At 39.7% G+C, this 72089-nt stretch overlaps 1 protein-coding gene across 1 annotated transcript; it reads right to left on the reverse strand.

The window, feature by feature from the left end:
• Positions 1 to 41875: 41875 nt before the first annotated feature.
• Positions 41876 to 42388, reverse strand: LOC133806676 (uncharacterized mitochondrial protein AtMg00810-like). The gene has a single exon (XM_062244771.1). It carries the CDS (start codon positions 42386 to 42388, stop codon positions 41876 to 41878), a length of 513 nt encoding a protein of 170 aa, XP_062100755.1.
• Positions 42389 to 72089: the final 29701 nt, after the last annotated feature.

The raw sequence follows: 72089 nt of genomic DNA on the forward strand, positions 1-72089 counted from the left end.
GGTTTATGAGTTCTTGGTGGAGTTTCAAGCTAGGGAAACTTAAGGGCTGGATTGGAGACTTGATTTGGCTTGTGAGGGAGGTCCAAAACCGGTTCCAAGGTGAGCTTTAGCCACTGGTTCTTATGCATGCTCTGTTTTGATCATTAGTTTCAGCCTTAGAGTTTTGATGTGGGGAGTGTGAATCAAAGGGGGTTTTGGTGTTGGTTTGATTGGGGTTTGATGTGAGTGAGCTAAGGGAGTTATGTGGGGGTTTAATTACATGTTTGAGGGACATGTTTGAGGGAGGTTTTATGAAGGTTTGAAGAGCTAGTTTGAGAGGAAAAACACAGGGGAAGAATTGAGGTCGCGTGCTGGTTTTTGCCTTGTCTGGGCTGAGCGCCGCGGCACAGCTGTGGTGCACCGCGGCCCTTGGTGTCTGGCAGGGGGGAGCCTTTCTGTTTGAAGGCGCGCCGCGGCGCAGCAGGGGAGGGCTGTGGCCCTTAAGGCCATTTTGACCAAAAACATGTTTTTAAGCTTGGGGATTCAAGCCATAGGTCTCGGGGTTGTACCTAGTACCCGGTTAAGTGGGGATCGATGCCCCGGAGGCTAGATATTGATTTGGGAACTTATGTTGATCATTTTTATTGATGATACCTTATATTTGGTTATGACTAGGTGACCGCTAAAGGACTAAAAGTTGATCGTTCTCAAGGGTCGTTCTTTTAATCGTTCTAGCTCGACTTTGAGGTAAGAAAACTGCACCCTGTGTATATGTATGACATGCATGGTTACTATGATGCATGTTGGATGATTATTATGTATGACATGCATGGCTATTCTTGATGCATGTTGGTTGACTATTAAATGTGACATGCATGGCTGTTATTAGCGCATGTTGGATTGCTGGATATGTTGCGTATGATGCATGAGAAACATGTGTTTGGGACGTGCTTTATATACTGAGTATGATACTGTTCAGAGCTTGAGCCTCTGTGTTTATGCATGGTCCTAATAACACTAATACCTGTTTAGTAAGCATGCTAAATGCCTCGTTTATGGTTATGGAACATGAAATATGTGATTGGTGGCATGTCTTACTTGTGATTGACACTGACTAGTCAGGGACCGACTCTAAAGTCGAGAATTTCGCATTGAATGGCTCTATGGCATTAATGCTAGACCGACCCTAAGGTCGATGATTATGCATTGAATGGCTCTAAAGCATTAATGCCAGACCGACCCTAAGGTCGAGGAACTTATAAGCGCTTTCCTGGCCTACAACCAGATGAATATAGCCAAGGTACATGACCCCGGTGACTGTTTGTCACGTGGCTAAGGGACGTTGTCCATAGTTTCGACTCCAGAGTCGTGAGGAAGGTTATGTTGGTGACTAATCACCTTGCACCTGTCCTAATCAAGCTTAAGTCGAGAATCATGCATTGAATGGCTCTATGGCATTAATGCCAGACCGACCCTAAGGTCGAAGAACTATTAAGTGCTTGCCTGGTCTACGACCAGATGTTTATGGTCAAGGTATATGACCCCGGTGACTGTTGTCACATGGCCAAGGGACGCTGTCCATTGCACGACTCTAGAGTCGGGAGGAAGGTTATGTTGGTGACCATTCACCATGCACCTGTCCTAATCAAACTTAAGAAAGAATCACTTATCAGTTAAGCCCTGGTGACTCTATCGTCACATGGCTAGAAGGAGCGATGCTCATTATTGTGACTTTTGGCTATTGTCACCTATTTGCTTGGACTAATAGTCCTGAATGGTTATTATGATCGTTGTTGATATTATATCATGCTTTATTGTGTTTTCTTGCTGGGCTTCGGCTCACGGGTGCTACGTGGTGCAGGTAAAGGCAAGAGGAAGCTGGACCATCCTTGAGTTGGAGAGCTTGGGTGATGACGTGTACATATGCAGCTGCTCGTCCACCACGGCCGAGGTTTAAAGTGGAACTAGGGTTGAACCCTGCTTTGCCGCTTAGAACGGCCTGTTGTAAATATTTTCTGTAATAGACTCTGAAATTATATTTTTGGGATCCCAATGTATATGTTAAACGTTCTAGTGAAACGTTACATCTTAACCAAAATGTTTAATCCCTAAACCGCTAATCAAACTTAATTCACGATTTTGGCCAAATGACTTGATTAGCGAGTTTAGCACTGTTTACAAGGCACACCGTAACGGTCCCTGGAGTTGGGGCGTTACACCTGCTCTCTGCCCTGCCTAGCGCTGGGCGCCATCTGCAGAACCAGATTTTTCCTGGTTTCCTCCCCTGCAATTTCCCTTGAAAAACAACCCTTCAAACCAGCCCCAAACATCACCCAAACATCAAATTTAACCCCTAAACTTCATTCATACCACATCCTTATTAAAACCCAATCAACCTCACTAAAAAAACTTCCATTAATTCCCAACTAACCACATCAAAATCCCTTGACTAAAAACTAAAAGAAAAACAGAGTATAGCTTAAAATTCATGGATGATTTCTTGCCTCAAGTTGGTTTTGGGTCCTCTTCAATGGATGAATTAAGTTTATAAATTCCAAACTTTGATTTCCTAGCTTGTTTTTTCAATTTAGGCTAAAAAAATCCAAAGGAGAAAGAGGGAAGATGATGAACGTGAGGAAGGGATGATGCAGCTCTGTTTTTGGTTCTGTTTCTACAACTTACTAGATTATCATATATCCCATGCCAAATGACCCTATTACCCCTAGGTTAAATAAAACTCTATAAAGGCTAGTAAGGGCAAAAATGTCACTCATCCTATAATCCCGCTAATCATAATTACCGTTCTCCAATTTCCGTTATTCTCAAAATTCTCAAACACCAATAACTCATATCCTGTTACCCTTTAATTTCCAGCAACGCTCTAATCATTAAAATCACCCCGAGACTCACCCTGAGCCTCGAACTTAGCCCCGTTATGACCAAACCGCTAATGTGCACTCAAAGATCGTCTCATGCCGAATAGCTCGAACAAATCCACATTATAATGTAGCCTCAACAATAAATCATCGACATGCACCAAAATATACAATTATGCCCTTAACGGGCCAAATTACCAAAATACCCTTGTAATGAAATGTGGACCCACATGTATGCATTTAACATCATATTATAATATAATTCACATAAACATGCATATAATAGTTTAATGGCATAATAAATCAATTATGTCCCTTCCGGCCTACTAATCCAACCATTAAACAACATTAGGGATTTTGGGGAATTACAACTATCCCCTCCTTACAGAAATTTCGTCCTCAAAATTTACCTGAACAGCTCAAGATACTGACTCTGCATATCTGACTCCAGCTCCCAGGTTGCTTCCTCGACCTTGTTGTTCCTCCACAATATCTTAATCAAAGGTATCGTCTTATTTCTGAGGACCTTGCCTTCCTATCAAGTATCTGGATTGGTTGTTCCTATCAAAACATGTGTCACATCAGATACATATCTCCAAAGAGCTGAAACGTGAAACACGTTATGCATGGCCGACAATGCCAATGGTAAGGCCAACCTGTAAGCCACCTGACCAATCCTCTCTAGGAACTCAAATGGACTTACAAATCTAGGGCTCAGCTTACCCTTCTTCCCAAACCTTCTCACCCCTTTCCATGGTGAGACTCTGAGAAAGACATAGTCTCCTACTTGGAACTCCACGTTCATGCGTTTGGGATCTGCATAACTCTTTTGTCTACTTTGAGAAGTGAGCATCCGAGCTCTAATCTTCTCAATGGCCTCACTGGTCCTCTGAACTGCCTCAGGACCCAAATATCTCCGTTCACCTGTCTCATCCCAATGAATGGGAGATCTGCACTTCCTACCATACATTATCTCATAAGGTGCAACTCCAATGGTAGACTGATAACTATTGTTGTAGGAGAACTCTATCAAAGGTAGATACTTACTCCAGGATCCACCAAAGTCCAGCACACATGCTCACAGCATGTCTTCCAATATCTGGATCGTCCTCTCAAATTGCCCATCTGCCTGAGGATGATAAGCAGTACTGAACTTCAATTATGTTCCCATGGCCTTCTGTAAACTTCCCCAGAACTTGGAAGTAAAAGTGAGGTCTCGATTTGACACAATCGACCTCGGCGCTCCATGGAGACGCACGATCTCTCTCTCATAGAGATCTGCATACTGATCAACCGTATCTGTAGTCCTCACTGGCAAGAAGTGAGCTGACTTGGTATAGTGATCAACTATAACCCAAATAAAGTCATGCTGACCAACAGTCCTGGGTAAGCCCACCACAAAATCCATCGTGATATCCTCCCACTTCCACTCTGGTATATCCAGTGGCTGCAATAACCCTGCCGGCCTCTGGTGCTCAGCCTTGACCTGCTGACATGTCAAGCACTTAGCCACATATTCCACTACATCCCTCTTCATCCTTGGCCACCAATACAACGATCTCACATCCTGATACATCTTTGTGGTGCCTGGATGCAAAGAGTAAGGTGTAGTATGAGATTCATCCAGAATCTCTCACCTCAAAGCAGTGTCTAATGGAACACATATCTAATCGTTGTATCTCAACAAGCCCATTTCAGACACTGAATAATCTCTAGATGCTCCAGCCAAAACATCCTCACTAATCTTGATCAGCTAAGGATCACTCAACTGACCCTCCTTGATTCTCTCCAACAGTGTAGACTGTAGCGTAATATTGGCCAACTGACCCACCAGCAACTCTATACCAGCTCTAGTCATATCATCTGCTAACTCTCTGGCTATCAGTCTCGCACCATAAATCTGTCCCGGACCCTTCGTGCTTAAAGCATCAGCTACCACATTGGCTTTTCCTGGATGATACAAAATCTTACAATCATAATCTTTTAATAACTCTAGCCAAAGCCTTTGTCTCATATTCAAATCTTTCTGAGTGAAGAAGTATTTCAAGCTCTTGTGGTCTATATAGATGTCACACTTCTCCCCATAAAGGTAATGCCTCCATACCTTTAAAGCAAAGACCACAACTGCCAACTCCAAATCATGAGTGGGATATCTCTTTTCATACTCCTTCATCTGACATGAGGCATAAGCAATTACCTTCTCTAACTGCATCAGAAGACAACCCAAACCCTGATGAGAAGCATCGTAGTAAATCACAAACTTCTCCTGATCGGTAGGAAGACTCAGAATCGGAGCTATAATCAATCTCTGCTTCTCACACTTGTCTGACCTCACAAACTTCTGATTCTTGCGTGTCAGCTCAGTCAATGAAGTAGAAATCTTTGAGAACCCTTCCACAAAATGCCTATAATAACCTGCCAATCCAAGGAAACTTCTAACCTCAGAAGCATTCTTTGGCCTTGGCCAATCTCTGACTGCCTCAATCTTCGCTGGATCTACCTTAATCCCCTCCTTACTGACAATATGCCCAATAAAGGATACCTGAGATAACCAGAACTCACATTTCTTGAACTTTGCAAACAATCTGTGTTCCCTCAGTCTCTGTAGAACTAACCTCAGATGCTGCTCATGGTCTGACTCAGACTGAGAATAAACCAGGATGTCATCGATGAAGACGATCACAAACTAATCCAGATAATCCTTAAACACTCGGTTCATCAGATCCATAAAAGCAGCTGGGGAATTAGTCAATCCAAAAGACATGACTAAGAACTCATAACTCCCATACCTAGTATGAAAAGCAGTCTTCGGTATATCTCCCTCCTTGACCCTCAATTGATGATAACCAGAACGAAGGTCGATCTTTGAGAATACCTTCTTATCTTGCAACTGATCAAACAGATCATCTATCCTTAGCAAAGGATACTTGTTCTTGATTGTTAGCTTATTCAGTTCTCTGTAATCAATACACATCCTCAGAGAACCATCTTTCTTTTTCACAAACAGAACTGGTGCACCCCAAGGTGAGAAACTAGGTTTGATAAAACCCAAATCTAACAACTCTTGCAATTGTACCTTCGATTCTTTCAACTCAGGTGGAGCCATTCTATAAGGTGCTCTAGACACTGGCTCTGTCCCTAGTGCCAGTTCTATCACGAACTCAATTTTTCTGTGTGGTGGCAACCCTGGCAAATCTTCTGGAAACACATCCAGGAATTCACCAACAAGTCTGGTCTCACTGGCATGACTTGAGTGGTGTCAACCACACTAGCTAAGAACCCAATGCAACCTCCTTGCAATAGATCTCTAGCCCTCAATACAGAAATCATAGGTATGCGAGGTCCATGCACAATACCAAAAAACACAAAAGGATTCTCACCTTCAGGCTCAAAGGTGACCATCTTCCTTCTGCAATCAATGGTTTCCCCATACTTCGTTAACCAATCCATACCAAGAATCATGTCGAAGTCAGTCATAACTAACTCTATCAAATCCACTAACAACTCTTTGCCCTCCACTGTCACTGGCAAAGATCTGACCCATCTCCTGGATACCACTAATTCCCTAGTGGGTAACCGAGTTCTAAACCCCACAACATAAAAATCACAAGGTCTACACAGTCTATCAATAATTCTACTAGCAACAAAAGAATATGTAGCACCAGAATCAATCAATACATTATAAGGGGTTCCAGCACTAAGAAGCTGACCTATAACTACTGAGGGTGAAGCCTCAGCCTCTGCTTGTGTCAGAGCGAACACTCGAGCTAGGGCCGAGCTGTCCGCTTTCCTGGGTTCTTCTTTCCTTGCCTTAGGGAAATCCTTCTTAAGATGACCCACTGCTCTACATGAGAAGCAGGCCCTTGCCCTACACTCTCCCAAATGATGCATCTAGCATCTAGGGCATTCGGGATAAGACTTCCAGGCTTCATTACCACCTGGATGACCCATTGAAATACTACGGGGTCGCCTATCAAGACCTGGAACTGGGAAGGTGTCAGGAATCGTCCTCTTCTGATCGCTAGGCCTCCACCCTTACCAGAACCCAAAAATGGAAAACTTGTTCTCCTGAACTCAATTCTGGCTGCATTCTCTCGCCAGATCTTGTTCTCTGCACTCTCAGCTGTGAGTGCCTTCTCGACCACCTGTGCATAGGTAGTAACCCCAACCACAGTGGTAATGCGAACATCTCGAGCTAGTCTAGGCTATAGCCCCTGGAGAAATCTCTCCCTCCTGGTCTCATTAGTGGGCACCAGCTCCATGGAAAACTTTGCCAAGCGATCAAACTTTAGGGCATACTCAGTCACTAATAAACTCCCCTAAAGTAACCTAATAAACTCTTCAGCTTTTGCCGCCCTGATGGCATCGTTGTAGTATTTCTCATTGAACAGAGTCTGAAATTCTTCCTAACTCAAGGCATTAACATTTCTGGTCTGGGATATAACCTCCCACCAAATTCGGGCATCCTCCCGAAACATATAAGTGGCGCAGGCCACCCTCTCATTACCAGTCACCCTCATGAAATCAAGGATGGTGGTAATCATGCTCATCCACTGCTTAGCTTTAGCAGGATCTACACTGCCTTCAAATACCGGAGGTTGTTGCTTTTTAAACCTTTCATAAAGTGGCTCCCATTTATTACCAACCTCAGGCAGCTGCTCAGCTGCTGGCACCGATACAGGAGGTGTGTCAGATACACTGACCACTGCAGGAACCTACTGTTGTCTTAGGAGGCGGAGTTCTTCTCCCTGCCTCAATATTGTAGCCTACAGTTCATTGAACAACTGCTGCCATTTATCAGGAGCTGGCTGTGGAGTCTGACCCTGGTCATTCTCATGACCCTGATTATTATCCTGGCCTTGATCACCCTAGCCAGCTGAGGATTCTATCTGACCTGGATTCATTCTTATCAACTTGAACCTTGCTGAAATAGTCAATACGACTAGTCAGGTAGTAATAACTAAACCTCTTGCCGCCTTACAATCCAAGAACAAGCAGATAATTATCATATTCCACAGTCATACAAATATACAAATAGATACTGTTAGGAAAATATTGTTTTGCCTCAATGGAAATGATTATATAATATTACAACTCTAGACAATATATTACAAATAAATATTGATTGATTAAAAAGTGTTACAACTCTATGACAAAAGATACATGTAAATATAAAGAAAGAGGTAGAAGATGATAGAAATAGAAAATACAACTCAAAGACAAAATATACAAATAAACTAGAAGTAGTATAATGAAAAGATATAGATGAGATTACAACTCTAAAACAAAAGATACATGTAAAAGAGTGAATAATAGAAGAAAAGAAAAGCAATAGAATAAAAGAACAAGAATAAGAACAATGAATAAAGAACTCTCACTCACACAACCAAAGTGAAGAGTATTGGGGATCACCAACTTGAACAAGGTTTGAAACCTTTGTCCAAAAGCTTATTTCCCCTAACTCAAGCACTAAGGGATCTCTCATAGATTTTGGAAATGCTTTCTGGAATAATCAAGCCTCAAGGTGTTTCTAGCCAAGTGCTCTAGTGGATAGAAATGGTGTGTCTTACAAGTGAGCATTAGGCTCCTATTTATAGAGTTTAGAGACACCCTTTGAATTTCAAATTCCACCAACCCCCATGGCTGTTACCAATGATTAATTGGGTGTTTTATGGAATTAAAATAGAGATTTGGGAGTTACTTGGCTGTTGGAAACGTTCAAAATTGGATAAAAACCGAATTAGTATGAATCTGTTAGCCACTAGAGCCGCGGCGCTTGCTTCAAGCGCCGCGGCCCTTGGTCAGTTTCAGTAACTAATTTTTTAAGTTTTTTCCAAAATGTTCCAATTTATTCCCACTTGATTTTGTAACTTCCATACACAATATGGGAGTTAAAATCACATCTCTATCAGCCATTTCTCATATGGCTTTAAGAAATTCATCTCAATATTGTGTAACAACAAATCTACACAATAATGGGTGATATTTTAGGAGTTACAAATTTGTGATGAAGTTGTAACACCAAATATGTTACATGTTTGGATATTTCACATATATCCAAATAATGTAACTCTCTTTTATATGTTACAATATGTGACACTCTATGTCACATTTATTTAATCTAAAACATTATATTATAAAATAATATAATATTACATTATATTATAAAATAATATAACAGATACATGGTCATAACATTTAGCACTTAACATGTATCACATAATAGCTCACAATCCACAATACTAATAAGTATGTCCCAGCAATATCAGTACTAATTAGCACACTATTGCTGAAGATGCAATATTCATGGCACAGGTTTAACATGGTGTCTCATGTATATAGGTAAAGCATTTATAATATATTTAAGCAGTTAAACATATAACCACATAAATAGTTACCAAACCATGAGTCGAGCTTGACTTTAGTGACGAGTGTACATGCCCAGCCAGTCTACGGGAACCCTAAACCTTGGCACGCTTTGATACCAAGTTGTAACGCCCTGGTTACCCCAAGACAGTTACGGTGAACTTTGAACCGTGAATTTAACTCGTTAATCGAGTTCTTTGGTTAAAAACGTGCTTCTATGTGTTATTAATAGGTTAAGGTGGAAGAACCAATCAAAAGGAAATGATACATTTTATTTAAAGCATAAAACTTTTCATGGGCCCATAAAAACATTTACAAGTTATTTACGATACAAAATGGTCATTACTGTGTAAAATTTACAACCCGCCGATCTAAGCGACAAAAATAGGGTAAACCCCCTAGTTCCCCTAAGAACTCCTTGGCCGTGGTGGTCAAGCGGCCGCATATGTACACATCGCCACCTAAGCTCTCCACTCAAGGCTGGGTGAACTTTTCTTTCCCTTTACCTGCACCACATAACACCCATGAGACAAAGCCCAACAAGAAAACACAAAACTACATGAATATAATATCAACAATGATCATAATAATCATTCAGGACTTTTAGTCCAAAATAGACGAGTGACAGTTGTAAAAGTCACTAAGGTGGGTTCTGTTCCCATTAGCCATGTGACGATAGGGTCACCCGGGCTTTACAAATAAGTGATCCTTTCACTAGCTTATCAAGATAGGTATTTGATGACACAACCACCATCATATCCTACCGAGTGACCATAGAGTCATAACCATGGGATTTCGCTCCCTAGCCATATGACAAACAATCACCTAGGCCTTTGGCCTTGGCTCTGAGTAACTAGTCTTAGACTAGTCAAGCGTTTATAATTTTCAGTGACCTCAGCATTAATGCTCCTAGAGTCATTCAACGCTGATCGATTAGATCTAATCTTTTATTGGCTCTACGTTCATGATGCTTATGCCGTTCCTGACTCTTAGGTCAATAATACGCGACCAGTGTCGATTCTGAATAGTCAGTACCATACACAAGTAAGCAAGAATTGCTAAGTATTTAATATGCAATCAATGTCCACATTTAACAACCAACATGCTGCTATAACAACCACGCATGTCATATACACAAGGTGCAGTTTTCTTACCTCGGGTTCGAGCGAGAAATAATACAAGAACGATTCTTAAGAACGATCTGCCATTTAGTTCCTTAGCGGTCACCTAGTCATAACCAATTAGAATCCATTAATAAAGTAAATCAATAAGAGGTTCATAATCTAAAACCTCACTCCGAGATCAATCCTGCACTCTCGGGATTCCCAATCCACCCAAACAGGGTAAAGGAACCCATCCCCGAGCCTTAAAAGTCATCCCGAGCCCTAAAATAGGCTTGCTGGAAAATGGACCAGTGCTGGGGCGCTGCTAAGTGGCGCTATCCCAAAGCAGAGAGGCCCTGCTCTCTGCCCTGCCTAGTGTGGCTTGCTACCCCTCTGGCACACCCACATGGGGCCATTTTGTAAGTGAGCATGCCTTAGTGCTTGATCACTAGTCAAGTCTTACACCAAGCAACCTCATGGGGTAGGGTAGTGGCAATTTTGTAATTATGCATATGTCTCCCAGACAAAAATCATATATGTTACTGGGAAGACCTTGTATCCCTAGAAGGCTCTTTAGGGGGAGGTGACCTGGTGACTTAGGGAAGCACCATGGCCACCAGCAAATAGGGGTCAAAGCTGTGTACTCCCTTGCCCTATCAAGGCTATATATTAATAAAACGATGTTTATCCATACTTGCTCTTGTATGCTCCCTTATTGCCTATGTGTTACTTGTTTGTTATCTTCGTTGGGCCATTGCGTGCCACTTGCCTTGTTGCGTGCTTTGTGCTGTGTGGATGTTTCAAGGAATGACTTGCTTTGTGCTTGCTCATACTTCGTTATTGCCTGTTGCATGTCTGAGATGTGTATGTTGTTAACCACTGAGTTTGTTTGCATGCAGGTGTGTGTTGTAGGCTGACTGGCTAGCTTGAAGTGTCAGCAAGTGCCGCACATTCCGTCTATTTGGAGTACCCAAATAACCAGCCCGTGATAGTTGGTATTAGAGCCAAGTTAGAGAAAGCTTGGCAAAACACACTAATGGTGAGCAACACTCAGAGGATCGAAGCACTTGAGAAGCGTGTGGGGGAATTAGATGACCTAGACGAAAGGGTCAAGGATCTTTCCTCTGCAAGTCATAACTCTGGATCGTCAAATGCAAACAATCGCATAGCTGCGCTAGAGAAGGAAAATGATGTTCTCCTATCCAGAATAATCGCGTTGGAGCAAAGAAACACTCCAACAAGTACTTCTGTTTCCCCTCGGTGGGAAGAGTGCATTGTGGCGGTGGAGCGCATGTTGAAGTAACAACAAGTTTCCATAAATGACACTATGGAAGACTGCAGGGAGGCAGTTGGCGTGCTTAGAGAAGAAATGGCTGAGCTAACTGCAAAGGTAAACCTAACCATGCGAGCGGTTGGGAATGCGCCTGCAATAGGGTCGATAGGTATGGAATATGGCCAAGTTAAAGTGCCCGAGCCGAGGCCCTATAATGGGGCTAGAGACGCAAAGGACTTGGAAAATTTCCTCTTCGACATGGAACACTATTTTAGAGTCGTGCGAGCCGATTCGAAAGAAGGAAAGGTCGCCATGGCTACCATGTACTTGTCTGGGGATGCCAAGGTGTGGTGGAGGACAAAGTATGACGACATAGAGAATGGTAGGTGCACCATCACATCTTGGGTAGACCTGAAAAGAGAACTGAAGACACAATTTCTGCCAGAAAATGTCACCTACATGGCTCGACGCTAGTTGAGAGAGCTTAAATAAGTCGGGACAATCCGAGAATATGTGAAGAAGTTTTCGGGACTAATGCTCAATATAAAGGACATGTCCGAAGTAGACAGGCTCTTCTGCTTCCTTGAGGGATTAAAACCGTGGGCCAAGCAAGAACTTCAGAGACAACGTGTGTCTGACCTAGCCACCGCTCAAGCTGCTGCTAAACGCTTGACAGACTACACTTCAGAGAGCAGCCTGCTGAAAAGGGCTACCCCTCCAACCAGTTCAAGTAGCGCTGGGAGTAAGAAGTCTGGGAAGTAATGCAGGGCAAGAGTGGGGGAGAGAAAAGGACAGCAAAGTCCAGTTCTTCCAGTGGTACAGATGTTGTTGCAGGGAGGAAGCCACTAGCTTGTTGGCTCTGCAAAGGGCCACACAAGTCGGCAGTTTTCCCTTACAGGGGCAAGTTGAATGCCCTCATTGGCCAAGAAGAATAGGACGAAGGAGAAAAGGAGGATGAAGAGTACGCGCACATGGGCATTGTCCGCCTGTTGAATGCTCTCAAGAAGCATGGAGAAAAAGGGAAGAAGACCCCAGGGAAGGGGCTAATGTTTGTGGATGCCACCATCAACGACAAGCCCGCCAAAAGCGTGATGATCGATACTGGCGCCACCCATAACTTCATCTCAGAACTCGAAGCCAAACGACTGGGACAAAAACTGGAGAAAGATGCAGGCCGCATGAAAGCGGTCAACTCCAAGGCCTTGGCCACAACTGGTGTGGCTAAAGGCGTAAAAGTTAAAATTGACACGTGGGAGGGGCAGACTGACTTAGTGGTGGTCCATATGGATGACTTTGATGTAGTTTTGGATATGGACTTCCTAACCGAGAAAGGTGCCATCTCAATTCCTGCCACTAGGAGTTTGCTCATAATGGGACAGACTCCTTCAATGGTGCCCGCAAAGGTGAAACCACCACCTGGTGTGAAGCTTCTGTCGGCTTTACAGTTCAAGAAGAGTGTGAAGAAGCAGGAGCCCACTTATGTAGCGGTACCCACCGTATTCGAAGAATCAGTGGAAGAGATTGTTCCACTAGAAATTACGAGGGTCTTGAAATTGTATGGGGATGTGATGCCAGATAAACTCCCCAAAGCCTTGCCACCAAAGAGAGGGATTGATCACCAGATAGAGCTGGTGCTGGGAGCGAAACCTCCAACAAAAGCGCCTTATAGAATGGCACCCCCTGAGCTAGAAGAGTTGAGGAAACAACTAAAAGAGTTAGTGGAGGCAGGCTTCATCAGACCATCGAAGGCGCCATTTGGCGCATCTGTGCTATTCTAGAAGAAACACAATGGGAGCTTGAGACTGTGCATTGATTATAGGGCTCTCAACAAGGTGATAGTTTGCAACACCTACCCCATCCCTCTGATCGCTGATTTGTTCGACCAGCTAAGTGGAGCCAAATACTTCACAAAGTTGGACTTGAGATCGGGCTATTATCAGGTGAGGATCGTAGATGGGGATGAACCAAAGACAATGTGCATTACTCGATATGGAGCATTTGAGTTTTGAGTAATGTCGTTTGGGTTGAAAAATGCACCTGCCACTTTCTGCACACTGATGAACCAAGTATTCCACGAGTATCCAGATAAGTTCGTGGTGGTGTACTTGGATGATATTGTGGATTATAGCTCCACGATTGAAAAGCATCAAGAACACTTGGCTCAAGTGTTTCAGAAGTTGAGAGTGAACCAGCTATATGTGAAGCGCGAGAAATGCTCATTTGCATAAGAGAGCATCAAGTTCCTAGGCCACGTTGTGGAATGTGGCTGAATTCGTATGGACCTGGAGAAGGTGAGGGCAATCCAAGAATGGAAAGCCCCCACAAATGTGAAAGAACTCCGCTCTTTCTTGGGCCTAGCCAACTACTATAGGCGATTTGTGGATGGCTACTCAAGAAGAGCGACACCCTTGAACGAGCTGTTGAAAAAGGGTGCGACTTGGGCGTGGATTGACAAGTGTGCCGAAGCATTCAGGAGTTTGAAGGAAGCCATGATGAATGATCCTGTTCTTGCCTTGCCAAATGTTAGCAAGCCCTTCAAAGTACAGACATATGCCTTAGATTATGCTTTGGGAGGGGTACTAGTACAAGAAGACCACCAGTAGCATATGAGAGTCGCAAGCTGTCTGAAGCTGAGAGGCGGTATACTGCCCAGGAGAAGGAACTCCTCGCAGTTATCCATTGCTTGCGAGTGTGGAGACATTACTTGATGGGGTCGAAGTTTTTGGTGAAGATGGATAATGCAGCGGTTAGTCATTTCCTTACACAACCGAAACTAACCCCTAAGCAGGCTCGATGGCAGGAGTTTGTGGCGGAATTCTACTTCCGATTTGAGCACAGGGCAGGATGCTTGAACCAGGCAGCTGACGCCTTGAGTCGCAAATCAGGATTTGTGACTCTAAAGATATTGGCTAGTTTGTCGACTAGCGTGGTGAACACTCCACTCAAGGAGCGCATCAAAGAAAACCTGGAGAAAGACCCGGTTGTCAGAACCATCCTGAAGCTCGTAAAAGAAGGCAAGAGTCGCCAATTCTGGGTGGAGAATGATCTTTTGTGGGCCAAAGGGGGCTGCTTGTATGTTCTGAAAGCTGGAGATTTGCGGAAGACATTACTAAGCGAGTGTCATGACACCTTGTGGGTAGGTCATGCAGGGTGGCAAAGAACGCATGCCCTTTTGAAGCAGGGATACTACTGGCCAAAAATGCGAGATGATGTAGTGGAGAACACCAAGACCTGTCTCATCTGTCAGCAAGACAAGATCGATAGGAACAAGACACCTGGGTTGTTGGAGCCGTTGCGAGTCCCAAGCTGACCATGGGAGAGTGTGTCGCTTGACTTTATACCCAGCCTACTGAAGACAGGGGATTTAAGTGCAATCTTGGTGGTCGTGGACAAATTCTCGAAGTACACAACATTCATCCCGGTGTCGAAGTACTGTTCGGCAAAGGAGACAGCACGACAATTCTTCAAGCATATTGTCAAATATTGGGGAGTTCCCTAGAACATTGTTAGTGACCGAGATGGAAGATTCACTGGGACCTTTTGGTCCGGACTATTCAGTCTCTTGGGGTCACAATTGAACATATCCTCGAGCTACCATCCATAGACAGATGGGCAGACAGAAAGATTCAACGGGATGTTGGAGGAGTACTTGCGCCACTTTGTCAATGCTAATCAGAAGAACTGGTCGCAACTACTCGATGTAGCTCAATTTTGCTTCAACTCTCAAAAGAGTTCTTCATTGAATAAGAGCCCTTTTGAAGTTGTTAATGGACAGTAGCCACTGTTGCCCCGCACAGTGGATGAATACCGCAGTCGAAACTCGCGAGCCTTTCACTTCACAAAAGACTGGAAGAAAACGACAGAGATTTCCCGAGCTTATTTAGAAAAAGCATAAAGAAGAATGAAGAAATGGGCAGATCAGAAGCGCAAACCACTGGAGTTCAAAGCAGGTGACTTAGTGTTAATCAAGCTAAGGCCTGAACAGTTGAGATTCTGAGGGGACAAAGACATCAGACTCGTTCGCAAGTACGAGGGTCTGGTCTCAATCATCTCAAAAGTTGGCCTAACTTCCTACAAAGTCGACCTACTAGCATGGATGAAGATACACCCGATCCTTCATGTCAGCAACTTGAAGCCGTATCATGAAGATCCAGCGAATCCAGAGTGCAACCAGTCAACCAGAGGAGGAGTCATCATTCAACCAAGGAGCAAGCGTCAACCTAAAGAAATCCTGACAGAAAGGACGGTCACCACTGACCGTAAAAAGCATAAGGAGTATCTGGTAAAATGGAAGGGGCTCACAGATGACGAGATCAGCTGGGAAAGGGCGGAAGACTTGAAGAAGCTCATGCAGAAGATTGAAGATCTACAAGCTGCTTCGTCAAGGACGCCGAAGAATTGAGTGGGGGAGAGTGTGGTGTGCTGCCCTTTTGGCACACCCACATGGGGCCATTTTGTAAGTGAGCATGCCTTGGTGCTTGATCATTAGTCAAGTCTTGCACCAAGCAACCTCATGAGGTAGGGTAGTGGCAATTTTGTAATCATGTATATGTCTCCCAGACAAAAATCATATATGTTACTGGGAAGACCTTGTATCCCTAGAAGGCTCTTTAGGGGGAGGTGACCTGGTGACTTAGGGAAGCACCATGGCCACCAGCAAATAGGGGCCAAAGCGGTGTACTCCCTTGCCCTATCAAGGCTATATATTAATAAAATGATGTTTATCCATACTTGCCCTTGTATGCTCCCTTGTTGCCTATGTGTTACTTGTTTGTTATCTTCGTTGGTCCATTGTGTGCCACTTGCCTTGTTGTGTGCTTTGTGTTGTGTGGACGTTCCAAGGAATGACTTGCTTTGTGCTTGCTCATACTTCGTTATTGCCCGTTGCATGTCCGAGATGTGTATATGGCTAACCACTGAGTTTGTTTGCATGCAGGTGTGTGTTGTAGGCTGACTTGCTAGTTTGAAGTGTCTACAAGTGCCGCACATTCCGTCTATTTGGAGTACCCAAATAGCTGGCCCGTGACACCTAGTGCTGGGGCGCCATCTGCAGAACCAAGTTTTTCCTAGTTTCCTCCCCTGCAATTTCCCTTGAAAAACAACCCTTCAAACCAGCCCCAATCATCAAATTTAACCCCTAAACTTCATTCATACCACATCCTCAACAAAACCCAATCAACCTCACTCAAAAGCTTCCATTAATTCCCAACTAACCACATCAAAATCCCTTGTCTGAAAACTAAAAGAAAAACAGAGTATAGCTTAAAATTCATGGATAATTTCTTACCTCAAGTTGGTTTTGGGTCCTCTTCAATGGATGAATTAAGTTTATAAACTCCAAACTTTGATTTCCTAGCTTGTTTCTTCAATTTGGGCTCAAAAACTCCAAAGGAGAAAGAGGGAAGATGATGAACGTGAGGAAAGGATGATGCAGCTCTGTTTCTACAACTTACTAGATTCTCATATATCCCATGCCAAATGACCCTATTGCCCCTAGGTTAAATAAAACTCTATAAAGGCTAGTAAGGGCAAAAATGTCATTCCTCCTCTAATCCCGCTAATCATAATTACCGTTCTCCAATTTCCGTTATTCTCAAAATTCTCAAACACCAATAACTCATATCCCGTTACCCTTCAATTCCCAGCAACGCTCTAATCATTAAAATCACCCCGAGACTCACCCCGAGCCTCGAACTTAGCCCCGTTATGACCAAACCACTAATGTGCACTCAAAGATCGTCTCATGTCGAATAGCTCGAAAAAATCCACATTATAATGTGGCATCAACAATAAATCACCGACATGCACCAAAATATACAATTATTCCCTTAACGGGCCAAATTACCAAAATACCCCTGTAATGAAATGTGGACCTACATGCATGCATTTAACATCATATTATAATATAATTCACATAAACATGCATATAATAGTTTAATGGCATAATAAATCAATTATGGCCCTCCCGGCCTACTAATCCAACCATTAAACCACGTTAGGGATTTCGGGGCATTACAACCTCAGATATGATTTTAACTAAAATAAGTGAGGGTGTTACAAGGACTAGCGAAAATGCGAAGAACGAACGAAGAGAACATTCGTATGAAGAGAACTTACCTCTTGGGGCTCTCTTCTACCTCTCTTAAGCTCCACTCTCCCAATGCCTCCAAAGAATGACCAAGGGTGAAAACAACATCCCTTATTTATAGAAAGAATGAGACCACGGATGAGTGACAAGTTTCATTCATTAAGAGTACTCATATTTACAATATGCAAAATATTTCAAAGGCAATTATTAGGTCTTTAATACCTTATAAAAACTCTAACTTAGGATGACATCGAGTTAACTGGCATCCCATGTGCCTGAAATATGCACGAGCGTGCACATGCATGCTCCACTCGACCAGCCGACCACTCACGCAACCTGTCGCACAAACTTGTGTGTTCTAACAGGCCCACATGCCCTACAAAGCGTCCCATTAGGCGCCAGACGACAAGGCAGCCTAGCGCACCCCGCGTGGAACCGGCCAGGCGGCCAAAAAGCACACGTGCACCCAGGCGGGCAATAGGTACACGTGCATCTAGGTGCACTCGACACACAGTTGGCCAGGTACCATAGGGACAGAGTTGTTAGGCAGCCTGTCGTACAACTTCACACGACCCTTAGGTACACATGCCTCGCCAAGTGTGGCATTAGGCGCCACATGACAAGGAAGCCAACTAGTTGGCCAGCAGGCCATGGACATGTATTGGTGAGCCACACATCGTGCACCCTGCAAGCAACCGACTAGGCTCACGTGCGTGCCAAATGCGCGCCGCACGCAGATGGCCAGGCAACCAGCAAGCACGTGCACACCTATGCGCCCTCAATGCGCAGCCGACCAGGAGGCCAGCAGACATGGGTGCGCCTAGGTGCACAGGCGGCCAAGCGACCAACAAGCACGTGCGCAGCCAGGCAGGCATCCAGGCCCATGCAATCGTAGGCACAGACCACGTGCACCCGGCCACTCGGGCAGTGGGCCCATGTGCGCGAAGGCCATATTAAGCTTCCGGATTCCATTCTCTATCATTTTTCGAGACCAATTGAGTTGAGCAAATTCTGATAGAATAGTCAAAGAGTGAGGGACAAATTGTAGTGGACAAAATTTATCTATAATTAAAGTCCAACTAGTCAGCAGGCCCAATAAGCTAGTAAGGCCCCAAAACGATGTAAATGGCCCCGCACATATTGAATAAGCCATCCAAACGGGCCAGCTAGCACCCAGGGCCGAGTCCGGATGCATTCAGTCAGCCAGAGACGTTGAAGCAGTCGAAATACTTGCTCCTCTTCCCATGAAAATTGGAGGGGAACCACGGAGAAGGGTCAGACAATCGAGATAGACGAGAGGAGAACAGAAAGAAGATGACGACTATAAAAAAGACCCTCAAGGGTTGAGAGTGGGACATCGGAGAATCACTTTACTTTCTTACAGAAATGAAGACTACTCTTTCTAAGCGATCCAGTCAAGCAAGTTGAATCAGTCAATCTGATCTGACCTCACCGAACTTGACCCAGTAGTTCAGTTCCGCCGTCGTCGCCACCGTCACTTTGACCATTCTTCTACTCATCCATCCATCACTATTTCATTATTTACATCATAGTTTAATTACTTTCAATTAATTTTCGTTACAACCCCACTAACTTGAGCGTCAGAGTCCTTTTGGCTGACACCCCACCAGTGCTCCCAATTGAACTCTTGTCTCTTTCTTTGTTCTTGACAGGTTGTTGGTTCCCATTTAATTAATGGTAGGAAATCACATCTACAATATACACAGAAAAGTAAATACAAATTTCTTATTCTTCAACTTTCTAACACATATACACAACATATATATATATATATAGAGAGAGAGAGAGAGTGAGAGACAGATTATAGAGAAAGAGAGATTAGCATCGTGAGAGAGGGAGGCAAGCAGGCGGGCAAGGAGGAAGGGTTGGGTACTCGAGGGGTAAAGGGAGGCACCATGAGAGAGAAATGAGAGGCAGTGAGAGAGAGGGGATTTAGAAATTAGGCTTATTTTTTTAAAGGTTAGAAAAATTAGATTTTTTAAAAAAAAAATAAAGGATTAAAGTTTAACTCGAACGCGACACTTTGAATAATAGCAAAATCGATACAAAAATGGTCGGATTCATATTGGGTTAGACCCGATTTTGATGAGTTTTTTTCGAAAAAAGGTTTTTCGGCACGAGTTAGTTGGGTGGTGCAAGTTTTTAGGTCAAATATTCATCCCTAATTGCAACGAGATAGAAATTTAGACGTGTGTCTAGTTTTCTTTCGTTAGGTAGACATGTGTCTATTTTTCTTTTGTCGGGTAGACGTGTGTCTATTAGTTTCACTCGAATTACTTTTTAGAAAATATATATTTTAACTTGATTGTGATTACATATTGCAATAAATGTTTTATTTTTAAAAGAGTAATGCTATATACACACTCAAATTGTACGCACTATGATGTGTATTCAATTTTAATCATAAATATTTTTAAGTGGGGACCGCATCACTTTTGATTGTGCGGTTGTGATTAAATACAAATCATTGTGCGTATAAATTGTGTGCAATTTGAGTGTGTTTTAACATTAATCTTTTTAAAAATATCTTGAATTATAAAACTAAAATTAAAGAGAAAAACAATTCACAGCTCAATAAAATTTAGACTCTAACTATGTGAAACCAAGAAAAAAATATTGAAGAAAATTATGCACAAAAAAATAAAACACAAGAACAATAAAAAAATATTTTTTTTAACAATTTTTAAAATTAAATATTAATACAACTTTATATTTATTTTAAAATAATTTATTTATTTCGTAATTTTTAACGGCAATTGTCGCCTAATTTTTTTTTCATTTTCAGGGAAGAACCTTTCTCTCTCAGCCTCTTTGCACCGCCGCTCTCCTCTTCCATTTCAGGTAAAATCGCCTTTCCTCTCCCATTTTGCATATACCACCGCTGCTCTTACTCTCTCACTCTGTTTTTTTTTTTCGGATTCTCTTTTGTTTGTTGATTTTAGAGTTTCTTTCTCTTCATTAGTTTTGTGCTTGTGCTTGTGTTTGTATTTTTTTTCGTTTTTTCTAAAATTGTTATTGCCTTATCCAATGTTTTTTTTTGAAAGGTTGCCTTATCCAATTTGAACGAGCAAGAAAATAAGTTAATGCAAGAATCAACTTGCTCATCTTTACATGCTACTATGAGATTATTAATATCTGTTATGGAGCATGGCTTGCAAAAAAGGCGTTTTTACTAATTTATTTGGGTGTGATATATGTTGGAATTTTTGGGTATAAGCTTAATATTAATGCAGGTATATGATCTTAGCAGTTATTTTTTATATTTTATTAGCATAAAGATAAAGTTTCTTAACATTGCAGAGGGTTGGAATATTACAGGGTTTGTGAGAGGTAACTGTTTGACAACGATAGATCCACATTTTTCATGGAATAAGTGGTTGAAAATACTAATACAGTATTAGTATCAGTGTTTTCGTCATGGAAGGAGATTCACATTTTTCTTTTACTTTTGCAGTTTTGCTACCCAGTCTAAGCCTAATATTTTCCTTGAAGTTGAAATCCCATAGTTGTAGTATATTGAGCTTCATATACCTTGTTGGAATCTGTTTTTTTTAACAACCTAAGCTTTTAGTAGCATCAGTAACTTAACATGATAATTGAGCAAGAATAAGTCTGTTTAAGTCTATAAAAGGGTTGCTAGTATTTGTAGCCTTGCGATTGTTACAATGTTGAATAGACTTTTTGAACCGAACCTTGGTATTGATGTGTGGTTAATTTCAGCTGTACAATTGATATGTTTTATAAGGTTCTACACTTCTACCAGAAACAACAAAGTTGTATGGAGGATGATGAATTGATGATAAGTTGTATTACATAAATGACTTAAAAAAGTGATTGTGTGTATATATTTAATCATACTTATTTTCTGGAATTTTCTAATTCTACTTTAGCATTTTCTTTCGCCCTAGCTTTCTTCACATTTCTGTTTTATCTCTTGTTGAGTAGTGACCTTGAATGTGTAGAAAATTTCTTGTTCTGCCATTATTTACCTTAATGTATTTATTTTTGTATTTCATCATGAGGTAGTTTGTGTGCTTCTCCCCTTCGTAATAATAAAAACTTATTCCATTTATATTTATTTTTAAGTTTTTCAAATTTTGTTACTATTATTTATAACTATTGCTTTTGTAATTCCTAGAACAACCTTGAAATTGAATGACATTAATTTACTGTCTTATGCAAATCTGTAGAAAGAAGGAGATGCTTTAATGTTTTATATGTAGTATATATATTAATTGGGGAAAATATATTCTGATATATTATTTCTTTGAGAGCACTGCCATTTAAATAGGCACTTTACAAACTATAGACTAATTTGGTATTAAATACCAAATATTCTAGGGTAATTACAATGGTACTAAATCAACCTAAAATCCTCCAAAAAAGGAAAAAATATATTGTGTACAGATTGGTTTCCCATTCTTAAGGGATACTGAATTAATTAAAATAATAACAGAAAATAAAAAACAATATTTTCTACACCCTCCCTCAAGCTGGTGTATAGAGATTCCACATGCCCAGCTTGAAAACAATCTCATTAAAACTGTCTTTCGATAAGCCTTTAGTCAGAATATCAGCCTGCTGTTGTTTGCTGGGAACATACACAACACATAACTCTCTCTTCAATTTTTTCTTTAATGAAGTGTATCCACTTCCACATGCTTCGTCCTATCATGATGAACTGGGTTATGTGCAATGCTGATTGCTGATTTGCTGTCACTATATAACTTTAAAGGCTTCGTTCTTTGAAGTTTCAGCTCTTCAAATATACGTTTAATCCAGATTAGCTCGGATATTCCTTGAGCAAGAGCTCTAAGTTCCGCTTCTGCACTACTTCGAGCTACTACTGACTGTTTTTTACTTCTCCAAGTAACTAAGTTACCCCAAACTTTGGTACAATAGCCAGTGGTTGATCTTCTATCCTCAACTGATCCTGCCCAATCAGCATCGGTGAATGCCTCAACACCTCGTTTGTCATTTTTCTTGAACAATAAGCCAGTCCCAGGTGTTTTCTTTAGGTAACGTAAGATTCTGTACACAGCTTCTAAATGTTCTTAAAGAGGATTGTGCATGTATTGACTAACCAGGCTCACGGCGAAAGCAATGTTGGGTCGGGTATGAGACAAGTAGATTAGTTTACCCACTAATCGTTGATACATTCCCTTATCTACCGTTTTCTCTTTCGTATTCTTTTTGTACTTGCCTTTTGGTTCAACTGGAGTTGCTACAGGTTTACACTACTCATTCCAGTTTCTTTGAGAAGATCCAGAATGTATTTTCTCTGTGATACTGAAATTCCTTGTTTAGTCCTTGCCACCTCCATACCTAGAAAGTATTTCATAGGTCCAAGGTCTTTCACTTCAAACTCCTGGGCTAGTACACCTTTAAGTTTGTCTTGCTCTTCATATTCGTCACCTGTTATTATCATATCATCGACATAAACAATGAGGATAGTCACCTTACCCTCTTGTGAGTGTTTGAAAAACAGTGTGATCAGATTGAGCTTGTTTGTAACCATGCCTTTTTATCACCTAATTAAATCTTTCGAACCACGCCCTTGGAGACTGTTTTAGACCATAGAGAGATTTTTTCAGATGACATACATTCTCTTTTCCATATCTGTCTTTGAAGCCTGGAGGAATTCTCATATAAACTTCTTCCTCCAAATATCCATTGAGAAAGGCATTTTTGATGTTTAGCTGCTTTAAGGGCCAATTTAGATTGGCAGGAATAGATAACAGGACCCTCACAGTATTTAGCTTTGCAACAGGAGCAAATGTCTCGTTGTAATCTACACCATGTGTTTGAGTGAACCCCTTTGCAACTAGTCTTGCCGTGTACCGGTCAATTATTCCATCAGCCTTGTGCTTAACTGTAAACACCCATTTACACTCTACCACATGTTTATCTCTAGGCCGATTGACAATTGTCCATGCGGTGTTGGCTTCTAACGCCCCAATTTCGTCATACACTGCTTGCTTCCATTCTTTTGGTGCAAGTGCCTCGGCAATATCCTTGGGAACTACCACTTGCTCAACTTTTGACAGGAAGGCTCTATAGTGAGGAGTGAGTTTACTATAGCAAACATATCTGGACATTGGGTGTTGAGTACAATTCCGAACTCCCTTTCTTTTGGCAATAGGTAACTCAGACTCAGGTTCAATCACACTGGAAGACTCAACATTAGGAATATTATCAAGTAAAATAGGTTCAAGAGAAGGATTACTTACATCAGGAGTAGTCTGTGGATCAGATTCATGAGATGTTAGAGCATTAGTGGACTGTATTACTTGATGATGTTTTGGTCGCCGAGAGTAGACTAAGAGCTCCTTAGTTTTAGGTGGCTGAGATTGTTGTTGCTCAGATGAGTTTGGAAACTCTGAACTTTCAGGAAAAGCCTTGGGAAGACAGGTATCCCAACTAGAAACATCACTCACTGTCCCTCCCTGAAGTGAAAGGTTGGGATAAAATGGTTTTTCTTCATGAAATGTAACATCTATGGAGACGTAGAGACGACGAGTAGGGGGATGATTGGACTTGTATCCCTTTTTTGTAGAAGAATAACCCAAAAAGACGCATTTAAGGGCTCTAGGATCAAACTTAGATCGGTTTGGACCGAGAACATGAACATAAGTAACACACCCAAATGTTTTCAAGGGAAGATTAGAAACCAGCGATGTATTTGGATATACCTTGAGAAGCATAGATAGAGGAGTGTGAAAGTTCAACACTTGAGAGGGCATTCTATTGATAAGATAGGCAGAAGTGAGGATAGCCTCACCCCAAAAATGTTTTGGAACCGAGGTTGTGAACATAATTGCTCTAGCAATTTCCAATAGGTGTATTTTTTCGTTCAGCAATCCCATTTTGTTGGGGTGTGCCTGCACATGAACTTTTATGCACAATGCCATGAGAAAGAAGATAATCACCTAAGATTGAGTTGAAATATTCAGTTCCTTTGTCAGTGTGTAAGACTTGGAGATTTGCATGGAATTGATTTTTGACCATAGAGTGGAAATGTTTAAAAATCACGGCAGCATCAAATTTGGATTTAAGCAAAAACACCCAACTAACACGTGTGTGATCATCAATAAAAGTGATAAACCATTTTGTATTTGTAGTATTGGTTATTCTAGATGGTCCCCATATATCACTATGAATAAGATTAAAAGGCTGAGTTGATTTGTAGGGGATAGAACGAAAAACAGCATATGTATGTTTGGCGAGTTGACAAATTTCACATTTAAGTAAGCTCAAGTCTTTATTCTGAAACAACTTAGGAAATAAATATTTTAAATATGAAAAACTAGGGTGACCTAGCCTATAATGCCACCGAATTATATCATTATTATTGGCAGAAATACAACCAGAAATAAAAGCGTTATCAACTGGAGTAGGAGGAAACGGATCAAAGTAATATAGCCCGCTACACGCCTTCGTATTCCCAATCATCTTCCCCGAGGACATATCCTGAAAATTACAACAAAGTGGTGAGAACGAAGCAAAACATTGCTGATCATGGGTTATTTTACTGACAGAAAGAAGATTACAGGAAAGATTGGAAACATGAAGAACATCATGGAGTATAATGGAAGATGATAATGTAATAGATCATTTACCAGCCACAGAAGAAAGAGAACCATCAGCTATTTTAATTTTTTGAGTACCTGGGCAAGGAGTATAAGTGGTAAAGTGACTGGACTGACCATTCATGTGGTCCGAAGCCCCAGAGTCTACTATCCAGGCAGATTTTTGAGCATTGAAGGCAGCAGAGGTACCTTGAGTGGAAGTAGACGAAGGATCAGATGCGGAAGCATTGGTTGTCGTGCTCAATAGCTGATGGAGTTGAGTGATTTGGGCTGGAGAAAATTGGAAAGGCTCGGGTGGTGTTGCTGTCAAGGTCTGGCTGTCAGAATTGTTACGATTAGAGGATCGAGGTTTCCAATCAGCAGGTTTCCCATGAATCTTCCAACAAGTCTCCTTGGTATGACCAACCTTACTGTAGTGAGTACACCAGGGACGATCACGGCGAGTCCCTCGAGAATCATCACCATTATTAGGACGTCGGGCAGCAAGAGCAGATTGCTCAGTTTCAGCAGCAAGAGGGGAATCCATCATGACTCTTTTGCGACTCCTCCCTATGAACCTCTGCAAAAGCTTCACGAATGGTGGGAAGAGGATTTTTTCCCAAGAGACGACCACGTACCTCATCAAGGTCTCGGTTAAGTCCATGGAGATAATAAAAAAGTCTCTCTCGATCAAGCATTTTTTTATAAAATGAGGCATCAGCAGAACATTTCCATTCAGGAACATAAAATAGATCAATTTCTTGCCAAAGATTATAAAGAACACCATAATATTGAGTTACCGTAAGAGTGTTGTCGCTGGTCCCGAAGCCGAGATTTGAGTTCAAAAACTTGAGCAGAATTCTCCAAATATTAGAAAGCTTCCTGGACAGTTTCCCATATTTCTTGAGCAGTGGAAAGAAACAAATAAGTCTTACCAATATCCACCTCCATTGAGTTGATCAGCCACGCCATGATAAGAGAATTCTCAGACTCCCATTTGTCATAAGACGGATCGGCAGGTTCAGGAGCAGCAGTAGAACCAGTCAAATAACCCAAGCGTCCGTGACCACGTAGGTACATCTTCACGGATTGGGACCATTGCAAGAAATTCTGACCATTCAATTTGTGGATGGTAATTTGGAGAGAGTTTTGGTGATCAAATGAAGGAGAGGCATTAGAAGAGCCCTTGTTGATGGTGGAGTCGGCTGTGGTATCATCAGAGATGGTGGGATCAGGTAAGGTGGCCATGAGGAAGAAGAGAAGGCAGCGATATTGAAGAGAAAAAAAAAGGCTGCAATTTCTGAGGGAGAAAAAAAAATTGTGATTCCTTTGGGTGAGGGTATTGGCTCTGATACCATGTGGAAAATATATTCTGATATATTATTTCTTTGAGAGCACTGCCATTTAAATAGGCACTTTACAAACTATAGACTAATTTGGTATTAAATACAAAATATTCTAGGGTAATTACAATGGTACTAAATCAACCTAAAATCCTCCAAAAAATGAAAAAATATATTGTGTATAGATTAGTTTCCCATTTTTGAGGGATACCGAATTAATTAAAATAATAACAGAAAATAAAAAACAATATTTTCTACTTTAATTTACTGTCATATTCATAGTTTATATATGCTAATAGTATTGTTGTCATAGATTTTTGCTGTACACGTCGTCCCAAAAGGTCATACTGATACATAATGAAAAAATATGAAAAAAATGTATTGCAACGATAATGTCGTCGCAAGTTATTGAAACACAAAATGTCATTGCAATAGGTGGCTGTTGCAACGAGTGTATTGAGACAACTTTTGGACCTATTGCGACTCTTTTTCTAATAGACGTTTGCAAACACAAAATCCTTTTTTCTTCCCCAAATCATTTTTATCTCCATCTCTCTGGGTTCTCTCTTCCTCTCCCTCTGTCCAAAGTCACCACCGCCGCTCTGCTAGCCGATCTACTCGCTGCACTAGGTCGCTGCTCCTCCCGTCCTCCCCAAGGTGAGTTTTTTACTCTTTTTTTTAAATAAAAATAAAAATGAGGATTCACTACAACAAAATAGGGATGTTATGACTTTTATTTGAGAGGTATTGAAAGTCTACAATGTCTCCCATAGGGGGGATGTTGTAGGTGTAGTCATTGTAAGTGTATATCTCACGTCTTCCAATGGGAGAGGTGAGAGACATCTCACATCTCCCAGTGGAAGAGGTTGAAAGGTGTCTAAAAACGTGGACTTTCAACCTCTCTCACTGGGAACCTCTCCCACTGGGAGAGGTGAGAGAGGCTTCCCACGTCTTCCAGTGGGAGAGGTTGAAAGTCTCCCAGAGACTTTTAATGTCAATAAATTAAATTATTTTATAATTAATAATATTTTAATTTGATTTATTAATCAATTAAATTTTAATTTAAATTGATTTAATAATTAATTAAATTAAAATTATTTTAATATTAATTGAAATTGATTTCATAATTAATTAAATTGAAATCAATTTAATATTAATTTAAATTAAAATTGACATAATTAATAAAATGAAAATATGCAAGAAATACAATATTTGTTAGATATATACAAGAAACACAATATTTGTTAGACATATACAAAATTAACAAATATTGCACTGTGTATGAAGAAAGAGGTAAAAAGTAAGAAAACCTAACAACGAGGTCGGTAACTTTGGATTATCGGTAATATATGTCGCCCATTTTTGTCGCAACTCATCAATTTGTATTTCTATATATGACGTACTTGTTAGCTGCAAAAAATATAAAGTAAAATATATTAATTAATTATTTGTTATTCTAGATAAAATCAGGCAGCATTTCCCCTATAATAGTGACCTAACCATCTGCATGTGAATAGCAAAACAAACAATTCAAATAACATACAATAAGTTTCTTCCTTATAGCTCCGCAGCACACAACCAAATTTCTCAGAACTTCATTAAAGCACACAAATTTTCAACCTTCTGTTATCACTGCAACACACAATTTTAATCTCAGAATTTACTTCACTATGGATGAATATTTAAGATATTCAAACTCTAACATTTGTTTAATAATATTGAAAGTAGAAGTAAGAGAATATATATGTACCTATTGCAATTAATAATTTAAAAGCTAGCAAACTTACTTTACGTAGTAATCGAATTTGCTATTAAATCCACAAACCAATAAAATAAAATTAATAAATAATAAATAAAATATCACTAAATATCTAGCAATATATAATTTATTATTGTAATTTTAGAAATTTAATTACCTCAAATGTGTGCTTGATATAGAAATTTTGATACAAAAAATACCCTCTAAAATTTCACCAACAAAATCACAACCTACGAAATTAAATTAATTAATATGTAAAAAATTACTAAACAAAAAATTAATAAAACTTTTCATAACCGAAAAACTCAATAATCAACAAAAACATAAAACTTTTTATATATATATATATATTTTTAAAATTATTTAATAAATTTATTTAAACATAACGATATATAATCATAATAGCTAAAATTCAAATAAAAAAAATTTAGATATATAAACAAATATAATTAAATTTCGAAATAAATAATAATAAAAATAATAATAATAATCATAAACATATATATTTAACGAAATGTATACAATGTGATACGTAAATTTAAAATAATTTCTACATTGTCAACAAATTATAAATTTTCTTAGAAACTATGGAAAATCTGAGAAAATCTATTGAAAAAGTTAATAATAATGTAAAACAAACACAAAATCGCATTTACTATTCATTTTTATGCATAACCTAAGATTTTTTTTCAAAAAATACTAAGTAAAACCATGAAAATAGAGAGAAAACCTTACCTTTGTGCCCTAGAAATCACATAAATCGCCTTGAATGCCTCTTGTTTGTGTGTGTTTGAGAAAGGGAAGGAAAGAGGGGGTTAATACTAGTGGGGACATCCAACGTCTCCCACTGGAAGACGTGGGACACGCACGTCTTCCAATGGGAGACGTTGGATGTCCCCACAGACACGTGTTTAGACCCCCATTTTTCAACGTCTCCCTGCACTTTTAATATCTTACAATTTTTGTAATTAATAAAAAATTTCAATGTCTCCTAACATTAGACATTTAAGATCCCTCATAATTTTTAATGTCTTACACTATTGATGTAAGATATTGTAGGAACTCATTGAATGTTAAAATTGTTGTAGTGATTGAAGTGTCCTTTTATACTTTTTATTTTATTTTATGGTTCACTGGCAACCACCTAAAGAGGCACTACTGTGGGTCTATTTCTTTCTCATGACGTTGGCTACACTTCCAGCAATGAGAAATAAGTAGTGCTTCAGGGAGTTGTTTCACTGCAAGGCCTATATTAATGGTTGAAAAACTGATAAAGAGAGTCATTTACTAAATTAAAAAACCAAAATCCTAACATGCTTTTTACTATTTTTGATGTTGTGACAATTGGGCTTTATAAATCCTTTTGCAGCTTATATTGTTTAGAGAAGTTTTAATTATGGAGGTTATATGTTGGGTTTAAAATATGTTTGGACTTTTCGGGTATAAGCTTAAAGCCTTAAAATTGATGCAGGTATATGATCGTAGGAGTTATTTTTTATATTTGATTATGTTGTACATGTACGACACATTCAAACAACCACACAGATCAATTACAACAAAGATAGCAACAAAACAAAGAAACTAAAAATCAAATACAATGAATAAAAGTGGAACAAGAATGTCGAAACACTCAAACAAATGTTCTAACAAATGTTAAAATAATATCAGAATATAAACGACGATAGATGTCACAACAATCAAAACAAAAGAAGAAACAACACGAATTTATACTGGTTCGGCCCAAATCACTTGGCCTACTTCCAGAGGATTAGCTACTTTTTGGGCAATTTGGTTGGAACGGAATAGCAGAATTTTTGACGAAAAGTCTAGCCTTCCTTTAATCATTTGGGAAAGAATTAAATTCTGGGTGGCTACTTGGGTGTATCGCACAAAGGGTTTTGAGGGTTTATCCTTTTTGGATCTCTCTAGAGAGTGGAAGAGTTTTTTGGTGTAGTCTGGGCTGTAGTGGGTGTCCCTTTGTCCTTGTATTATTTTCTTATGGATGTATTTGTGGTCCTAATCTTTCTTGTTCAGGCTTTTTCTAAGGCTTTGTATATGTCGTATTTTTGTTTCCACGGTATTCCTCTACCAAAAGTGAGGGTTATTATTGATTTTGAGAGGTCTTTCAGACCTCTGTCTCTTCTTTTCAAAAAAAAAAACTATAAAATGGTTGATTACTGTAGTTTTTGTGAATAATACTTCTAATCTAATTTTATTGACGAATAGTATGGCTTATATATAAGCTGACTATATATAGGCTGAACACAAAGAGCTAGACAAAATATAGGAAAAACTACAACCTAAACTTAGTTGTCAATTACAACCTAAAATTAGCTGTACAAAATGTATTTACAATGATATTTCTACACTTCCCCTCAAGCTGAGTTGTATATGTTATACAAACCCAGCTTGGAATTAAATTCTTCAAAATTTGTTCTTGGTAAGGCCTTTGTTAGGATGTCGGCAATCTGTTTCTTTGTAGGAATGTAGTTGAGCCCAATGATCTTAGAATTCACATTCTCAAAAATGAAGTGTCTATTTCAACATGTTTAGTTCTATCGTGGTGAACCGAATTTTTAGCAATGCTAATTGCAACTTGACTATCATTGGACATTTTAAAGGACTCGGGAGAGTCAAACCTCAATTCATTCATAGGCCTTTTGATCCACATCCCTTCACAAATACCTAAGGCCAAAGAACGATATTCTGACTCTGCACTACTCCTTGAGACCACAAACCACTTTTTACTACACCAAGTAACTAAATTACCCCATACATAGGTGCAATAACCACTGGTTGATCGTCTGTCGGTCAGCTCTCTAGCCCAACTAGAGTCTGTGTAAAGTTCCAAGTCTCAGTTGTTGTGTATTCTGAAGTGTAAACCAAGACCTGGTGTCATTTTTAGATACCTTAGAATACGATACACTGCTTCCAAGTGCTCCTCACAAGGACTGTGCATATGTTGACTAACAACGATGACAGGGAAGACAATATCAGGTTTGGTATGAGAGAGATAGATTAGTTTTCCTACTAATCTTTGATAGCTCTCCCTCTCTACTGGAGTTGAATCATCTCTTCGATTAACTTTCAAGTTTGGATCCATGGGAGTGTCAACCGGCTTGCTCCCAATCATTCCAGTTTCCTTTAGAAGATCTAGGATATACTTTCGCTGAGATATAACAATTCCTTCTTTCGATCAGGCTACTTCCATACTAAGAAAGTATTTGAGAGTTCCTAGATCTTTGATTTCAAATTTGGAGGCAAGAAGTCTTTTGAAATTTGAAATTTCTTCCAAGTCATCTTTAGTTAAGATTATATCATCCACGTAGACAATGAGAATTGCTAGCTTCCCTGTTGAAGAGAATTTGAAAGATAGAGTATGATCAGCCTGGTTTTGAGTATATCCATGTTTGATAACTAACTTTGCAAATTTGTCAAACCATGCCCGAGGTGACTGTTTTAAGCCATGAAGAGATTTGAGAAGTTTGCACACTACTCAACCACTGGAGTGTTTCTTCATCCCTGGTGGAATTTCCATATAGACTTCATCTTCGAGATCCCCATTCAAAAAAGCATTATTCACATCCAACTAATATAAAAGCCAATCACAATTTACAACAAGTGATAATAAAACTCTTATTGTATTAAGTTTGGTGATGGGAGCAAGGGTCTCCTGATAGTCAACACCATATGATTGAGTGAATCCCTTGGCAACTAATCGAGTCTTGAATTTGTTGATACTCCCATCTGAATTATATTTGACAGTGAAAATCCACTTGCAACCAACTGTCCGCTTTCCTTGAGGTAACTCAGTGAGAACCCAAGTACCATTTTTCTCAAGAGCATTGACTTCTTCATTGACTGCAGTCTTCCATTTAGGATCTTTCAAGACTTCATAAATCTCTGTGGGAATCTAAATAAGATAAAGAGAAGAGACAAAAGCTCGGTACATAGGTGTTAGTTTCCCATAAGCAACATACTTTTCAATGGGGTGATTGGTACAAGTTCTAACACCCTTCCGATGAGCAATAGGTAGGTCGAGATCATCAATAGTTGGAGAAACTAACTCATGAGTCACAGAACCCTTACCTTCATGATTTTCGAGGTTGCGAGGGCTTTTATGAGTGTTTGAGCAGTTCTTGTCTTGCATGTTGACCTCTATATTTCCAACTTTTCTCCTGCTATAAACACGAAGTTTTTTGTTACCTATATCAAATTGTGCTTGAGTATGAGGTGGTGGTAAGTTTGAAAGAGTTTGGATTTTCTAAAGAAAGTGAGGTCGGATTGATTATAGAGGAGGACGGGTTGGGTATGTTTTTTGGACTGATATCCGGTTGGATAGGAAAAGAAGGCAAGGATGGACCAGTTGATTGATTTGGTTGGATAAGAAAAGAAGGTAGGGAATGACTAGTTGATTGATCTGGTTGGATAGGAAAAGAGGGCAAAGACTGAGCACTTTTGATGTTTGTGTGTCACAACATTGGATTGAGGAAATGTAGCTTGATAATCCTGAAGAGTTTTCCAAAACTGATATTCCTGTGAATGCTCCCCCTGAATACTAGATTTGGGAAAGAAAGATTGATGTTAAAAAAAGGTGACATCCATAGTGTTATAGACCATTTTTGTAATTGAGGAGTAACATTTGTACCTTTTTTGAGTGTTGGAATACCCGATGAAGAGATACTTGTGAGACTTTAGATCAAGTTTTGTTCTTTTGTGATCATAAACATGGGCAAAAGCTGTACATCCGAAGACTTTAAATGGAAGATCGGAGGAGAAGGCTAAGATATGAGGGAATGTTGCAAGTAATAGATTTCTGGGAGCTTTGAATTGTAGTACACGGTTAGGCATACGATTGATGAGATAGGTGGCTGAGTAAGGCTTCCCCCCAAAACTGTTTAGGAACATGATAGATCTAGAAACTTCAGGAAGATGTCTGTTTTTCCGCTCAACCACTCCATTTTGTTTTGGAGTATCAATACATGAACTAATGTGAACAATACCTTGATCTAACAAGTATGGACCAAGAATGGAGTTAAAGCATTCCTTTCCATTATCAGTTTTCTTGATTTTGAATCATGGAATAGAAAATTTTAAAAATGGAAGCAGTTTCAGATTTTTCTTTCATAAGCAATATCCATGTTGTCCTAGTATGATCATCAATAAAAGATACAAACCATGAAAAAAAAATAAAGGAGTATAGATTCTTATGAGAGTATGAGAGAAAGTTTGAGTTTTTCACGTAACCCCACTGGTTATGTGAAGCAAAATATCCATTTCCCCACTGGAATTGGACGTAAAAAATATTCCGGTCTTGATAATTCTAGTAACATCCTTAATCGTTATTGGAGTTTCAAAACAGAGCACAAGGTTTTCATGGTCACTTTGACCAACGACGGTGGGGCAGTCCGATTATGTGAAAGAACAAGGTTGTCTGGATTCGAGATTAGGCTGTCTTTAGAAGGCGCAAGGTGGCTGGTCGATGAGATAAGGAGTTTGTCGGCCTTGAAGGATGCCAATAGGAAGGGTTTCAAAAGCTTTTTCAGGAACAACAATCAGAGGGTGACTTTGGAATGTTTCAGAAATATCAGAGGAGTTTTTCTTAAAATTTCAACCTTTATTCACAGTGCTGTTAGATGCGTCATTATTCCGGATGAAGGTTGGGAATCTTGTTGGATGGAATTAAACAACTGCCTTCTTGGTTCGGTGGGGCGACAAGCAGGATTCAAAAAGGAGTAGAATCAAAAGGCCAGCCTATCACAGAAGTCGTGGGCCTTCGTGGTAGCAGGGAAGGAAGAGAAGGAGGTTGATGAGAAGATTAGAAGTCGAGCTAGTCAATTTTTTTTTGGAAACAAGGGTTATGCAGTGCTGGTGTTTCGCAGCAAAAGCCAGCATCAGTGGAAGATAATTTTAGAAGGATTACAGAAAGTTTTAGGAGTCAAGGTGGATTCAACTTTTGTGTCTGATGATAGAATGATAATTTGGTGTCCTAATGAAGGCCTACAACAGGAACTATTATGTAGAAGGGAGATTACTATTGCAGGAGACATGCAGATTTTTATACAACCTTGGAATTGAAATAATCAGATGGCAAATAGGAAAGTCAGCTGTTTCCATAACTGGATTGGGATCGAAGGCATCCCTCTGAATATCTGGAATATTCACGTGTTCAAGGTCATTGGGGCTCTTTGTGGCGGTTTAATGGCAGTGGACAAAGGTTCTTTAGAGATGAGAGATATTTCTTTTACCTGACTGAGATTGGTTGGAGATTCCAACGGCTTCATTCCGGGTTCAATCACACTACCGTACGAAGGAAGTAGCATAGTTTTAAAGTTTTTTAAATTGGATGATCAGCTTTTACAATCCAAAGTTGGTGGCCGAAGATTGGGGGTAAGGAAGATAGATGAGGACAGAGGCGTTCAGATGGAGGAAAATCAGATTTTCAGGAGGAAAATCTGGGTTAGAAAAAAAACCCAGAAACCGGTGGCTGATTCAGATATTTCGGAGCCGCCAGTGGAGCTTCAGAAGGAGGGATCTACTGGTGTGGTGGCGCCGGTGATAGGGGGGGCAACGGTTGAGGTGGTGCCAAAGGTCAACCAAAACGGTCCTCTGTCGCTAGGAGAATTTATTTCGGATCCGGATATTCAGGGAGTTGATCGCGGAAAAATAGGGAATGTTACGCTGAACTCTTGCTACACTTTAAAGTCTATTTTTAATAGACTATTTTCAGACCTATCAATATCAGAAAAGGAAGAAGAGGGCACGTGCTTAAGTTTTCTTTTATCTGAGTCCACTTGTCCAAAAAGAAATTTTAAAATTGCCCTTTATGTTGGAGATTTGGGCTGGGCCTTGTCTTTAGAAAATAGGGCCTTTTCTTTTAAAATAAATTTCACCCATGTTTGGGCTCTCTTCAATCCAACTTTAATGGGGTTTGGAGTGGGTGGCCGGCCCTGGAAAGAATTTAAGACCACTAAAAATAGGCCCACTCGAAATTTTAGAAACCCCAAACTTTGTGAGGCCTTTGGCAAGGGGAAAATCTCTCTTTGGACAGATCAGTGTGTTAAGGCTCCTAGTCGTGGGGCTGTTTCTCTTCAACAGTCAGAAATAGAATAGAAAAGCCTGAAAGTGTATCATCGTAAGCCAAAAGGTGCTTTTCCAGTGAGTAATTCTCTTTTACAAGAACAGTTGGAGACAATGATCGATACAGGACAAGATTTGGTAGAGGTTGAGTTCTTTAATCCAGTGGAAGATGGCCCTTCGGAATGTTGTAGTTCAGAGGAGGAGGATTTAGACTTGGAATCTGATGTTGACAAGGAGGATATTGAAGAAATCGTAGTCCAAGCTAGGAAGTTGTGGTGCGAAGAAGAAGTGGTAAATTCTGAGGTAAATCTAGCTCCTAGTATTGAGAAAGAGGGCGGGGGCTTAAAGGAAATTACTGTTGAAGTGGCGGACAACCCTCATGATATTTCAAGGCTCGTTCCCGTGATGGAGTCTTTTGGAATTTCTTTACTACCTAGTAATCAAGGGAAGAGAAAGGAAGTCCTTCATCTTTGCCTAAAAAGAGTGCACGGGAACTTAAAAAACTTGAGTTTAATGTGAACTATGAGAATAGGAGAATTATTGGGTGTCGAAAGTTCTCATGAAGATTTTATCATGGAATGTAAGGGGAAGTGGTAATAAAGAGAAGCGGAGGGCGATAAAGGAAACCATTTGCAAGGTCAATCCTGACCTTATTGTGCTTCAAGAGGTGAAAAAGGTTAAAATAGATAGGAGTTTTATATATAGGGAGTATTTGGAGGTCTAGATTTAAAGCTTGGCTTTTTCAGCAGGCTATGGGTAGATCAGGCGGGACGTTAGTTGTTTGGGATGCTCGTAGTGTTTCTGTTTCGGATTCATTGGTTGGGGAGTTCACCGTTTCCATTCGTATTGAAGCTGAGGGAAAGAACCCTTGGTGGTTTACCGATGTTTATGGGCCTGTGGTTTATGGTAAAAGGGAGAGTTTTTGGGATGAGTTGGCTGGTTTACAAGTCATTTGTGGCAGTCATTGGTGCCTTGGGGGGGAATTTTAATGTGGTTAGGAGAGGAGATGAGAAACTGAACAGTGTATCCAATACTAGAAGTATGAAGAATTTTGATGCGTTGATTAGAGAGATGAACTTGGTGGACCCTAAACTCCAAAATGGCCGTTTCACTTGGTCTAACTTCAGACAGAGGCCTATTTGTAGTAGGCTTGATAGATTTTTATTTTCGCCATTGTGGACTGAGTTGTATCCTTTCATTCGCCAGGAAGTTTTGGTTCGCATTGTCTCAGATCATTGTCCTATTGTGTTGGATTCCAATCCTCCTTCGTGGGGTCCCAGCCCTTTCAGATTTGATAATTCCTGGCTTGAGCATAAGGATTTCAAGGTGTTTTGTCAGAAATGGTGGAACTCGTCTAAGATGATGGGGTGGCCAGGCTATGGGTTCATGGAAAAACTTTCTTTGGTTAAAGACAAAGTTAAGGGGTGGAGTAAGGAGGTTGTTAGTTCAAGATCTTTGCTTAAACATTCCCTGGAAAGAAGGATGTTCGAGTTGGATAGGTTAGAGGAAGGTGGTCAGTGGAATGAGCAACTTCTTTCGGAGCGAAGGAAGATTAAGGAAGAATGGCACCAGGTTGTCTTTGAAGAGGAGAGAGGAGTTTGGTTTAAGTCGAAATGTCAATGGGCCAAGCAAGGAGATTCTAATTCCAAGCTCTTTCACAGTATCCTTAGCGCTCGTAAAGCTAGGAATTTCATCTCTCGAATTGAGCAAGAGGATGGTACTATCCTCGACAAAGATGCTGATATTGAAAAGGCAATTGTTGATTTTTATTCCTCGTTGTATTCTTCGGTCCCTAGGAGGTGGTGTGGTGTTGAAGGCATTTCTTGGGAGCCTATTCCCTCTTTCTTGTCCTCTCTCCTTGAGAGGCTGTTCTCGGAAGAGGAAATTCGTCTTTCAGTGTTTGATTGTGATGGGTCTAAGGCTCCGGGTCCCGATGGATTCTCTTTGGCTTTCTATCAGGATAATTGGGATACGCTTAAGAGTGACCTCCAAACAGTTTTCGATGGTTTCTTTAAGGATGGGGTTATTCATGGGAGGACCAATGAAACATATATTTGCCTAATTCCGAAGAAGTTGGATAGTTGTCGGGTGCGAGATTTCAGGCCAATTAGTTTGGTCACTAGTCTTTACAAGATTATCTCAAAGGTGCTGGCTGGTCGTCTTAGAGGAGTTCTCTCCGATACAATAGCTGAGACTCAAGGAGCTTTTGTAGAGGGCAGGCAGATCTTGGATACAGTGTTGGTGGCTAATGAGGCAGTGGAGGAGTATCGGAGTAAAGGAAAGAAGGGCTGGGTTTTCAAAATTGATTTTGCTAAGGCTTATGATTGTGTAGATTGGGATTTCCTGGATTTCGTTCTGGAAAAGAAAGGTTTCGGTGTAGTTTGGAGAAAGTGGATTCTGGGGTGTTTGTCTTCTACTTCTTTCTCCGTGTTTTTAAATGGAAGACCGAGGGGGAAATTTAAGGGGTCTAGAGGTCTTCGCCAGGGTGATTTCCTCTCACCTTTCTTGTTTACCTTGGTGGTTGATGTTTTGGGTAGGATGGTGGATAAGGCCAAGAGCGTCTCGGCCTTGCGAGGTTTCAAAGTAGGGAAAGATTTGGTGGAAGTTAGCCATCTTCAGTTCGCAGACGATACGATATTTTTTGTGGACGATAACGAGTCTTTGACATCACTGTTGGATATTCTGAAAGTTTTTAGTGTTGTTTCTGGTCTTTCTATAAACTTGCAGAAGTGCCACTTATTAGGGATTAATTTGGAGGAGGAAGTAGTGAAGCTTCGTGCTAGGGAGATTGGGTGTGAGGTGGGTCAGTGGCCTATGAAGTATTTGGGGCTCCCTTTGGGGGATTCCCCCCGTTACAAAGGTTTTTGGGAGCCCGTGGTATCAAGTTGTGCTAAGAGGTTGGATAGGTGGAAGTGTGCTTTCCTGTCTAGGGGAGGCAGATTGACACTTATCCAATCGGTTCTGTCTGCTATCCCGGTGTATTACCTTTCGCTTTTTCGTATTCCTAAAGGCGTGGTGGATGCGTTGGAAAAGCTGATGCGAGACTTTCTTTGGGAAGGTGTGGATCATTCCAAGTCGGATCATCTGGTCTCGTGGAAAGAAGTTTGCAAACCTCGGGATCACGGGGGCCTTGGTATCGATAATTTGGAAGCAAGAAATAAGGCTTTTCTCATGAAGTGGCTGTAGCGCTTTCCGATGGAAAAGAACACCTTGTGGCATAGAGTGGTGCTGAGTAGGTATGGGGGGGTGGAGGTTTTTGGGACACTGGTAGAGGGAGGAGGTTGTCTGTTTGTGGCCTGTGGAAAGATATTTCTTCCCTTTATGAGGAATATCTTCAGCTTGTTAGCTTCAGGGTGGGGAAGGGGGATCGAATTCGTTTTTGGGAAGATATTTGGATAAACGGTGTCCCTTTAAAGGATCAGTTCCCAGAATTATTTATGATTTCTTTGTCCAGAAATTGTTTGATTAGGGACTTGGTGGTTTTAGGAGGGAATTCGGGCCTCCAAACTCAGGGTTGGGATTTGCGTTTTAGAAGGAATCTTTTCGATAGGGAGGTCACCAGTCTCTCTCAATTATTACTTCTGTTGGAAAGCGTGGCTTTACCGGGAGTATTAGAAGATCAGAGGGCCTGGATACCTGACGGTAATGAAGTATTCTCTTGCAAATCGGCCTTTTGGAGGTTAAGTTATGCTCAGTTGGGTTCTGTTCGGGAGTGGGGAAAGTCTTTGTGGAAAAGTGTCTCTCCCTCGAGAGTTAAAGTGTTTGGTTGGCTGGTTTTCAACGATAAACTAAACGTTCATGTCAACTTGCAAAGAAAAAGACCTTACCATTGTTTGTCCCCTGGTTGGTCGTTTGTTGTAAGCAGGCAGGGGAATCCACTAGTCATTTATTCTTGGAGTGTCATTTTTCAAGAGAAGTGTGGGAAAAAGTCTTAGCTGAGTTTGGTATTTTTTGGTGTATGCCCTCTAACTGTTGTCAATTGTTTCTAACTAAGTTAGGGGGTGGCAAACGAGTTTCACTTCTCTGGCAAATTACTGTTTTGGCAACTTTCTGGGCCTTATGGCTTGAGAGAAATAACAGACTATTCGAAGATATTTCAAATTCTGTAGAGACTATTTGGGATAAGTTAAAATTTTGGGTGGCTACTTGGGTGTATAGAAACAAATGTTTTGAGGGGGTTACCTTCTCTGACCTTTTTAGAGATTGGGGCAACTTCTAGAGTTAATTTTTGGGGGTGGGGTTAGTTGTGGTTTCTTGGCTTTTTGTTTTTTTAATTGTTTTTGTAACCACGGTATTCCTCCGCCATAAGTGAGGGTTTTCTACTATTTGAGTAAAGGTCAGTTTTTTGACCTTTGTCTCTTTTTCAAAAAAATAAAATAAAAGATACAAACCATCTAGATCCATTAATATTTGTTACTCATGAGGGTCCCCATATATCACTATGTATCATCGAAAAAAGTTATAAAGGTTTGTAAGGAAGACTGGGATAAGAGTTTCGAGTATGTTTAGCAAGTTGACATACTTCACAATGAAAGAATTTTGGTCTTTTGTGGACAAATAAATGAGGAAATAGTTTTTCAAGATAACCAAAATTTGGATGTCATTGTCGAAAATGCTACAACATGACGAGATTTTCATTCGAAACAGACAAAGAATTGAAAACAGAATCTAAATTGGAATGGTTACTATAACTTAATTTGTGAACTTGTTTACTTTTAGAAGAATCCTTGAGAATATAGAGCCCATCATGCATTTCAGCACTGCCAATCACATTTTCCGAGCCCTCAACTTGAAATTCATAAAGATTTGGATAGAATTTAGTTACACAATTCAGATCTCGAGTAAGTTTGCTTATTGAAAGAAGATTGCAATTTAGTTTAGGGACAAATAGAACAGATGAAAGGAGAAGGTCATTTGATAATGTTACAGAGCTAGTCCCTATCACTTTTGAGAGAGAACCATTAGCAATTCTGACTGTGCGATTCAGCACATGGTTTGAAGGTGCTAAAGACTTGTAAATCACCCGTCATGTGGCCGGAAGCCCCTGAATCAACAATCCAAGTACCTTTGTTGGAGGTTGCGGTAAATGTGTGAGACGTAGAACCTTGATGACACATTATGCTGACATTTGCCTCGGTTGAAGATGGGTTTGGCTGCTGCATACACTGCCCAAGAGGTGTTGGAGTTGCATCGATTTTGTCTTTTGAGAAGCGGCTGACTTCCAAGTCTCGAAAATGGATGACTTTGTGAGAGGAATTGGTGACAAGAGCAGCTGATTGAGAAGTGGGCTTGGCTGATTGGAGAAGTTGAGGAGCAACCATTGATTTGAGAAGCTGAAATTTTTTAGATCGACTTTTAGATGAAGAGGAGTTGGCTGGAACAACCATTGATAAGAATTTTAGAGTGAAGATAAAAAAAATTGGAGTCAAACAAATGTTCTAACAAATGTTAAAATAATATCAGAATATAAACGACGATGGATGTCACAACAATCAAAACGAAAGAAGAAACAACACACGAATTTATATTGGTTTGGCCCAAATCACTTGGCCTACTTCCAGAGGATTATTCACTATAAAATGGTTGATTACAAATACCAATTTCCTTAGTTCATTGGTGGAAGACATCAACACTAGCGTACACCTCTTCAAAAACAACAATCTTGAACTCTAAATCTAGTCTCTCAAACTCTTTTCTAAACTTAGCTTTCTCAATTGTCTCTCTCTCTCAATACAACTCTGTTTTTACTCTTTTTCATCTATTACAACTGATACAATAATGGCCTTAAGCCATGGGGTATTTATACATAGAGAATTTACTCATTTGGTACCCTATGTTTTTGCAAAGTATTGTTTTGTATAAACACGATGAGGAGAAATAATTTTTTATTAATTTTGTGGGTATATTTACAACCTAGGATCGATATTATGTAGGGTATTTACAAAATCAAACCCCTTTAATACAAAATAAAGAAAATCCCTATAAAATAGGAAACAAACATAAAATCAGGAAACTAAATCAATAGGATACGGTTTCCTCTCTGTCAACACTCTCCCTCAAGCTCGACTATAGATATTGATGAGTCCAAACTTATTTACTAGAAAATCAATTACTCGCTCGGACAACCCATTTGTAAGAATATCAGCTAGCTGTTTATCTGTATGTACGTATCTAATGCTGATAATTCCTCCATCAATCTTCTCTTTAATGAAATGACGATCTACTTCTACATATTTAGTTCGGTCATGATGTATAGGATTATGTGCAATACTGATGGTAGACTGATTATCATAGTAAAGCTGAATAGGGGCTTCATACTCAATCTTCAACTCCTCTAGTAGGCGTTTGATCCATATTCCTTCGCATACTTCATGGGCCATGACTCTATATTATGCTTCTACACTGCTTCTTACAACCATTTATTGGTTTTTACTTCGCCATGTTATCACATTACCCCACACAAGAGTACAATACCCAGATGTAGACTTTCGATCATCAACTGACCCAACCCGGTCTGCATCTGTGAACACTTTGACCTTCCTCTCGGTTGTCTTTCTGAAGAAAAGAACATTTCCTAGTGTTTGCTTGAGATACGTTAGAATTCTATATACAACATTGAGATGTCGTTGACATGGATTATGCATATATTGACTGACCAAACTTACCGCAAAGGCAATATCGGGTCTAGTATGTGAGAGGTAGATAAGCTTCCCCACTAGCTGTTGGTACCTCCCTTTGTCAATTGGACTTCCTCCAAACATCTTGATTGGAGTTTTATTGGGCTTGCTACCGAGCATTCCTGTCTCCTTTAAGAGATCAAAAGTGTATTTTCTTTGGGACACAAAAATCCTCATTTTGCTTCTAGCAAATTCCATTCCCAAAAAATACCTAAGTGCACCAAGATCCTTGACTTCGAACTCCTTTTCCAACATTTCTTTGATCAGACTAATCTCTTCAGTATGGTTTGATAGTAAACAACCATTTGCATTATATTTGATAGTAAACACCCATTTGCATCTTATTACCTTCTTGTCTGGTGGTAACTCCACTAATCTTCAAGTTCCATTCTGTTCAAGTGCTTTTATCTCTTCGAGAACGACTATCTTTCATATAGGAGTGTCAAGTGCTTCGTTGATGTTCTTGGGAATCACAACATCTGATAGACTAGAGGTAAAAACTTTAAATGGAGATAATAATTTTGAAAAAGAAATGAATTTTGAAATAGGGTGTTGAGTGCAAGATCTAGTTCCCTTTCTTAATGCAATAGGAATATCTAGATCTGACTGACTGTTTGAGGGGAAAGTACTTGGATCATTTGAGGGAATTGGTTCTATCACCGGATCAGGCTCTTGCCTGTGATGATGATTCGTAGCTTGTTTATTTCTCCTAGAACACCTGAATTTCCTTCTGCATGTTTTGATCTTGAGGAAGAAGTCTTTCTGTTTCCAAGATTTCCTTAGAAGATGGGCGTTGAGAAGAGTGATCGATTTTTGTTTCAAGAGAAGATGGAGGGTTTCTTGGTTTTGAAGGGAATGGAGTGTGAAGGGGTAATTCTAAACCCCACGACCACTGAGCTTCTTGCTCGTGATGATTGTTCTCCCCCTGAAGCGAGGTGGGAGTAAAGTATGAAGAATTTTCAAAAAAGGTTACATCACTTGAGATGTATGATTTCTTGGTGAGGGGATAGTAGCATCAATAGCCTTTCTAGGTAGGAGAGTAACCCAGGGAAACTGTTTTTATGGCTCTAGGATCAAGTTTAGTTCGGTGTTGGGAGTGAACATGTACAAAAGCAATGCAGCCAAAAACTTTGATTGATAGTGTTTGTATAGATGTGTGGATAGAGAGACTGAATAATAGAATATGGTGTCTTGAACTGGAGAGGCCGATTGGGAAGACTATTAATGAGATAAGTAGCAATAAGAACTGCATTGCCCCAAAGATATTTTGGAGCATGCATTTTGAACATAATAACATGAGCTACTTTTAAGAGATGAGGATTTTTTCTCTCGGCTATCCCATTCAGTTGTGGAGTATCTACACACAAGCTTTGATGAACAATGCCATTCTGGAGAAGATACGTATCGAGGATGGTATTGAAGTATTCAGTACCATTGTTGGTACGAAGTATTTGAATAGATGTTCGGAATTGTGTTTGGATCATTTTGTGGAAGTTTTGGAAGACCTGACAAGTTTCGGATTTATGCTTAAGTAGATAGACTCAAGTGACTTGTGTGTGATCATCAATGAATGTAATAAACCAACACTTACCATAAGAGGTAGTGACCTTTGAGGGTCCCATAAGTCACTGCGAACAAGAGAGAAATGGCTAGATGGTGTATACATTTTTTTAGGGAACGAAGCACGAGTAAGTTTAGCAAGTTGACAAATATTACATTGAAAATCAGCAACCTTTTAATTAATAGACAGAAGGAAACAAATGTTTTAAATATAAAAAACTTGGATGTTCAAATTGACAATGCCATAACATAATAGTTTGAGAATTTGAATCAGAAACAGAAATAGAACTTGAAATCAAACAATGCAAGGAAGGTTGCTCTTTTATTGGATGCTGAAAGAAATAAAGGCCGTCACGAATCCTAGCACTGCCAATCATCCTCCCCGATGATAGTTCCTGAATTTGACAAGAATTGGACACAAATTTAGCAAGACAACGATTATCAGAAGTTAATTTGTGAACAGAGATTAAGTTGCATTTTAATGAAGGAACATAGGGACTGATTTAAGAATTAATTCAACAGATAATTTTATGGTGCCAATTTCTGCATTCGGTGAGTAAGAGCCATCTACAATCTTGACACTTGAGGTAGTAGAACATGGACAATAAGAATCAAACAAATGAGGTAAACCTGTCATGTGATTAGTTGCACCTGAATCGATGATCCATGGTGTTTGGAAAGCGGAAGAGAAATTACCAGAATGGGCAACTGAGGCACTATGAGACTCGGGACCATACTTGGGTTTCATGGAAGATTGACTGAGGAGTGTATATAAATGTTCGAGTTGTTCCTTAATGAATGAAGGGGCAACAGTCCTACTCTCAGTTTGAGTTTGGTAGGCCTTTTTGTCATTCTGGCGACGGGGAGTCCAATTTGGTGGTTTGCCATGAATTCCCCAACAGGTGGATCAAGTGTGACCATGACGCTAACAATGATCACACCAAGATCAGTCACCCTTACAATTGGGCCGAGGGTCAAGCTTGGATCAGACAGATGGTGGTGGTCCTAACTTTGAGACAAGTGCAGCGCTTTCTATGGGAGGCACGTCAGGAGTAGTGAGCATGACGCAACGACGTGCTTCTTCACGTCTAACCTGAGAGAATGCTTCTTCAGTGTTAGGGAATGGAGAATGACCAACCAAACGACCTCTTACTTCATTAAGATTGTTGTTTAACCCTGTAAGAAACTCAAAGACTCGTTCTTTTTCCAATTGCTGTCGCTGGATAGTGGTACAGTTCGCACACAGTGGTGTGGTATCCAGATACAAATCAAGTTCCTGCCACAGGTCTTGTAAGTCCAAGAAATATCGAGTAACAGTTTGATTACCTTGCTTGATCTCTTTGAGCTTGGTGCGGGTTTCAAAAATTTGAGAAGTGTTACCAAGATCAAAGTACATCTTCCGGGTAGCATCTCACACCTCCTTAGCGTTCTTAAAGAATAAATATCTGCGACTGATTTTTGGTTCCATAGGAGAGAGAGAGAGAGTGCATGTTCAGATCTAGAGTGCACCATAACCCTACTGGTTATGGGAAGAAATATGTCCATTTCCCCACTGGATATGGAAAAAAATCTGGTTTGGGGGATTCATTCTTGTCCTCTGGTCAGAGGTATTGGAGCTTTCGTACTGCCTTCAAGGTGTTTATGTTGACCCTTTCTAGGGATGGTGGTTCAGTAAGGATTTGCGAGAGAACAAGGCTTTCCGGTTACGAGATTTCTCTCTCTTTAGACGCATCTCAGTGGCTGTTAGAAGAAGTAGAGTGGTTGATCGATGCTGAAGCTAACCTTAGGGTTCATCGGAGGAGATCTTTCAGGGATAACTCCATGAGGGTGTTACTGGACTGCGTTCAAAACGTTAGAGGAGTCTTTTTGAAGATTTCCGTCCTCAATAACAGTGCTTTCAATTCTATTATTATTCCGGAGGACCTTGCTCAGGGGTGGAAAGGGTTAGCGGACTGTTTGAATCTTCTGGTTAGGAAGAAAGGCTGTTATTCACAAGGAGAAACCGGAAGAAGGGTGGATAAAAAAGTCTCCTGGGCGTCTATCGTTAAAAGGAAATTCCAAGGAGTTGATCATGGATGAGAAGGAAGGGGCAGTCACACCGGAGAAGGTTTTAAAGGCATGCCAATCTTTGGTAACAGGGGATGAAGCTCATTTCGATTGGCGGTTGGCTGTTTTCATGATTAGAAGGGATAGCCGATCCCCTTGGTCGGCTGTTCACGAGGGAGTTCAAAGATGGTGGGGGAAACAATTATGTGTTTTGAATTTCTCAGACGATAGGGCTTTAATATGGTGTGCAAATGAGAGGGAGCAGGAGAGGTTAATCTCTACGGGCTCGATTACCATTCCCGGATTGTCAACAGTCTCCTTTGCTAAATGGAGTTGGAAAAATCAACTGGTGGGCAGGAAAATAGCTTGTAAACAGGATTGGATTGGTATTGAAGGTATTCCATTGAATATTTGGAACCACCATGTTTTCAAGGTGATTGGTTCATTCTGTGGAGGGCTATTAGCCATTGACAAGAATACTTTGGAAAGGAGGGATTTATTCTGTGCCTGTATTAAAGTGGTTAGGGATGCCTCGAGTTTTATTCCAAACTTGATATCCCTCCCGTATGATGGCAATCTGCTCTCCCTGCGCCTGTTTAAGCTCCGAGGGAAGAAGCTTCATCCGATCAGGAAAGTGTGGGTGAGGAAATCGACCAAGGAGCCTTTGACTGGTTCGGGTCCCGCTGCAGGAGCAAGTTTGGAGGAGAAATCGAGACTTAATGGGGAGAAGGAGAGGTATGGGGAAGACGAGGAAATAGGGGGCGGCGCCATGGTGGTCCAGCACGGTCGGAAGTTGCAGACTGCAGGGAGAGTTTCGGCGCCAATCAAGGTCGATTTTAATGAGGAATCGTTTTCTTCCCGTAACTGTTGCTGCCCATTAAAGAAAATTTTTAATTGAATAAAGTCAGACTTATCTACTAATGTCAGTGGGCTGGCCAACACATGCTCTCTTTTAAACAAGGAATTTCAATTTCCCACTGACATGTGGGAATTTAAGGAAAAAGGCTGGTTTATTTCAACAGATTATTGGGCCGGATCCAAGTTTATTTGGCAAATGGGCCTTGTCTTTTTAATTTGAATGTCAAGCCAAGGGCTCTCTTCAATCCAATAAGTGTTTCAAATTATTTGGGCCATGGTTTGGACTAGACAGATTCAATTCCTAAGCTGAAATTCTCGAAAGGAATTTCTCCTAAGCAGCGTCATAGCTTTTCTCAGGGGATTATCATCTTTTGGGATGGTTCGGAGCGGAAGGAGGTCCCTTCAAAGCAAAGTGTTCTACTGGAGAATTTGGAGGAGAATGACTCAGAGGTTAAAGTTAAGGTGGCTGGATGGAAAGTGTATTCTCGCAGGCAAAATAACAGTGGCGTAGAAAGCAAGCAGTTTATAGAAGAGCAAGGTGGGGGTGAGCCTTCTTTTGACTCTGTAGGGGAGGAGGAGGATTTAGCTCTTCCAATAGATGAGGAGCTTGACTCAGGCAGTTCAGAAGATGAATTTGTGGATGAGGTTGGTGACGGCGAAAAGGTGGACGAAGAGGACTGTGTTGAGCAGGTGAGGAACTTGTGGGATGGAGGAAGAGATGAAGAAAGTAGTCAGGTTGAGGTAGTTTATGGGGTTGCGGGTGTAGAAGGGTGATCAGAGGGAGGTACCCCGCAGGAAGAGCCAGTTCCTCACGACACTTTTAGGAGCAAGGATGAGGAGAAGCTCAGCGAGTTAGCTAGACTTCTTAAGTCCATGGATTCTTTGGGTATCTTGGTTATTCATTCAGTTTTGGGAAAGGAAAATTCAGGAGACACTGTCAGTCTTTCTCAGAGAAGCTACCGGGAATTACGCAAGCTGAGTTTTAATGTAGACTATGAAAAAAGGAAGAAGAAGGGTTTGGGGCACTGTTACAAGTTATGAGGATGCTTACTTGGAACGTGAGGGGTTGTGGCAATAAGGACAAGCGGAAGGCGATTAAGGAATTGATCTGTAAAGTTAATCCAGACATCATTGTTCTTCAAGAGGTAAAATGGGCCTCAGTTGATCGGAGTTTCATAGGAAGTATTTGGAGATCGAGGTTTAAAGCTTGGATTTATCAGCATCCGATAGGTCATTCAGGAGGCACTTTGGTGGTTTGGGATACAAGGAGTGTCTCTGTAATTGATTCATTAGTTGGGGATTTTTCAGTTTCCATCTGCTTGGAGGCCGAGGGGAAGGACCCCTGGTGGTTCTCAGGTGTTTACGGTCCTGTAGCCTATGGTAAGAGAGACAGTTTTTGGGATGAATTGGCTGGGTTGAGTACGATTTGTGGGGATAAATGGTGTGTTAGGGGAGATTTCAATGTGGTCAGAAGAATTGAGGAGAAATTGAATAGTACCTCGAATACTAGGAGCATGAAGTTGTTCGACGCATTGATTAGAGAATTAAGATTGGTAGATCCAAAGCTTCAGAATGGTCGCTATACTTGGTCAAATTTTAGACATAAGCCTATCTGCTGTAGGCTGGACAGGTTTTTTCATTCTCCTTTGTGGTCAGATTTTTATCCCTTCATTCGTCAGGAAGTTTGGGTGCGAGTAGTTTCTGATCATAGTCCGGTAGTGTTGGATTCTAGCCCTCCTTCTTGGGGCCCTTCTCCATTCAGATTTGATAACTCTTGGTTGGAGCACAAGGATTTCTCTCGTCACTTCCAGGAGTGGTGGGCTTCAACCAAGTTGCAAGGTTGGCCGGGCATGAACTTTATGTCCAAGCTGGCTCATATTCGTGATTATATTAAGAAGTGGAGTCGTCGGGTCTTTGGGGAGAGGAAACTGCGAAAACTTTTCTTGGAAAGGAGACTGTTTGAGTTGGATAGATTGGAGGAAGGGGGCTTGTGGAATGAGAATCTTCTCTTGGAACGTTCAAAGGTCAAGGAGGATTGGCAACAAATAGTTTTTGAGGAAGAAAGAAGTATTTGGTTTAAGGTTAAGTGCCGATGGGGCAAGGAAGGGGTGCTAATTCCAAACTTTTCCATAGCATTCTTAGTGCTCGAAAAGCGAGGAATTTCATATCCAGGATTGAGGAAGAGGATGGCACTATTTGGGATAAAGACCTTGACATTGAAAGGGCTATTGTGGGCTTTTATTCGTCTTTGTATTCGGCGGAGGAGAGAGTTTGGGTTGGGGTGGACGGGATATTCTGGTCTCCAATTCCGTTTGTTATGCCTTCTTTCCTTGAGCGTCCATTTACAGAAGACGAGATTAGACAAGCGGTTTTTGCGTGTGAGGGCTCTAAGGCCTCGGGGCCAGATGGGTTCTCCATTGCAGTTTATCAGAGGAACTGGGAGGTTTTGAAAACGGATTTGATGGATGTCTTCAAGGACTTTTTCAAGGATGGTGTCATTCACGAAACGACCAATGAAACTTTCATTTGCCTTATTCCTAAGAAACTGAATAGTTGTCGAGTTAGGGACTACTGGCCGATTAGTCTTGTCACTAGTCTGTACAAAGTCATCTCAAAGGTGTTGGCTTCTAGACTTCGAGGAGTTCTTTCAGACACAATTGCAGAAACTCAGGGTGCTTTTGTCGAAGTTAGACAGATTCTGGACACAGTTTTGATTGCAAACGAGGCAGTGGAGGATTATAGAAGCAAAGGAAGAAAAGGGTGGGTGTTTAAAATAGATTTCACTAAAGCTTATGATTGTGTGGACTGGGGTTTCTTGGATTTAGTTTTGGAAAAGAAGGGATTTGGTGAGGTTTGGAGGAGGTGGATGCGTGGGTGCTTATCCTCCACCTCTTATTCTGTCTTTGTAAATGGGCGTCCCAGGGGAAAGTTTAAAGGTTATAGGGGTCTTCGCCAGGGGGATCCTTTGTCTCCCTTCTTGTTCACTTTGATAGCGGATGTTTTGGGCAGAATGGTAGATAAGGCTAAAAGCGTCTCGGCATTGAGAGGATTTTCAGTGGGCAAGGATAAAGTCGACGTAAGCCACCTACAATTTGCAGATGATACGATTTTTTTTGTAAATGATGAGGAGTCCCTGGTTATCCTCTTGGACATTGTCAAGGTTTTTGGTGTAGTTTCTGGGTTATCTATCAATTTGCAAAAATGTTAGCTTCTGGGGATTAATTTGCAGAAAGAGTTGGTTGATCAAAAAACTAGTGAGATTGGGTGTGAAGTGGGTCAGTGGCCAGTTCAGTACTTGGGCCTTCCTTTGGGGGCTTCTCCTCGCTCCAAAGGGTTTTGGGATCCGGTTATTTCTAAATGTGCTAGTTGGTTGGACTCCTGGAAGAGCTCTTTTCTGTCTAGAGGTGGGAGGTTGACTCTGATTCAATCTGTTTTGTCTTCCCTTCCCGTTTACTACTTGTCGCTTTTTTGTATTCCTAAGAATGTGGCTATGGTATTGGAGAAAATTATGCGTGATTTTTTATGGGAAGGTACGGACAAGACTGGCGCCGATCATTTGGTCTCTTGGAACGAGGTTTGTAAGTCTCGTAATCACGGGGGCTTGGGGATTGGAAATTTGGTTTTGAGAAATAAGGCTTTCCTCATGAAGTGGTTGTGGCGATTCCCCTTGGAAAAATTGTCGTTATGGCACAGGGTGGTAAAAAGTAGGTATGGTGAAGATGGAGGCTTCTGGGATACAAATGGTGGGGGTAGATTTTCAGTTCGTGGTCCGTGGAAAGACATAGCTTCGTTGTATGAGGAGTACCGGCGTTGGGTTTTCTTCAAAGTGGGGAGGGGTGATAGGATTCGATTCTGGGAGGATACGTGGATTGGTGACTGTTCCTTGAGGTCGCGCTTCACTGATTTATTCACAGTGTCCGAGGCATTGAATGTTTCGATTAGAGACTTGAGAGTGGTAGAAGATGGTAGTAGTTTGGGAGGAGGAGGTTGGGATTTCAAATTTAGAAGAAATTTAGTCGAGAGGGAGGTTCCTAACTTGATTGAGATGTTGGATTTGATTGAAGATGTGCATTTGCCGGACATTTTGGAAGACAAAAGGATCTGGAAACCAGACAATAGTGGGGTTTTTAGTTGCCAGTCGGCTTTTCATAGTTTGGCTTATGATCAGTTAGGACCAGAGTGGCCGTGGGCAAGGAGATTATGGAAAAGTGGTGTTCCTCCCAAAGTTAAAGTGTTTGGATGGTTATTATTCTTGGACAAGTTAAGTATCCATGCTAATTTACAGAGGAGACGACCTTTCCATTACTTATCGCCTAATTGGTGTGTTAACTGTAAAAAGAATAGCGAGTCAGTGGGCCATTTGTTTCTTCGATGCTCGTTTGCCAGTGCTCTTTGGAGTAAAGTTCTACATGAGTTCAGAGTCTCTTGGTGTATGCCTTCTTCTTGTGCCCACCTATTCCTCTCTCAGATGGAGGGCGGTAAGAGGTTGCCGCGCTTGTGGCAGTGTACCGTTCTCGCTACATTTTGGGCTATTTGGTTGGAGAGGAATAGTAGGATCTTTGATGAATCCTCTTCTTCAATGGATACTCTTTGGGATAAGATTAGATTCTGGGTAGCCACGTGGGTGTATAGAACGAAAGAATTTGAGGATGTTTTCTTTTTGGACCTTCGTAGGGAATGGGTGTATTTATCGATGTAATTTTTGTTTTCTTTTTTGCTTTGTTACCAAGGTTTTCCTCCGCCACAAGTGAGGGTTTTTATAGTTATTGAGAGGAGGTTTTTTCGACCTCTTTCTCATTTTTTTTTTCAAAAAAAAGTATTCTGTTCCATTATCAGTTCTTAAAATACTGATTTTTGTTTGAAACTGATTTTCAATCATTTTGTAAAAATCGGTAAAAATTTGTTCAACCTCAGATTTTTCCTCATTAAATAAACCCAACAAAGACGAGTATGGTCGTCTATAAAAGTAACAAATCATTTTTTTCCAGAATTAGTGGTATCCTTAGAAGGTCTCCAGACATCACTATGAAACAGATAAAACAGTTTTGAAGGATGATAAGAAGATTTAACATAAGATTTACGTTGGCTTTTGGCCAATGAACAACTTTCACATTGAAAAGACAAAGGATTCAACCGTTTAAATAGTGCTGGAAACAAATGTTTTAAATAAGGAAAACTAGGATGACCTAATCTATAATGCCAAACCATTATTTGATCATAAACAGAAAGAGAACTAATGCTACTAAATCCTTGAGCAATTTTATTTTCAGAAGCCTTATTTTCGAAATAATAGAGTCCATTAATCATCCTAGCACTGCCAATCGTCTTCCCCGAACTCTGGTCCTGAAAAACACAATGGGATTCATAGAAAACCACACAACAATTAGAATCTCTAGATAATTTGCTGACAGATAAGAGATTGCAAGTAAGTTTAGGAACATGGAGGACAGATTTAAGATCTATCCCCTTAGAAATTTTAATTAAACATTTTCCTGCAATGGATGAGAAATTACCATCAGCTATTTTAACTTTTTGATCTCCTGAACAAGGTATGTAAGATTCAAAAAATTTAAAAGAATTTGCCATATGGTCTGAAGCTCCAGAATCTATTATCCATGGAGTGGATGATTTTTTATAACAATTTAGAGCATTTATTTCTAATACTTTGTTACCTGCATATGCAATAGAGGCAGTAGGAATACCAGATGAGGACGAGGTAGTGTTCAGCAATGCATGAAGGTGATTCATCTGCTCCTTAGTGAAGGGGCTGGACTCAACTTCATGTGCAGAAGGGGTTCGACCTGCCTTTTCTCTCTCTGCCTTGCTTTTCCAGTTTGCTGGTTTGCCATGGATTCTCCAACAGTTCTCTCGAGTATGACGAGGTTTATTACAGAAATCACACCAAACACGTGGCTTCTCATCAGTTTTCTACACGTATGGGGTGTTCCTGTTATATCCTGCTCCCATGGTGGCTAGCGCTAAACTTTCAACAACAGATGTAGGTGTCCTTTTTCCCAACATAACACTCCTTCGACTCTCCTCTCTTCTAACTTCAGTGAATACTTCACCAATTGGAGGTAGTGGCTGCCTTCCAATAATTCTCCTCCTCACCTCATCAAACTCAACATCGAGTCCAGCCAGGAACTTATAGATCTGGGTTTTCTCAATCGTTTTCTTGTGGTGTTTGCCATCTTCTGCAGATTTCCACTCATAAGTATCGAAGAGATCTAAGTCTTGCCAGATTCTTTTCAAAGAATTAAAGTACTTTGTCACGCTGTCCTCCCCTTGCTTTATTTCTCCAAGTTTGATATTTAACCCGAAAATCTGAGATTGATTTTCAAGATCAGAATACGTCTCAATCACGTTGTCCCATAGCTCCTTTGCTGTGGGATAGCACATATAATTGGAGCTAATCTCTTCTTCCATAGAGTTAACAAGCCAAGCCATCACCATAGAATTTTCAGCATCCCAAGTTTCATAGGTTGAATCAGTTTCTACTGGAGCCTTCTTTTCACCAGTCAAATACCCCATTTTTCCTCGACCTTTCATATACATCTTCACCGATTAATACCATCTCAGAAAGTTTTCTCCATTCAAACAAATGGTAGTGATCTGGACAGTGTGAGACTCGGTAGATTTGGTAGAAAGAACGGTGGAATTGGTTTGGATGGGGTTGTTTTTGGTTGTACCTGACTCAGAATCTGACATGGTGTGATCAGGGTTAGGGTGCAATTTTTTTCTTTTTTTTTGGCTCTGATACCAAATAGACAGATTTAGGGTAATATTTTTCTCTTATTTTATTTCTAATACAGAGTAGTGTATATAACATGTACAATAATTCTATAAAGAGAAACAAATCAAATAATAAAGATACAATAAATCCCTAAACTAATTCCCTAAAAATATGGCACAATAAAATCAGAATTATTATACAGCTATACCGTATAATAATAATAATAATAATAATAATAAAAAACTGATTTTCCAACAGATCGAGGTTTAAAGCTTGGATTTATCAGCATCCGATAGGTCGTTCAGGAGGCACTTTGGTGGTTTGGGATACGAGGAGTGTCTCTGTAATTGATTCTTTAGTCGGGGATTTTTCAGTATCAATTTGCTTGGAGGCAGAGGGGAAGGACCCCTTGTGGTTCTCAGGTGTTTACGGTCCTGTAGCCCATGGTAAGAGAGACAGTTTTTGGGATGAATTGGCTGGGTTGAGTGCTATTTGTGGGGATAAATGGTGTGTTGGGGGAGATTTCAATGTGGTTAGAAGAATTGAAGAGAAATTGAATAGTACTTCTAATACTAGGAGCATGAAGATGTTCGACGCGTTGATTAGAGAATTAAGATTGGTAGATCCAAAGCTTCAGAATGGTCGCTATACTTGGTCAAACTTTAGACATAAGCCTATCTGCTGTAGGCTGGACAGGTTTTTTCATTCTCCTTCGTGGTCAGATTTTTATCCCTTCATTCGTCAGGAAGTTTTGGTTCGAGTAGTTTCTGATCATAGTCCGGTAGTGTTGGATTCTAGCCCTCCTTCTTGGGGCCCTTCTCCTTTCAGATTTGATAATTCTTGGTTGGAGCACAAGGATTTCTCTCGTCACTTCCAGGAGTGGTGGGCTTCAACCAAGTTGCAAGGTTGGCCGGGCATGAAGTTTATGTCCAAGCTTGCTCTTATTCGTGATTATATTAAGAAGTGGAGTCGTCAGGTCTTTGAGGAGAGGAAACTGCGAAAACTTTTCTTGGAAAGGAGACTATTTGAGTTGGATAGATTGGAGGAAGGGGGCTCATGGAATGAGAATCTTCTTTTGGAACGCTCAAAGGTGAAGGAGGATTGGCAACAAATTGTTTTTGAGGAAGAAAGAAGTGTTTGGTTTAAGGTCAAATGCCGATGGGCCAAGGAAGGGGATGCTAACTCCAAACTTTTCCATAGCATTCTTAGTGCTCGAAAAGCGAGGAATTTCATCTCTAGGATTGAAGAAAAGGATGGCACTATTTGGGATAAAGACCCTGACATTGAAAGGGCTATTGTGGGTTTTTATTCGTCTTTGCATTCGGCGGTGGAGAGAGATTGGGTTGGGGTGGACGGGATTTTCTGGTCTCCAATTCCGTCTGTGATGGCTTCTTTCCTCGAGCGTCCATTTACAGAAGATGAGATTAGACAAGTGGTTTTTGCGTGTGAGGGCTCTAAGGCCCCAGGGCCAGATGGGTTTTCCATTGCAGTTTATCAGAGGAACTGGGAGGTTTTGAAATTGGATTTGCTGGACGTCTTAAATGATTTTTTCAAGGATGGTGTCATTCACGAAAGGACCAATGAAACTTTCATCTGCCTTATTCCGAAGAAATTGAATAGTTGTCGAGTTAGGGACTACAGGCCGATTAGTCTAGTCACTAGTCTGTACAAAGTCATCTCAAAGGTGTTGGCTTTTAGACTTCGAGGAGTTCTTTCAGACACAATTGCAGAAAATCAAGGTGCTTTTGTTGAAGGCAGACAGATTCTGGACACAGTTTTGATTGCAAACGAGGCAGTGGAGGAATATAGAAGCAAAGGAAGAAAAGGTTGGGTGTTTAAAATAGACTTTACTAAAGCTTATGATTGTGTGGACTGGGGTTTCTTGGATTTAGTTTTGGAAAAGAAGGGATTTGGTGAGGTTTGGAGGAGGTGGATGCGTGGGTGCTTATCCTCCACCTCTTATTTTGTCTTTGTAATTGGGCGTCCCAGGGGAAAGTTTAAAGGTTATAGGGGTCTCCGTCAGGGGGATCCTTTGTCGCCCTTCTTGTTCACTTTGATAGCGGATGTTTTGGGCAGAATGGTAGATAAGGCTAAAAGCATCTCGGCATTGAGAGGTTTTTCTGTGGGAAAGGATAAGGTCGACGTGAGCCACCTTCAGTTTGCAGATGATACGATTTTCTTTGTAAATGATGAGGAGTCCCTGGTTATCCTCTTGGACATTCTCAAGGTTTTCGGTGTAGTTTCTGGGTTATCTATCAATTTGCAGAAATGTCAACTTCTGGGGATTAATTTGCAGAAAGAGTTGGTCGATCAGAAAGCTAGTGAGATTGGGTGTGAAGTGGGTCAGTGGCCAGTTCAGTATTTGGGCCTTCCTTTGGGGGCTTCTCCTCGATCCAAAGGGTTTTGGGATCCAGTTATTTCTAAATGTGCTAGCCGGTTGGACTCCTGGAAGAGTTCTTTTCTGTCTAGAGGTGGGAGGTTGACTCTGATTCAATCTGTTTTGTCTTCCCTTCCCGTGTACTAGTTGTCGCTTTTTTGTATTCCTAAGAATGTGGCTATGGTATTGGAGAAAATGATGCGTGATTTTTTATGGGAAGGTGCTGACAAGTCCGGTGCCGATCATTTGGTCTCTTGGAACGAGGTATGTAATTCTTGTAATCACAGGGGCTTGGGGATTGGAAATTTGGTTTTGAGAAATAAGGCTTTCCTCATGAAGTGGTTGTGGCGATTCCCCTTGGAAAAATTGTCTTTATGGCACAGGGTGGTCAAAAGTAGGTATGGTGAAGATGGAGGCTTCTGGGATACAAATGGTGGGGGTAGATTTTCAGTTCGTGGTCCGTGAAAAGACATATCTTCGTTGTATGAGGAGTATCGGCGCTGGGTTTTCTTCAAAGTGGGGAGGGGTGACAGGATTCGATTCTGGGAGGATACGTGGATTGGTGACTATTCCTTGAGGTCGCGTTTCACTGATTTATTCAGAGTGCCCGAGGCATCGAATGCTTCGATTAGAGACATGATAGTGGTAGAAGATGGTAGTAGTTCAGGAGGAGGAGGTTGGGACTTCAAATTTAGAAGAAACTTATTCGAGAGGGAGGTTCCTAACTTGATTGAAATGTTAGATTTGATTAAAGATGTGCATTTGCCGGATATTTTGGAAGACAAAAGGATCTGGAAACCAGACAGTAGTGGGGTTTTTAGTTGCTAGTCGGCTTTTCATAGTTTGGCTTATGATCAGTTAGGACCAGAGTGGCCGTGGGCAAAGAGGTTATGGAAAAGTGGTGTTCCTCCCAAAGTTAAAGTGTTTGGATGGTTATTATTCTTGGACAAGTTAAGTGTCTGCTAATTTGCAGAGGAGAAGACCTTTCCATTACTTATCGCCTAATTGGTGTGTTAACTGTAAAAAGAATAGCGAGTCAGTGGGCCATTTGTTTCTTCGATGCTCGTTTGCCAGTGCTCTTTGGAGTAAAGTTCTACATGAGTTCAGAGTCTCTTGGTGTATGCCTTCTTCTTGTGCCCACCTATTCCTCTCTCAGATGGAGGGCGGTAAGATTTTGAGGATGTTTTCTTTTTGGACCTTCGTAGGGAGTGGGTGTATTTATGGATGTAATTTTTGTTTTCATTATTCCTTTGTTACCTAGGTTTTCCTCCACCATAAGTGAGGGTGTTTATTGTTATTGAGAGGAGGTTTCTTCGACCTCTTTCTCATTTTTTCAAAAAAAAAAAGATTTTTGGTTCCATAGAGTTAATTAACCACGCAAGAACTATAGAATTTTCAGCTTGCCATACCTTGTGTGTGGTGTTAGTTGGAGATGGTGCAGGGAGATCACCAGTGATATACCCAAGTTTCCCACGTCCACAGATGACAAGTTTGACTGATTGGGCCCATTGCAGATAATTTTTTCCATCAAGTTTATGGGCTATGATATTGAGAGAGCTACTGTCATAGCCATTAAGGGATTCGAAAGAACCACTGGACTGAGTCGTAGACCTGCTGGTCTTAGATGTAATTTCTCCGGCGGTCTGAGAAGTAATCTCCTCACTAGTTGACATCGTTGGAGGAGGGCAGAGAGACAAGAGGCAGATACGGTGGGTAGCTCTTTAGGGGAGCATGGAGATGAGGTGCGGCAAGAGTATTTTAGGTCTAACGAAGAATTGTTTTTTTTTTTTTGCGACAAAAAAAAATAGTGCCGACAGATTAGAAAAAAAAAACACGATTAGGACCTGAGGAGAGGTACGATGGGGAAGTTGACGGAATGGACAGAGGTGCGATTAAGGGGTTGACGGACTGGACAGAGGTGGCCAGACTGGATTGAGTTGCCTGGATTGAATAGAGGTGAGGGGAAGAGACGAAAGCCTTAAGGCTCTGATACCATATGAACACAATGAGGAGAAATAATTTTTTATTAATTCAGTGTGTATATTTACAATCTAGAATTGATATTATATAAGATATTTACAAAATCAAACTCCTTTAATATAGAATAAAGAAAATCCCTATAAAATAGGAAACAACATAAAATCAAGAAACTAAATCAATAGGATACGATTTCCTCTCTGTCAACATTTTGGTACCTCCTTTTTATAATAATGCTCATATGGTACCCAACATTTTAAAATAATACACATTTGGTACCTTAGACTTAGATTTAATAAATAAAATTTTATCAATATGACCAAATTACCATTAATTATACGTGATTAAGTAATTAAATTTGAATTTGGAACTTATATAATTCAAAACAGTTTAATTAAATTGGTAAAATTTTATTAATTAAATTTGAGTTTAGGGTACCAGTATGTACGATTTCAAAATACAAGGTACCAAATGAGCATTATTGTAAATAGTAAACACAACGAACCAAAACGATATTTTACAAAAACACATGTACCAAATTGTTACCTACCCTTATACATATAAAAGAGGAAGCTTAGAATAAAAAGAACCAAGTGACAAGCAAATAGTAATAACTAATATTTGAAGGGGAAAAGTGACGAGATTGTAATTGAGTGGATTACATCACCACTAATTCCACCTTAACCACACAACTACTGTCAAGAATAACCTTGAGAGGGAACAAGCTGCACTTAGAGCTTTCTAATATTTAGTAGTTACAAACAATGTTGGAACTTATTGATTGTCAAGACTTTTGTACCTACATCTGCAAGATTTTCCTCAATTGGTACTTTCTCCAAGTTGATGACACCTTCTTCAATCTTGTCTCTAATCTAGACCTTTCATGGTACACTGGATTTCTACTGAGATGAATTGAGAATTGGCTGTCAGAGTATATAGTAACTTGAGACTTCAACACCTTGATTTCTTCCAAAATTCCAGACTGCTTCCTTAAAAGCTTCAGTTGTAGCAATAAATTCTGCTTCTGTGGTAGATAATGCCACTATAGGCTGGAGCTGAGATTTTCAACTAATGTAGCACCCATTAAGAAGAAAACAATAAGAAGTCACATACTTCCTTTTATCTTTGTTTGATGTTGATTAGAAAACAGTAAGAAGTCAGACTTCCTATTATCTTCGTTTGATGCATAATCAGCATCAACACATCCCTCCAAATATACATGATTTCCAGCTTTCTCAAAGTGTAAACCATGCTCTATAGTAGATTTAATGTACCTCAAAGGCCACTTAACCGTTTTCCAGTGTTGTCCTGGATTTGCTATAAAGTGACTTAGAATGTTGACATAATAGGCAAGGTCAGGTCTCGAACTGATCATAGCATACATTATACTCTCAATAGCTTCTGCATAAGGTATCTTTGACATGGAGTTCTTCTCTTCATCTACTTTTGGAGATTGTTCAGCTGTTAGATCAAAGTGACTAGCTAATGGAACGTTTGAATCTTTTGCTTTAGTCATGTTGAACCTTTCTGAAACTGATGCCAAATAGTTGCTTTGAGATAAAACCAATTTCTGACCCTCTTTATATTTGGTAATGTCTATCCCAAGAATCTTCTTCACTTTGCCTAAGTCTTTTATTTCAAACTCACCTTTTAAAACCTCTTTGAGCTTCCTTATTTTGTCATGATTTTTCCCCATTATTAGCATATCATCTCCATAAATGAGAAGAAAGGTGTAGTAGTATTCAAATCAGAAAAATATAGGCAAGTATCATATTTAGATATGGTATACCCAACTTTAGTAACCACATAATTGAATTTTTTATACCACTGCCTTAGGGACTGTTTTAGTTCATATAAAGACCTCTTTAATAGACACAAGCTGTTTATCTTTGGTTTCCACCTTGAAACCTTCTGGCTGATCCGTGTAGATCGCTTCTTCAAGCTTTCCATTTAAGAAAGCTGTTTTTACATCCATTTGCTCAACATCCCACCCAAACTGAACAACTAAGGCAAGCATCATCCTGATTGTTTTCATCTTGAGTACTAGTGAAAATATTTCAGAGTAGTCTAACCCTTCAACTTGTGTGTAGTCTTTTGCTACCAATCTAGCTTTGTATATCTTAGGATCCTTGGGAGTTTGACCATTTTTTATCTTGAAAATCCACTTGCTTCCAACTATCTTTTGTCTCTTAGGTCTTGGAACTAGAACCCAAGTATTGTTTTTCTTCAATGAATTCAACTCTTATAACATGGCTTGTTTCCATCGATGAGAATCCTTGTTGCTCATAGCTTCACTGTAATTTCTTGGTGTACATTTATGAGATTCATTCAAAACTGATAGTGCATAAGCGTAAGAAAATCATTCTATTTTTAGTATTATTCTTGTGTGGCTGTAAGTCAGCTATTGTAATTTATTGTTCCATATTTTTAGGGTATAGTTAAGAGTTTTATTCTGTCATTATTACTTGATTTTATTTCCCTTTTAAGGGATCCTTGTACATGTTAAATACATGGTTTTTATGAGAAATAATATACAGAAATTACCCTCTTTGTTGATTTGGTATCAGAGCCAACACGCAACCCTAAAAGCTAATCGCAGCCTGCCTCTCTCTAATCCCACTCCACTATGTCTGATAGCAGCAAGTCAGCCACCACAAAAATCAATCCCTCTGAGACCACTATTGTTCCAGCCAAATCTACCATTGTTGAATCCCACTCTGTCCAAATTACCACTATTCGCTTGAATGGTGACTACTTTCTGAGATGGTATCAATTGGTTAAGATGTATATGAGAGGTCGAGGAAAGATGGGGTATTTGAATGGTGAGAAAAAGGCTTCAGCAGAGGCAGATCGAACCTACGACACTTGGGATGCCTAAAATTCTATGGTTATGGCATGGCTTGTTAATTCCATGGAGGAGGATATCAGCTCGAATTATACATGCTATCCTACAGCAAAGGAACTTTGGGACAATGTCATCGAGATGTATTCTGATCTCGAAAACCACTCTCAAGTATTCGAATTGAACCTTAAACTTGGAGAAATAAAGCAAGGCGAGGAAAGCGTTACGAAGTATTTTAATTCGCTGAAGTGAATATGGCAAGACTTGGATCTCTTCGATACCTATGAATGGAAATTTGTGGAAGATGGTAAACACCATAAGAAAACAATTGAGAAAACCCAGATTTATAAATTCTTGGCTGATCTCAACATTGAGTTTGATGAGGGAAGGGGGAGAATTATTGGAAGGCAGCCCTTACCTTCTATTGGTGAAGTTTTTTCTGAGGTTAGAAGAGAGGAGAGTAGGAGGAGTGTTATGCTAGGATAAAAGGTTATTGGCACTACTATTGAAGGATCAGCCCTTGCTGTTGGAGGAGGCTACAGTAAGAACACTTCACATCTGCCAAAACCTGATGAGAAACCCCGTGTTTGGTGTGATTAATGTCATAAACCTCACCATACTCGAGAAACCTGCTAGAGAATCCATGGAAAACCAGCGAATTGGAAGAGCAAGGCTGAAAGAAATAGTCGCACCCCTACTGCAAATGAAGTCCAAGCTAGTCCTTTCACTAAGGAGCAGATGGCTCAACTTCATGCATTGCTGAAATCCACTTCGTCCTCATTTGGTATCCCTAATGTTTCTGTTGCACAATCAGGTAAAGAAATAAATGCTTTAAATTGTTTCTTTCCAGCTTATGCTCCTTGGGTAATTGACTCTGGAGCTTCTGATCATATGACAAATTCTACTAATTTGTTTGACTCCTATATACCTTGTTCAGGTGATAAAAAAGTTAGAATTGCAGATGGTAATTTCTCACCTATTGTAGGAAAAGGTCTTATATGATTATCTAAAGGAATAGATCTTAAATCTGTTCTTCATGTTCCTAATCTAACCTGCAATCTTCTATCTGTGAGTAAATTATCAAGGGATTCTAATTGTTGTGTAATCTTCCATGAATCTTATTGTCTTTTTCAGGACCAGAGTTTGGGGAAGACGATTGGCAGTGCTAGGATGATAAATGGTCTCTATTATTTTGAAGATAATATTTCTAAGAATAAAATTGCTCAAGGGCTTAGTAGCACCAGTTCTTCTTCTGTTTATGATCAAATAATGATTTGGCATTATAGGCTAGGTCATCCTAGTTTTTCTTATTTAAGACATTTGTTTCCCACTTTGTTTAAAAAGTTGAATCCTTTGTCTTTTCAATGTGAAAGTTGTTTATTGGCCAAAAGCCAACGTAAATCTTATATTAAAACTGCTTATCATTCTTCCAAACCTTTTTATCTTTTTCATAGTGATGTTTGGGGATCATCTAAAGTCACCACTAATTCTGGAAAAAAATAGTTTGTAACTTTTATAGACGACCATACTCGTCTTTGTTGGGTTTATTTGATGAAAGATAAAAATGAAGTGGAGCAGATTTTTTCAGATTTTTACAAAATGGTTGAAACTCAGTTCCAAACAAAAATCAGCATCTTACGAACTGATAATGGAACCGAATACTTTAATAAAATTCTTGGAAATTTTTTAAAAGAAAAAGGTATTTTGCATCAGTCTACTTGTCCAGATACACCTGAACAGAATGGTGTAGCTGAACGAAAAAATAGACATTTGTTAGAAACAGCTCGTGCTATGATGTTTTATATGCAGATTCCAAAATATTTATGGGGTGATGCTATTCTTACTGCATCTTATTTGATAAATATGATGCCTACCAAGATTTTGAATTATATTACTCCATTGCAAAGTTTCAAAAAATTCTTTCCAGATTCTAGGATTCATTCTGATTTACCTTTAAAATTTTTTGGTTGTACTGCTTATGTCCACATTCCTAAAAGGTCTAGGTCTAAGTTAGATCTTAGAGCTGAAAAATGTGTTTTTTTGGGATATCCTCCTAATAAAAAGGGATATAAATGCTTTAATCCTATTACTAAACGTGTTTATATAACTATGGATGTGTTGTTTGTGGAAAATATCCCTTATTTTTTCGAAAAATTTAATTCAGGGGGAGAATTTAGTGGAATCAAATTTTTGGGAAACTGTTTAACCTTTACCTAAGACTTTTGACACTAGTATTAAGGAGATTAATCCTATAATTGTTGAATCTGAAATTGGTTTGTCAGAAAAAGAAATGCTACGATTAATTAAAAATTGTAACAACCTTGAACCTATGGTTTATTCAAGGAAGAACGCGCTGAAAGAGTTAGAGATCATGTTATCATCCCTGCGCCTAGTCAATTGCCAGCCTTGGACAATGGTGCTTCAAGTATTCCAGGTAATTCTTCATCTTCTATTCCTATTTATGATTCAAATCCACATATTATTCAGCCATCTCAATCTATTTTAAATTCAAATTCTGATCCTAAGCCTACCCCAGAGTTAGCCCCAGAAAATCTTGAAGTAGATAATCTTCCTATTGCTCTTAGAAAAGGGACCCGTGCCTGTACCAAACATCCTATTGCCAAATACATATCCTATGATCACCTATCAGAATCCTATAAAGCATTTACTATTAAAATTTATGAACTGGTCGTGCCTAGAAATATTCAGGAAGCACTAGATGACCCGAATTGGAGGCTAGCAGTGTTTGAGGAAATTAATGCTCTCAAAAAGAATGGTACTTGGGAAATTGTAGTGTTGCCAGGAGAGAAGAAAATTGTAGGATGTAAGTGGGTGTTTACAATAAAATACAAAGCTGATGGAAGTGTTGAGAGATACAAAGCTAGGCTTGTGGCTAAGGGATTTACTCAAACACATGGAATAGATTATCAAGAAACGTTTGCTCCAGTTGCTAAAATTAATTCTATTCGTGTGTTATTATCTCTAGCAGTCAACTCTAATTGGCCTTTACACCAGTTAGATGTTAAAAATGCATTTCTTAATGGAGATCTAGAAGAATAAGTGTTTATGAGTCTTCCACCTGGATTCGAAGATCACTATGGAGTAGGAAAAGAAAAGTGTGCAAGCTGAGAAAGTCTTTATATGGACTCAAGCAATCTCCTAGAGCCTGGTTTGAACGTTTTGGAAAGGTGTTAAAGTGTTATGGGTATACTCAGAGTCAAGCAGATCACACAATGTTCTACAAACATTCAGAAGAAGGTAAAGTGGCTGTTTTAATTGTATATGTGGATGATATTGTGCTCACTGGGGATGATTCTAGTGAACTCGAAAAGTTGAAAAGAAGACTCGGTGAAGAGTTTGAAATCAAGGACTGGGTAATTTGAAATACTTTCTTGGAATGGAGTTTGCAAGGTCCAGAGAAGGTATTTTTGTTAGCCAACGTAAGTATGTACTGGATCTTCTCAATGAGACATGTATGATGGGCTGCAAACCTGTTGAAACACCTAGTGAACCTAATGTTAAACTTCAACCTGTAGATTTGAAGAATGTGAAGGACCGGGAGTTGTATCAAAGATTAGTAGGGAGACTAATTTATTTGTCCCATACACGGCCAGACATAGCTTTGTCTGTGAGCATGGTAAGTCAGTTTATGCATTCACCTGGTTCAAAGCATTTCGATGCTGTTTACAGAATTCTAAGGTACCTTAAGGGAACGCCTGGGAAAGGTCTCTTGTTCAACCCACGAGGACATCTAGAAATTGAAGCTTATTCCGATGCAGATTGGGCTGGAAGTATAGTAGATAGAAGATCTACATCAGGTTATTGCTCCTTTGTTGGTGGGAATCTAGTTACTTGGCGAAGCAAGAAACAAACTATGGTAGCTAGAAGCAGTGCTGAAGCTGAATTCAGGACTGTTGCTCATGGTATCTGTGAAATGATTTGGATAAAAAGATTGCTTGAAGAACTGAAGTCATCACAGTCAACTCCCATGAAGTTGTACTGTGACAACAAGGCAGCAATTGCAATTGCCCATAATCCAGTACTTCATGATCGCACAAAGCACGTTGAAGTAGACAAGCACTTTATTAAGGAGAAAATTGAGAGTGGTCAAGTTTGTATGCCTTATGTCCCTACTGAACAACAAGTGGCAGATATCTTTACAAAAGGATTATGTAAAAAACAGTTTGATTTTCTAACTGGCAAGTTGGCTATGGAGAATATTTTTAGTCCAGCTTGAGGGGGAGTGTAAGAAAATCATTCTATTTTTAGTATTGTTCTTGTGTGGTTGTAAGTCAGCTATTGTAATTTATTATTCCATATTTTTAGGTATAGTTAAGAGTTTTATTCTGTCATTATTATTTGATTTTATTTCCCTTTTAAGGGATCCTTGTACATGTTAAATACATGGTTTTTTATGAGAAATAATATACAGAAATTACCCTCTTTGTTGACTCAATGATCTATGCCTCTGCGTATCTGGCTATTGGCCTAATCTCCCTTCTGCTCCTATCTCGGGCAAGCTGGTAGTCATGTAAGACTTCTTCTTGAGTTTCTTCAAGTTGCTCAGTTTTTTGAGTCATATGAGCTTGCTGAGTCCTGATTGTTCGCCATTTCCACCTCAATCTGAGCATTACAGGAACTTGATGTTGGAAGACCTGAAACGTCTGAAAAAACACCTTCCTCATTGCTTTTAAAAGGAAATACATATTCATTGAAAATGACATCTCTACTATGCATGATTTTATAACATTTATTTTTAATTGACAATAATTTGTATCCTTTAATTCCAGAAGGGTAACCCAGAAATTCATATTTTATAGAACTTTTTCCAAGCTTATCATCAACATGGTGTGCATAAGCTACACATCCAAACACTTTAAGGTGACACAGTGAGGGTGGCTTTCCACTCCACATCTCTTCAGGAGTTTCGAGTTCAATAACTTTACTGGGACTCCTATTTATCAAATAACAAGCAGTATATAAAACTTCTCCCCAATACATTTTCTTTAAATCAGATTCAAGCAACAAACATCTAACTTTGTTTAATAAAGTTCTATTCATTCTTTCGGCAACTCCATTTTGTTGTGGGGGTGTTAACTACAGTTCTATGCCTTACTATATCATATTTCATGCATAAATCATTAAACTCTTGATTGATAAACTCATGACCAGTATTCGTTCTTAAAGTTTTAATTTTCATGTTAGTTTGAGTTTCAACCAAAGTTTTCCAAATTTAAAATTTTTTAAGGCACCCAACTTTATGCTTAAGCAAATATACCCACACTTTTCTTAAGCAAATATACCCACACTTTTCTACTATATTCATCAACAATTGACAAAAAATACAGATTACCTTCCTGAGTTGCAATCCGACTTGTGCCCCATAAATCAATGTATGCATTCCTAAATTCTTTTGGCTCTAAAATTGCTATTGGATAACTTGACTCTGTTGCTTTCCCCGCACAAAAATTTCACAAAACGGTACGTCAACGTGCTTATATTTTTTAAGTAAACCTCGCTTGGAAAGTTCCACCAATCTTCACTCACTCATGTGACCCATTCTTGCATGCCGTAATTGAGAATCTGAGTTGCTTTGATGTTCTGTCGCTGCTTGTGGCGGAGGAACTATTTCACCTATCAGAACATATAAGTCATGCCTTTTGATCATTTTAAGTATAACCAATGAACCCCTTGTCACTTTCATAACTCCATCTCTTGCCTTGTATTCACAACCTTCGTCATCTAAGGTTTCCAAAAAAAAAAAAAAAATTCTTTTCAGATCTAATATATGTCTTACTTGAGAAAGAATTCTTGTAGTCCCATCAAAATGCTTAATAGAAATAGATTCTATATTAGTCACCTTACATTTATTATCATTACCCATGAGAACAGTCCCTTCATTTACTGCTTTGTAATCCATAAACCATTCTCTTCTTGGTCACATGTGGTATGTACAACCACTATCTAAGATTCACTCCTTAATATTACGTTCAATAGTCACCGCAAGAACATCACTATCTGAATCATGTTGTTCGTCAACACTGAAAGCTGATTCTTGATTCTTTCTTTGATCTTCATCTTTCCTTTTCTTCTTTAGCTCCCAACAATACTTGATGAGATGTCCAACTTTGCCACATTGATGATATTTCCTTATTTCTTTATGCCTTGACTTGGATCTCGAATTTCCTCTAAAATGACCTCTTGAAGAACTTCTCCTTGGTGTTCTTCCTCACATTAAGAGACTTTCTTCTTGCCTAGTTTCTTTCTTTGTTGCCTTCTCCCAAGTCAATTCTGCATCTTTTGATCTAGTGCACTCATCACATCATCCAATGTCAATGTATACTTACTATACCGAATCACAATTCTCATCTCCTTGAGTTGTTCGGGCAAGCCATAGAGAAGAATGACAACTTGATCTTGTTTAATTTCTTCACCTATGTTAGAAAGAGCCAAAACAACTTTGTTCAAGCGAAATTGTAGCATTCATCTTAAATCAATATAAATTCCCTTATAAGAAGATCTTTGTAGTTAAGAGTTCTTTGTAGCAGTGGATTTAGTCATGTACAATTGTTCGAGCTTTGATCAAATACTGTTGTCTTCTCTCCAATGACTTGTCTCAAGACATTGTCAAAAGATTCATTATAATTGCTGAACAAGCTTGCTTCATGATTGTTTCAACATCTTCTTTCTTTACTGTCTCTCCAGATTTTGCTTCTCCTTCCAAAGCTGAGTAGCTTTTGTTTGATCAATATTGCCACCATCGTCTTTCCATAGACTAAAGTCTCCGGAGCCATCAAACTTCTTAAGATCTAATCTTGCTGATGTAGAAGCCATTGTCGCCTCTTTCTTGATCCTTGCAACACCTCAACTTTGAGTCTCTTCTTTTGCCAAACTTGGCTCTAATACCACCGTTGTAAATGTACAACCCAAGACGCAATAAGCACAAGGATCAATCACAACAAAGATAGCAACAAAACAGAGAAACTAAAAATCAAATACGACGAATAAAACTGGAACAAGAATGTCGAAACAGTCAAAAAAATGTTCTAACAAATGTTAAAACAATATCAGAATGCAAACGACGATAGATGTCACAAAAATCAAAACGAAAGATGAAACAACACAAATTTATACTGGTTCGGCTCAAATCTCTTGGCCTACTTCCAGTCTTCCTCTCGAGGATTCTTCACTATGAAATGGTTGATTACAAACACCAATTTCCTTGGCTCACTGCTACTGAAACAGAGAAGACACCAACACTAGCGAACACCTCTTCAAGATCAACAATCTTGAACTCTAAAGCTATTCTCATAATCTTATCTTTAAACTCAGCTTTCTCAATTGTCTCTCAATACAACTCCGTTTTTACTCTCTTTCATCTATTACAACTGTTACAATAAATGCCTTAAGCCATAGGGCATTTGTACATATAAAAGAGGGAGCTTAGGATAAGAAGAACTAAGTGGCAGGAGCTAATAGTAATTACTAATAGTTGAAGGGGAAAATTGACACGAGGAAGTAGTTGAGTGGATTACATCACCACAGATTAGTATAAAAATAAAGTATCTTAAGATTGTAGAGGGTTGGAACATTACAACTTTTGGAATTAGTATTTGCAAATACTAATACAATATTTTTTTTTTGAAAAAAGAGACAGAGGCCTTTGTCTTAGACTGACCTCCTCTCACATGTATAGATAACCCTCACTTTTGGCGGAAAACTGTGGTAACAAACAAAAACATGCACAACAGAAAAAATACAGACACCAGGAGAACTCAACAACTTAACAACCCAACTATACAAACAAAAAACTACTCCACTCCCTAGTGAGGTCTAAAAAGGATAACCCCTCAAAACCTTTAGTACTATACACCCAAGTGGCAACCTAGAACTTAACCCTCTCCCAAATTTGATCACACGAAGATGACTTACATAAAAAATTATGCTATTTGGCTCTAACCAAATTGCCCAAAAACAAGCCAAAATCGTAGACTTCCAAAGCATATTCAACCGCTTGTCCCCCACTAAACTACAACATAACAGCTGAGGGCAGGAACCCGACAAACACCAACTCAAGCCAAACTCACCCCAAACTCTTGACCATATCAACTGAGCTAAGTCACAATACATAAATAGATGACTGAGAGATTCAGCCCCCCTTTTACAACAAACACACCAGCTGGGAGAAAGACACTAATAAGGACGACGTTGTTGAAGAACATCATTAACGCTAAGCTTCTCAACAAACAACAACTAGCCAAACACCTTAACTTTAGAAGGAACTTGAATCTTCCACAAATCTTAGCCCACAACACATCAACCTGCCCATCAGCATATTTAAGCTTATGAAAAGCAAACTTACAAGAGAGTAACTCGCTAGAGTCAGGCTCCCTGACCCTTCTATCATCCAGAATCGCTGGCAAATTAACAAACTCTAGGATCCTTAACGGTTCAACCAAAGAAGGCGATTCTCTATCAAATACAGATCTTCTGAGACGCAAATCCCATTCCATACCTACTCTCGCCTTCCCAACAACACCCAGCTCAGCTATCAATGCTTTTTCAGCTTTGGAAAGAACTGCTAAGTCCGGAAACCGGTCCTTCAAGGCTTGTCCTTCAATCCAAACATCCTCCCAAAACCTCACTGAATCACCTCAACCCGCTTTAAAATGAACCAACCCCAAATACTCACCATAAAGGGAAGAAATATCCTTCCACGGACCCCTTGCAGAAAATCTCTCCATCACTTTTATATCCCAAAGATTTTCAGCCCACCCATAACGACTTAAAATCACCTTGTGCCTAGAGAATTATGCTCCAACGGGAATCTCCACAGCCACTTGAAAAGGAAAACTTTATTCCTTTCTTCTAATACAATATTTATTAGTATTAGTGTTTTTGTCATAGAAGGAGATTCACATTTATCTTTAACAGTTTCTTTTACTTTTGCTACTTAGTATAAGCTTAATATTTTCAAGTTGAAATCCAATAATTGTAGTATATTGAGCTTCATATACCTTGTTGGAATCTTTTTTTTAACAACCCAAGTTCTTAGTATCATCAGTAACTTAGCATGATAATAGAGCAAGAATAAGTCTTTGTTTGAGTTTATAAAAGGGGTTGCTACTAGTAATTATAGTCTTGGGTTTGGTACAATGTTGAATAGACTTTTTGAACTGAACCTTGATATTTTTGTGTGGTTACTTTCAGTTGTAAATTTGATATATTTTATAAGGTTCTACCAGAAACAACAAAGTTGCATGGAGGATGATGAATTGATGATAAGTTGTATTACATAAAAGACTTAAAATTGATTGTGCGTATATCTTTAATCATACTTACTTTCTGGAATTTTCTAATTCTACTTTAGCATTTTCTTTCGCAGTAGCTTTCTTCACATTTCTGTTTTATATATTTCTTTTTTATCTCTTGTTGAGTAGTGACCTCGGATGTTTTATATAGTTTTCTTATTCTGCTATTATTTACCTTAAAGTATTTATTTTCGTTTATATTTTTTCAGGCTTTGGGCTCACTGTCTTACATTATATATCATGAGGTAGTTTGAGTGCTTCTCCACTTCGGAAGGATAAGATACTTATTACATCTATATTTATTTATAAGTTTTTCAAATTTTATTACAATTATTTAAAACTATTGCTTTTGTAATTCCTAGAACAACCTTGAATGACATTAATTTACCGTCTTATGCAAATCTGTTGAAAGAAGAGAGATGCGTTAATTTTTTGTATGTAGTTTATATATTAATTTACCGTCATGTTCATAGTTTATATGCTAATAGTATTGTTGTCATTGATTTATGTTGTACACTTTGAAGCAGAGAAACCAATTACACGGGATGGGATGCTTTAAATATTTATAATAAAAATATATATTTTTTTAAAAATGTATTGCCATTATAATATCGTTGCAGCCTATTGCGACGGCTTAAAATGTTGTCGCAATAGTTATTGGCTATTGTGATGATAAATGTTGTCGCAATATACCTATCGTGACTCTTTTGGACCTACTCTTTTTCCAGTTGTGGTCTGCGATTCTTCTTTCCCAGATCCATTTTTCCCTCCATCTTTCTCTGGGTTCCCTCTTCCTTCCCCTCTGTCCAGAGTAGCCAGCTCTACTCTGCTAGCCAATCCATCCGCTGCACTAGGCCACCGCTCCTCCAGTCCTCCTTAAGGTGAGTGTTTTATTAAAGATAAAAAAAGAGGATTGGTGATTTTTTTTTTCTTTTTACAGGGACTGCCATCGATCCACCACTCCTCCATTATAAGAAAATTTTAAAACTAGTAGCATTAATTGATAATCTGGATATATGAACTTTTTATGCAGTGGATGAAGTGAAAACTTTTAAGAAATTGAAGGAAGATGCAAGTAAAACTTTTTCTTTTAGAGGTAATTTATCAAGAACTTCTCAGTAAGTTGGGTTTGGTTTCATCAAACAAGAACCTGTGATATTATTATTTAAGAAGGCTTGGGACAATATGATAGACTCAACCTGCCAATTAATCAGCTAAACAAGAACACAACAGAGAAAATAGGCAGAAAATGAATCAATGTATCTGTATTGATCACTTAGGAATTCGAGAGCCTAGTCTCTCCCCAAAGGGTTACACCCTACCAAATTCTTCACACCCTCTAATGAGCTTACTCGCTCTTCTTATACCCGATACCCCGGCTGGTAACATACACCCTCCCACACACTAAAACAACTCTCATAACTACCTGCTAACCAACACAGTTAGTTATCCTCTATTGCACCCACACTCTTACTCTTCCTATGCTTCCTAGCATACACATAAGTGAGTGGTGGCCTATCAATACCACCCGCTAGGAGTTTCACCTTGTCCTCAAGGTGAAAATGAGGAAATTGCTCTTGTATCACTCCAAAATCTTCCCAAGTAGCTTCGAAATCGGGCAGGTTTCGCCATTTAATAAGAGCTTGAGGTGGCTCTGTATGAGTGTCTGGTCTTACTTCCAACAAGGATTCAGGTTCCAACAGCCACTCTAAGTCCACTGTCAACCTAGGAGGGAGTGTTGTGGCTTGCTGGTTTGGTCCCAAGACCGCTCGGAGAAGGGACACATGGAACACAAGATGTATAGCTGCATCCGAAGGCAGCGACACCTGCTTGGGCAATCACAGGAAATGGACCAAAATATCGAGGGGACAGCTTCTCGTTCATGCGTTTAGCCACCATTCGCTGCCTATATGGTCGCAACTTCACGTACACCAAATCCCCTACCTTTTACTGCACATCACGTTGCTTACGATTATCTTGATCCTTCATCTTTTGTTGAGTGTGATGCAGGTTCTATTTCAATAAATCAAGTGCATCATCCTGCGCTTGCAAATTCTGTTCTACCTTCGAAACCTTAGTGCTGGCTGATTTAAAGCGAAGCAAAGGAGGAGGATCCCTAAGATAGAGAGCACGAAAATGAGTCATACCAACTGAAGAGTGGAAGAAAGTGTCGTACCAATACTCAGCCCAAGGTATCCACTTTGCCCATTGGCTAGTTTTGGAGCTCACAAAACAGCAGAGATATGTCTCTA

Source organism: Humulus lupulus, chromosome X (genome assembly GCF_963169125.1).
Source record: "Humulus lupulus chromosome X, drHumLupu1.1, whole genome shotgun sequence".
NCBI lineage: Eukaryota > Viridiplantae > Streptophyta > Magnoliopsida > Rosales > Cannabaceae > Humulus > Humulus lupulus.

What these genes read in the sequence shown, in the direction of transcription:
- LOC133806676 (XM_062244771.1), bottom strand. Translation starts at nt 42,388, where the DNA reads ATGTTGGAAAAGGAGTTCGAAGTCAAGGATCTTGGTGCACTTAGGTAT.